General features: G+C 35.8%; 3 protein-coding genes across 3 annotated transcripts; 1 reads left to right on the plus strand and 2 right to left on the minus strand.

Moving 5' to 3' along the window:
* Window positions 1-10,023: 10,023 nt before the first annotated feature.
* LOC144438749 (galanin receptor 2a-like) lies at window positions 10,024-11,211 on the minus strand. The gene has a single exon (XM_078127906.1). The coding sequence runs from the start codon at window positions 11,209-11,211 to the stop codon at window positions 10,024-10,026; it is 1,188 nt and encodes a 395-aa protein (XP_077984032.1).
* An 8,518-nt stretch (window positions 11,212-19,729) lies between these two features.
* On the minus strand, window positions 19,730-46,282 carry LOC144439546 (leucine--tRNA ligase, cytoplasmic-like). The gene is made up of 24 exons (XM_078128856.1): window positions 46,145-46,282; window positions 44,010-44,151; window positions 43,523-43,610; window positions 42,650-42,730; window positions 42,103-42,237; window positions 41,009-41,170; window positions 40,462-40,574; window positions 39,731-39,862; window positions 38,614-38,839; window positions 37,425-37,589; window positions 36,775-36,969; window positions 33,066-33,295; window positions 32,687-32,769; window positions 31,819-31,957; window positions 30,878-31,218; window positions 30,203-30,477; window positions 28,962-29,102; window positions 28,038-28,178; window positions 27,713-27,817; window positions 26,898-27,008; window positions 25,544-25,648; window positions 24,612-24,707; window positions 23,041-23,173; window positions 19,730-22,302 (listed from the first exon to the last, which is right to left on the minus strand). Exons 2-24 carry the CDS (start codon window positions 44,141-44,143, stop codon window positions 22,097-22,099), a joined length of 3,537 nt encoding a protein of 1,178 aa, XP_077984982.1. The 5' UTR covers window positions 44,144-44,151; window positions 46,145-46,282; the 3' UTR covers window positions 19,730-22,096.
* Window positions 46,283-46,520: 238 nt separating this feature from the next.
* Window positions 46,521-58,629, plus strand: LOC144438963 (nudC domain-containing protein 2-like). Its single transcript, XM_078128193.1, has 4 exons — window positions 46,521-46,827; window positions 48,516-48,564; window positions 56,808-56,956; window positions 58,177-58,629. The coding sequence occupies exons 1-4, from the start codon at window positions 46,633-46,635 to the stop codon at window positions 58,255-58,257; spliced, it is 474 nt and encodes a 157-aa protein (XP_077984319.1). The 5' UTR covers window positions 46,521-46,632; the 3' UTR covers window positions 58,258-58,629.
* Window positions 58,630-70,673: the final 12,044 nt, after the last annotated feature.

The following is a 70,673-nucleotide window of genomic DNA, read 5'->3' on the forward strand; positions in this document are numbered from 1 at the left end:
GGAAAGAGCTACCATTTCATGAAACTGAAAGTGACGTAGTCAGCAATAGACGTTGGGATTCTATGTTTTGACGTTATTGAATGACAAACATTATATTGTCAGGAATATTTGTTTGATTGAAAGTGTTTTACCTTAATGTCAACATGCCTAGGTATGTGTACACGGTATGGTGTTTTCGCCGTTTACGCACTTGGATGTGTATGTATATCGTAGACACTGGAAAACATTATATGGCAATACATGTATCTATTTTACATCACTGTAATATATTCAGTTTTTCTTTTATATTTCATCAAACATTGTTGAGACATACCTTTCGTTAAACCAATTTGACAAGTCTGGTTTACAGTCACTGAAGCAATGTCACAATCTTTTTTATAGCATCCATATATCAAGTATAAAAGTAAATTGTTAGATTTACTTTAATGATCAGCCCAGTATATCAATTTGTAAACAATGTTACTAGTACAAGGAACAAGTTAGTCATAAAATGACTAGAGAGTAAACATACAGCGTTGTAAATGCCACAAGATGTCTTCACTTAGAGCAATATATACTCACATTGGTGGTATACTGGGCTGATCAATATAACAGTTTACTTTTATACTACGTGATATTAGCGCAAATTTGGGTCTTACTACAAGACTAAGTTTTAATATAATAGTTTGATAACTAACTAACTTACTTGTAATTACAAGTGGTTACTCTCCAACGTCTATGATTATAGTAATTACCTGGTTTTGTTGTTGGTTTTTTTACAAATTGCTCACTGTTCCTATAATAATAAACTCTTTAAAAAGTGCAATTAGAGTGACAAACATGATCTTGAATGAGTCTGTGTTGTTCCTCATTGTTTTTTCGAGTAGATAAACATATAGATTTGGTTTGTTATCAATTAGGAAAAAATAGATTCCAATTTTGTCATTTATGGGCAGTTGTGTCAAAACTTTCAGTCAGTTTTTATAACTCTAGTAAATGGTTCCTCTAACGGCCATTAATTCTACATATATAAATAATTGGTATTCATGATCATTTTTGAAATTTCAATTAATTATTTGTTTTACTTAAAGAATAAACTATTAGAAATAACATGGACAGTGTATATGTTTATAAGTTAATAAATCGCAAAAAAACAACTAAAAATGTGCAAGCAGTTTGTTATTGTACTAAGAAAGTGGTTAATTTTCTTTTTTAAAAATGGATATATCACGTCCAGTCTGCACATGCATCTGTTGCTTCCTTATATTGAAATGTCATAGTGTATATAAACTTAAACACATGTCTTCTTACGATTACAAGTGGTTACAAATAATTACCCAGTATGATAACAAACCACTGTTTTACGTGAACAGAAAATAATTGTGTGTTTCCGATAACATGGTCTCAGAAAATAGTGTAGGTAGGTCAGGATTTTATTTTATTTTACTTAATTTCATCTTTTTTAATTGTTCTTAATTTTGCTTTGACACAAATCAAACGAAATGTCAGTTAGCATACCGCTTATGTAAAATATATACAGGCATCACTGGAGGAAGAAAACAGACATATATGAAGGTCAAGAATTGAAGCCAAGGAATGTTTGTTTTTGTTTAAAAAGATTTAGGGTTAACTAGGGTCTGACGGGTTATAGGAAACACCCTTTTTTATTTCGCCTCGTACGTATAAGGGCTAATAAATTGCTGGTTCCGGGTACCCGACCCTACCTAGTTTTTCACCCATAACATTTTTAATCTTTAAATCTTGCGAGAAATGGATATGGAAACTGACATCAACTTAAGACAATATAAAACTATTCCTCCAATCTGTAATGGCTGTATATCTGATTGGAAGAAACCAATAACACAGAGACCAAATGGAAAACAACAGAAAAAATATTACTACCTGAACTAGACTCTCACACGTGGAATTGAACGTAATGGGTACCACACAATTTTTAGACTGATGACAAACATTTTTTTATACATATTTTCTATCATTTTACAAGTTATTTATAGTTGCAAAAAAAGCGGGCTTGGTCAATGTTTCTTCACATCAATTTGGTTTACAGGTAGAAAAACTCCACCATGTACAAATAGTTTGATTACATGTGTCAACTTGGGATTACACGTGTTACCAAGTTTCTGTACAAAACTTACAATAACAAACTTTTCACACATTTTATAGTTTCTTGCAATTTACTACGTTACAAACACGGACTTATTAAATTGTCTACGCACATTGCTCGTAAAAAACACCAAAATAAAGTCGTTTTGTGGATCAAAAACCTACATTATTTACTCATTTCGCATCCATATGGCCATGTTAATGACTGTTACATTGTGATCGAGAGGGAACTGAACCTACTATGTCACTGTACGAGTGCATGTATCAAGACATAGTCTTGTCCTATATGGAGAAAAGACAATTAGAGACATTTGATTTATTCGTCTTTATGATTTTTCTCAATTTGTAAATTTATTCGTTGGACAATTATCTACGTGAAGATGGCAGTGGAAAAGACTCCCTAAGTCACTAAAAATTGATTTCAAACGTACGCAAGACGATTATTTAAATTATGCACCAACCGGACTCTAAGTTTCAGTGTCGTTTGTATATGTTCAAGTATGAGATGTAAATTATGTTTTGTAAAACGATGGTTATGATTGATGTTAATTAAAGTCACAGTAAGAATCAAAGTAATATTTGGTTAGCATCCTTCATTCCACTATACACGTTACGATCATCTCCACCATATACCACAGAAGTACGTTTTCACAACCAACAGCGATAGTTTATGCTATTGGCATGATAGTTGATGCGATTGCAGCGTTGGTGTAAACGAAAAACCGTTATCGCGTCCGCCTGTCAGGGTGTTGTGGATGATGACTACTGACATGCGCTGTTCATCCCTCCCAACAGTTGTTGTGCGTTCCCACTCTTCCTATGCAGCGCCACCTTGTGGTCGTTACCCTTGCTCACTCACGAGTGTTTCGTGTCCCGTCGATACTGGCCAAGCCGAGCAAGGGAACCACATGGAACTTCTTGAGTAGTAGTAGTAGTAGCAGCAGCAGCAGTAGTAGTAGTAGTAGTAGTAGCAGTAGTAGCAGTTGCTAATAATTTTTTTAGAACAGGGTAGCCAGGAAACAACAAAAGCTGATTTCCACCTGGGCCCTATTACCACTCACCAAAAACATTACATACTACACAAAAAGAACGTGCAAGCAATGCGGACGGAATGTTTAACAAGACAAGAAATGAAAACAACAATTTCAAGAGAGTTACACCATACTGAAAATCATCCTCTCTGACATAAGATGATTTATGTATGTATTCCTAAGGTATGAATTGTCTTGCACTGCTTGATATGTGTTGGTAGACTGTTCCATAGAACAGCTCCAAAGTATTTGAGGGTTCTGTTGTCGGAATTACTGCTAATTCTCGGCACATGCATATGTACTTCATCCAACGTCGTTACATATACATTTAGAAAGATACAGAGGTGACAATTTGTGAAGAACTTTAAAATAAACGCACGCCTTCTGAAGCAAAACGCTGATTACATGACAACCGATTTAAACTCTCTAACATGATAGTAAAAGAGTGGGTCCTAGGCCCACACTGGAGAATTATCCTGGCTGCTCTATTTTGGAGCCTCTGAAGTCTGGTCAGCAAAGTCGTACCACTGTTTGACCACACTACTGCAGTGTAGTCAAACAGTGGCAGTACCATCGCATTATAAAGCATCTTTGTGGTATCAAATGTAAGGTATGGTCTTACCCTCCTAAGCACACCCAGCCTTTGTGATATTTTACTGCAGATCTTAGTTATGTGCGTTTCCCAATTTAAGTGGGAGTCAATCCAGACACCAAGGTATTTAAAAGCCTGGACATGCTCCACCATTTGGCCTGCTATCTGTACCGTAACGTAAGGACTTTAGATGAACTTCGATTCAGACGTTTGGACGTGCCTAGTAGCATACTTTTAGTTTTGCTTATATTTAAGGTAAGTTTATTATCAGACAGCCATGTATGGATCCTACCTAGGTCAAAGTTTAGTGTCCGCTGAATATCACTGACATCCTTACTTTACATTTAGAAACAACATTTGGCAAACTGTCTATAAAAACAATAAAAAGTAAAGGGCCAAGTATGGACCCCTTGAGGTAAACCATATTCAATTGGGAGTGGCTCACTTAGTGTTCCATTCACATAGACACTTTGCTTTCTTGTTGTGAGAGAAGTTAGGACTACATCATTGACGCCAATATTAGAAATATATTGAAATCGGCCGTGTCGATGTGTCGAACGCTTTCTTTAGATCAAGAAATACAGCTCCAGTTGAAAGCCCATTTTCATTTTTGTTTAGGACATCTATTTGTGTTGTACTTGTAGAGAATACAGACTCTTACTGATTAAAAAGATCATACATTTGGATATGTTTATAGAGTTACTTATGTACACATTTTTCAGACACTTTCACAATGACAGGCAGAAGTGTATTAGCTTTCATGGGACAAATTATCATTCTTGAAGTTCTATGTCTACAAGAATTGACTATGGACAAGATTCTACGTCTAGGACTAGACTAATTACTACAGGGCAACACAGTGGTACATGTATGGCTGCTGTCAGTTTAATTACTGCAAATCATAATTACGTAAATTATTCATCAAAACTATAAGCTACATCAACAAACTTTATTCAGTATATGTGCTTCGTTATGGCTAACGCATGTACCAAATTATATTGAATTTGATGAATGAGTTCCAAAGATATAACCTAATAACTAAAAACCTACTAAAACCTAAAACCTACTTAATTACTAAAAACTACTTATATGCAAATGTTCTTGTCATTACCATAGGGAAGACAGACAGACAGACAGGCAGACAGACAGACAGACAGACAGACAGACAGACAGACAGACAGACAGACAGACAGACAGACAGTCAGTCAGTCAGTCAGTCAGTCAGTCAGTCAGACAGACAGAAGTATAACATAACCTCCACTTACGGGGGGGGTGTAAAAATAACTATTTACTCTTCAATTCACAATGTAACTGGACGGACAGCCAGACAGACAGACAGACAGACAGACAGACAGACAGACAGACAGACAGACAGATTATCACCATCAATAATTCAAATAACATTTATAAAATATCTTGACATCATAATACTATAAATGACATATATAAAAGCGTTGTAGATGTCATTTGCAGTGATTTATCATATGTTATTACTCATATCATTATCTAAAGTTGCTTTGTCAATACCTGATATTGACTGGGGGTTTAGGTTACTTTGATTTGAACAAACTCTACAACTAACAAAAGATGTCTTTCTATGTGTAACTATAGATATGTCGAACCGTCAAAAGAAATCATGTAATTAAAGCTGACTTAGATACATTAGGAGTTCATCAATATATTTTATCTTTTGTGCATTTTATCTCAGCGTATATTTGATCACATAAGCTTGTCAAAAGATAATGTGTCTAGATACTTTTATTATCACTGATTCAAGTATTTACATGTATTTTATTAAATGATCGGAATGGAATCTCTATAAAAGGATGTTTACATATTTCACACGTTAAAAGGGAGTAGATATAAATGCATTAATACATTTATCTTATATAAATATTATATTTTATTTTTCGTGTATTTTATCTCCGCGTCTGGTTGGCAAGCTTATGTGGTCAAATAGAAGCCAAGATAAAGTACACGACAGACAAAATATATTTAAGATAAAATATATTAATGTATGTAATTTTTTTAAGGCGTGAAAGTGTTTGCAATAGAGATTACATTACGATCACTTAAACTACATGAACAATAAAGCCGTAGCTTATAAAACTTTAAGTATATAATATAGAAGTCTTCTGTGTATGATGAAGTTTATTAATTCTCGTTTTCTTACATTCAGAACTTTTGATATTTTCAAGAAACAAATACATGTCTGTATGAATAAAGGTATCGCTCTGTAATTAATGAAATATTGACATAAAATATCAAAGTAGATAACTCAGTCTAAATACATTTGAGTTGACTAAATGCGAGACAATTAATCTTGATATACGAATACATGTCTTGATATCTGCACCCTTATATCAATACTCTTAATGAAACAGTATCAGTTTCTCATAATACAACGTAGTAAACATTAAAGTGATCATATGGATGAGAAATAGGTAAACAATGTTTTTTATAACTAACAAAACGAGTCTTTTCGTCATTTTACAATAAAAAAATCGCGAGGAAAGCTCCTTCAATTTTAGATACAGACCACATTTTAACTAGTGAATTCAATTTCCTTCAATCTGGTAGGTGTCATAGACGCCCAGCTTGCAGGACAACCCGGCATAAGAATTATTTCTCACCATCCGATGTGCGGCTTTTAAACAAAACATTGCTCTTTTTGTAATGTGAATTGTTTATTGATGTCCTGCAAACTTTTGTGTTGTTTGTTTTTGCTTTGAACTATTGTCTTCTTGATGTGGTCACAGGAAAACCAGCAACATCCCCTAAAAGTTCTAAAGGTTTTTAGGCAATAACCTCCAAGCTTTACAAGACAGTACATCAAGTATCAGAAATTAAACTTTTCTTTACATATAGGGTTGATATATGTTCTTAAAAAGTTAAATGGCATCATTATAGTAAAGGTCAGCACATCTCATGATTGTATCATTGGCAGGGCAGAGTTGGCGAGTTTCTTTAGTTTAAGAGTCTTTCAAGGCAAGTTTTAGACTACCCTGGCAATAATTTCACATCATTTTCTCTAAACGATAGTACAACTAAAAAAATAGCAATTAATCTTTAATCGTAGGCTCAAATATTTAAGAAAAGTTTAATACCATTATGACAGTAAAGATAGTTGATCTGATTGTTAGTTGACTGCATGAGTGACCTCTGGGGTGAGGTAGTCCGAGCAGCCCCGCCCCCCCCCCCCGCCATAGCAGATCTAGGGGTGATTTGGTTCTATTGAGGCAATTTTAGGTTATTCATAGCCATTAATGTAATATTTCACAGCTTCGAAATCTTAAGTTAATGTAAGTTTTAAATGTGTTTCGCATGACACGTACAAGTGGGCCAGGTAGTATCCGTAACATTGGTATAGTGGCATTACTCTTGCAGATATAGTTAATGTCACTGATGTGTTAATGAATGTTAGGTGCTCATACCTACTATGTATAATAGAAATTGGAATCTGATGAGATGTGGTAATTTGTAGTGTCGATAACATGAAGTGTTCAAAATAGAAAGCATTACAATGCGTATTAATCCCTTCATACTGAAGAATAGTTCTTTACATTTATAAACTATCTATATATACCATTACGGAAATTTCAATTTTCGCCCCGTGAAGCATATTGGTCATTGATTGTGAAATACCCAAGTATTTACATGACATTTTCTGTAACTACATGTAGTGTGGTAGGTAATACAAAGTTATGTTTGAGCGTCACTCCATGTGAAGTAATATTCTATTAATTGTATTCATCAAATAACTTTCGAAGGCAGAAACCATCCCAAAATTATTTGAATCTTTTGACAGTGTTTGATTTACAATTTCAGATTGGTGTAATTGTTACGTCGTATGTCAGAAAAGGTATCAATAGACTGTTGAATTTTACCTCATTTGAAATATTCCAGGTGACGAGTGGAACTGTTGCTTCCCTTTTATACCTCCGATGGAAACGACCAGACATTCCTCGTCCATTTAAGGTAGATTTTTCATTCCTCTTTCTCTTGTGCTATTGAATTAATATTATCAATTAACAGTCACTATTCTGTCATTTGTCCGGGAAGGGCGGGGAGTTGTTTTGCTGTCTCCTTGATTATTTTTCAGCAAAACACAAACATATTTCCTTTTCGGTAGTAATGTGCCCCTAAGTCACATAATGAAATACTGTACAAATCAACAAACACTGAAATTATCATATTTTAATAACTATAATGATAAGGCATGATGGGTGAATGTTAGCGTGTCCGGCTTGGAATCTGCAGGTTGCAGGTTCGAGCCCCATTGCTGCCGTTTGTTTCGGAGTGGCTAAAGTCCTTGGGCAAGATTTGAACCACTGTGCCTCAGTCCACCCAGCTGTATAATTGGGGACCTGGTAGGACAGGGGTTGCAATGTGAATTCTTTAATCCTATGCGCTTATAAAGGCTGCAATGGAGTTGATGAAGTATAAAGGGCCGTTGTGCCGATATGATTCGAGCCAGGGGTAATAATTGTATTAAAAGCGCTTTGAGCATAGAGTGGGAAAGCGCTATATAAACACTAACCGTATTATTATTATTATTAAGGCATTGTGACAGAACATACCCATACAATTTATACATTTGAAGAATGTACAACTTTACATCAAGCGTGACGTTTGATGTAAATATTTATTATGTATAGCATTCAACATATTGACAGTAGCTAAATGAATTCTTACTTCTCTCCAAATATGTCCCGATAATTAACTAGACCTATTTTTAATCAGGTGAACAATATAACGTACAATATTAAAGAGTTCAAAGGTTTGGTAGGGATTTAGGTTCGATATATTCCAGAACTATTTCATATTTTTCCGACCGAAGAAAAGTTCACTTCCCTTCTCTCTACAAACCACTCACCGTATACATCATCTAGCAATTTTCATATTTAAGTCATGTAAGACAAGAAGAGGGAATTTTATCCAGTTATGAATGAACCGGACACCTATAAATGTTTTTCATTTTCAACATTTATTTATTAATAATTGTACATATAAGTTTGTTGATCGATCCCGTCTTGTCGTGTAAAATATCACATTTTTTGTATCATGAACAGTGGCCCTTTACTAAAATAAATAATTTAGGTTCAAACCGTGACCTATATTTTATAAGTGTCATTCCACAACTAAATCACAAAGCCACACAGGTTTACACTCATACGGAGACAGACAGACAGAGAGAGAGAGAGAGAGAGAGAGAGAGAGAGAGAGAGAGAGAGAGAGAGAGAGAGAGAGAGAGAGAGGCAGTCAAAATCTAGAAGTCACTTTATTCCACGTTTCCCAAACATTGAAATTCTACTTGTAACCTTGAAATTATAGTGACGTCATTGGTTCTAAATTTGTTATGAAACTAACGCCCCCGAGGTTTAATTTGGTTCAGACGATAAGAAATTTCATAGCCCCCTTCGCACCCCCAATTTCTTTCGTGGGGGCTCCTCAGCCCCCTGCCGTAAATTCTGCTCGTTCCCTAAGACAGAGAACTATTTTGCTGATATTGGTGTTTACGCTGATATTGGTCTTTATGTTAATATCATAACTGTATTGACCCCCCCTACCTGTAAAGTTTTGGAAAAATTTGGATTTGTTTTTCCACTTTCCAAAGTAGTATACCGGTACACCAGTCAGAATAATTGCTACTCCGATTCCCGCTTCAACAGGTGCCGCGATTAATCCAGTTACTTCCAGGTATATTACGAATAAAAAGAATATAAAGGGTATGAGTAGAGCAACCTTGAAGACAACACATACCGTCAAGTTTTTTGTGATTTAGTTGTGGAATGACACTTATAAAATATAGGTCACAGTTTGAACCTAAATCATTTATTTTAGTAATGACATTACAACTTGTGTTCTGGCATTATTAGAACTGTTGATTGCATAGTTCGTAGTTCCTGTACATTTTTCATTCATATAATAAATTATGTCATCGGATCATTTATAAGTTAAACCCTAATACCATGTTCGAGTTCAGTTAATTTCAAATAATGATTAAGAATACACCGGTAAGTAGAATACTGTGTTATTTGCAGAAAAAATCACACCCTAAAACATATAAACTCATATAATTACAAATTATCGATAAAAATCGTTTAACATCCAACGTTCACTTTCTGTATATACAAAAACAGACTTGTTTATTGTTGCTTAACGGCTTTTTTTAAAAACGTACATACATGTAATCTGGTTCGATTTATTAAAAATCAAAAATAATTACGCATTTCTTATCCACACTATGACTTTAAATGATTCACTTCGTTGCCTATTTTTCCCTTCAACATGAACCTACACAAATATTATCACATTTTCATTCTCTGTTTTCAAAGATTTTAAAGTTGTTTTAAGTTCAGTCAGCTCAGTTTCTAGAGCACTAACCTTTTCTAATATTTTGGTTTGGATTTCTAAGTCATGTCTAAATTTGTAAAAATCGTTGTCACCGTCATCACGTAGCTCGTTTCCATGTGACCATCTTCTGCTAGTTTCTGGTTCAATAACGCTAACTGTGTTAAACCTGCTTTGATTTGATGTTTGCTCTCTGCGACAGAAGATCGCTACGAAACCACTTCGAAATGGACGACACCAAACCGCGTAAATGAATGGATTGAGACAAACGTTACAGGCCGCAAAAATTATAGTGAAATTGTAAAATTTACTATTCAAGTCAATTTGATAGCCAAAATTTGCGCTGAGGTATAGAAACTGGTTTGGCGCCCAACATATTCCAAAACATAAGCAGACGATCAGAAACATTTTCACCACTTTCTTTCTAGCTTTAGTAGTTAGACTAGAAGATGTTGCGTCGCAATTCTGTGAAGAGTGCCGAAGCGCCATGAATATTCTTCCATACGCTAGAAGGAGGAGTAACAGCGGGATGAAATAAGTGGTGAAGAAAAGTCCGATGCCTGTGAAGGTTTGATACCATTCTCCAAATGGCCACTTGTATCTGCACGTCTGTTGCTCAGCATCGTACGAACTGTTGTATACGCAGAAACTCTGCATTATGAATGCTGACAGCCAAACAACGATGATGATCAAAGATGCTGATGGTTTCCTCCTCTGAGTTTTGTAAGAAAGTGGGTGAACTATCGCAAAGTACCGTTCAACTGTGATGGCCAAAAGACTGTATGTAGAAGCAACTAAACTGACCCACAGGAATGTTGCCTTGAACGTCCGACAGTATATCTCCCCTAGTATGCCAGACGGAATCGGGAAAAAACCTCGAAGAGTTCGAGGAATTAGAAATACTGACGATATGAAGTCAGCAACTGCTAAAGACACGGTTAGCTTGTACGTCAGTTGACTACGAAGAGACTGTCGTCCTAACATGACAACGATTACTACAAAGTTACTCACGATGCCAACGATAGCAATGATGATTTCAGTGGTCTGGACATAGCTCCATTGTGGACCTGTTGCCGAGTAGGATGTTGAGGCGTTATTACCAGATGTGTATGATCCATTGGATGTATTCATTTTTAACACCACACAACAGCTTGCTATTCAACATTATGTACTTGTAACATTGCCAACTTTCGTATTTATAGATAAGGCCAAAGTAATGAAATGTTATGGTATGCATCCATACAAGCGATCGCGATGGATTGAACAATTTCATAAAAAAGACAATGTATACATTTTGAGTAATGTGCTCTATATAATTCCTAAGTTAAAAGGTTTACTACACCATAATTATTTTCTGGCCGTACAACTTACGACGCATATTTACGTCCTGATAACATATTTGTTTGTGGCAGCTATGACTTTCGTAGCAAAAAAAGGAGAGTAAAATGAAGAACCGGAAGAGAACAGCGATCATATGGCAAATAAATTTTATACAGTACACAAGGGTAATTAGCAAAAAATATATTGCTTGCGAGCATTTCAAATTATCTTCCAAAGTGATCCATACGTTTACCATAGACTTTTGTTCGTTTGGCTTTAGTCAAATCTTGCAACAATCCCCATCAATTTTCCTCTTTATCGATTGTAATAATTGCAATCTGACCTGTTCATACAGGTACTTAGTGACTTGATATGAAAATTTCACAGAGTATATAAAATCAAGTTTGATCTGCATATAGAATTCATCAAATATACAATACTGTCACAATGGAATCCAATTAATAGACGCAGAAAGATGAACAATTGAATGAAAACGTGTGTGTACTTATACCTTTTTTGTAAATATATAAGCCTTATTGGAAATGTAAAACGGCGAGAAATAAATGTTTGCATTATATTTACAATACTGTTCAAATAACAACCATTCAAAATAAACGTACAATACAAAACATAACATTTAGTATTCTGGATTAAAATGGTTAGACAGGCAGTGCAATTAGATTGTAACCATTACAATCAAATGTATGGCTACCCTGCAATTTAACTACAGCATGTTATCATGAATTGTGTAAGATGAACGCATGTCAATGTCACGTGTTCACGTGTTCATCAGAAAATAAGATGTTTTTTTTTTAAAAAACAATGAGGACATTGTCTGATGAAGGCGGAAGAACATCGTGTCTTTGCAAGTATGTCACTACTCCAGGAAATTATAGTATGTTTATGAGTCTTCGCAGATTATGAATATTTATTAGAATGCACACCGATATATTCATGACTACATGCATCTTAAATCATGCGTACAGTGGCACTTTTAAGATAATTGCATCGTATCAGTATACGACAGCTGTCTTTCGGATGTACATGTCTTTCGGCTGTCTTTCGGATGTACATTGTCCTGTAAACCTTATTATCAAAGCGAAAATTGCAAGTTCTATCAACGAATCTTCCAGTGACACCTCTCAGGTTATTCCTACTTCTAATTCTGTAAATGGTAATTTTAACTCGCTCAAAACTAAATGGCAGACTGAACTTTCAGGTGTTTTCAAAAACACATTTAATGAGCATGCAGAGGCCATTGAAACCCTCAACAAAAAGATTGTTAGTACTAACAAATGTATGTTGCAGCAGGTTGACATGGACATCTTAACTACAGATCTTTGTAAGATTTTCATAAGTACTGCAAAGTCGGCCGGTATAACCAAAGAAGTTACTCTTAGAAAACCAAAAGGCAACAAGAAACAGTTGAATTCGAACAAACCATGGTTTGACAATATTTGTTTACAACAAAGGTGTGAATATATTAGAACCAAAAATAGGCTAAAGAAAATTAATACTTTCGAAGCCAAAATGGAGATTAGAAACAGAAATAAAGCATATAAAAAGCTAATTAAGCAAAAATACAGATGCTACCACAACAGTTTGCATAAGAAATTAAGGAATTTAAAGAAGGAAAACTCCAAAGAATTCTGGGATATTATTAATAAGGCAGGTAACCCCGAAACTAAGCTAGGAAAAGTGTCCATGGAAGCCTTTTTTGGTCATTTCAAGAACCTCAGCCAAAACTGTAATAGTTCTGAGCAAGATGATGCGATATTTAACCCAAGCACTGTAAGCCACTCTGCCAATGAGTTTATTAATTTTCCCTTCACTGTGGATGAAGTCCAAAAACTTGTAGCTAAGCTTAAGAACAGGAAAGCCTGCGGAATTGATAATATCACTAATGAATTTATTAAAAATAGCCCAGACAGAATTTTAGAGATAATAGTAGCCCTCTTTAACCTTGTGCTTGATACGGGTATAGTCCCTAGTGATTGGTGTATTGGTATGATAAAACCCCTGTATAAAAATAAGGGATCCCCTGATGACCCAGACAATTATAGAGGAATTACTTTACTTAGCTGTCTTGGGAAGCTATTCACGTCCGCACTTAATGCCAGGTTAAGCTGGTTCATTGAGAGCACTGGTACCCTTGGTGAAGAACAGGCAGGACTTCCCATTTCAGATCGTCGTTTTCAAATTGAGAACCACAATAACTTGTGCACTATCTGCAACCTAAACGAATTAGGCGATGAATACCATTACATCCTTGTTTGCCCTGCTTTTAAAGAATTTAGACATAAATTTATCAAGAGTTATTATTACACGAAGCCAAATACACTAAAATTTGAAGAGTTACTTAACTGTAAATATTACACCGAAACACTTGCTAAATTTGCTAAAATCATTATGACAAAATTTGAGTAATCTTTATATATATACATGTAGTCTCTTTCATCTGCCAGGTAACTGACTTTTGCCTCTGTTATGCATGTTTTTTGGTTTTATTTTCTCAATTTTTCTTTTTGTGTAAGCATTCTTTTCCCACTTGTGTATAATGTATATGTTTTCTGTCTGTCACTTCTGTATATATCAGTTGTTTTTTGAAAGTACTTTTTGATTTGTATTTTTTGATGTGTATATTTTAACTATCTCTCATACTCCCATTGAAAGGGGTCGCAGAGTAAATAAATTATTATTATTATAATTATTATTATAAATTATTATAAATTATTATAGTATAATCAGTATGTAGATATTTATTTTTAATTTCGTAGAGTGGGAATTTATATTACACTTAATGAGGAAAAATAATAAAACGTTGGCCTGTATTTCATGAGAGTATTTTTTATGAGGAAAATGTTTTTTTTTTAAATTGGATTAGGTTTTTTTCGATGGAATATTTTTCCATGGGGATTAGGGTTTTTTGCACAACTGAACTGAGGTTCAGTAGTGCTCTAGGCATGGCGAAATTTCTGTGTGTGTGTGGGGGGGGGTGTAAACGACTTAAAGTCAAAAACCGCCAGACCGATTGCCTGGTATTTGGTGGAAACATTATACTTGGGGTGTATATATGGGAAATTGTTCAAATAAAATAACCGCATCAGAGATGTGCGTTTTGGGTAAAAAAAATGTGAGTTTTGGTCAAACAACTTTTTAAAAAACTACTGGGGCAGATTGGCCTAGAATTTGGTGGTAACATTCTTAGGGGTACAGTGTGTAAATTAAGATTTTTCAAGACATGATGATTCCATCAGTAATATACAAATTAAGGCTAAAATTGTGTCTCTTTGGTCAAAAATCGTTAATTCCAAAACTACTGTAGGCAAGTGAATAAACATTCAAATATTTATGCAAATATCCCTAGCAACCATGACCACGCCCATTCAACAGCCAAACGGTGATGTATTTCACAAAGATAAAAACATGAACGCTTAGACAAGTGAACAAACATTCAAAAACTGTATGCAAATATACCTAGCAACAGTACCACGTCCATAACAACAGCCAAATGATCACATATATCGCAAAGATAACAGGGATTAATAGACAAGTGAATAAACATTCAAAAACTGTACGTAAATGTGCCTCGCAACAAGACCATGCACATAGCAACAGTCAAATGATCATATATATTGCAAAGATAACAACATGGATTAATAAACAAATGAATAAACATTCAAAATGTATGCAAAATTTGTCTAGCAACATGACCACGCCCATAGCAAGAGCCAATTGATCGCGTATATTGCAAAGATAACAACAGGTTTTGATGGGCAACTGGATAGTCATTCAGCAAATAAACACCTATACCTAGAATGGATCAGCATGTGGGTAAACATTTTTAAAAACTGTACAGTTGTGCTACAAAGCTACAACGCCATAGTGGCGCTATTTTTTCCATTTCATTGCATTGGAGTATTTTTTTTTAAATTGTGACCTTTTTACCTACGGCTAGAGGCAGGCGACACTTACAGTTGAAGCTGTCAACCCTGCAAGTGGTGTCGGGGTATGATTTCGCTAAGGGACCGGTCTGTTTCTCCAGTTGGGGGTGGGTGGTGGGGGGTGGTGGTGGAATCTTCCATCGGGCCAACAAAAAGTGACTGACTCTCCCTGTCTGTAAAACCAAAAACAGGCTCCCCCCCCCCCATATCACTAAATTCTAAAACATGATGACCCCCCCCCCCCCATATCATATTCACATGACAGGTATTTTTTGATCGTGACTCAGTGTGGACTGCTTGACTGTCTTGCAAATACTTTATAAGATCCTGGGATAGGACTATCATATAATTATTGACTACACAGGGTAAATATATTCCAAAAGGAGTTTAATAGAACCTTGACAATGAAAAGTAGAGGGAAGGCTTCAGAAGGAAATATGTACACCTCTCATGGGGGGGGGGGGGTCCGACGGGGTCTGGAGTTTTTTTACTCTGAAAAGTCAATTTTGAGACGAGTCAGACACTTTCAGACAATACTTTCCAAGCTTTACAAGACAGCACCAACATGTAAGAAGCAACTACATAGGGTTGAAATAGTTTTCAATATAGTTTGATAGCACCTTGACAGTAAGAGGTAGGGGGAAGAGCTTGAGACTGGGATGTATGTGTCCACCTCATGTGAGGGGGGGGGGGTCCTTTGGGGTTTCCCCTAGAAGCACCAGATGTATTTTTACTCTAAAAGTCAATTTTAGGCTATTCAGACCCTTTCAAGCAATAACTCCAAAGCTTTACAAGACAGCACCATCAAGTATCAGAAAACTATTCTTTACAACTTACATAGGGTTGAAATATGTTCTTAAAAAGTTAAATGACATCATTATAATAAAGGTCAGCACATCTAACTTTGTCCGAGAATACACACTCGATCTCGCTGCAGCTCCATCTCGAGGCAACAAAGGGTAATGTGAAAGCTGAATCTAAGTACAGGAGGAAGCAGTCAAGCATACCTAATTACTTTTCAGTAATCTATGTGCTAAGTTACGTGTAATTTCAGACAAGCTGTCGTGTGGTGGTAAAAATGAATACATCCAATGGATCCTACACATCTGGTAACAACGCCTCAACATCCTACTCGGCAACAGGTCCACAATGGAGCTATGTCCAGATCACTGAAATCATCATTGCTATCGTTGGCATCATGAGTAACTTTGTAGTAATCGTTGTCATGTTAGGACGACAGTCTCTTCGTGCTCGCCTGACGTACAAACTGACGGCGTGTTTAGCAGTCGCTGACTTTATATCGTCAGTATTTCTAATTCCTCGAACTCTTCAAGGTTTTTTCCCGATTCCGTCTGGCATACTAGGGGAGATATACTGTCGGACATTCAAGGCAACATTCCTGTGGGTCAGTTTAGTTGCTTCTACATACAGTCTTTTGGCCATCACAGTTGAACGGTACTTTGCGATAGTTCACCCACTTTCTTACAACACTCAGAGGAGGAAACCATTGAACAGCATCTTTGATCATCATCGTTGTTTGGCTGTCAGCATTCATAATGCCGAGTTTCTGCGTATACAACAGTTCGTACGATGCTGAGCGACAGACGTGCAGATTCAAGTGGCCATTCGGAGAATGGTATCAAACCTTCGCAGGCATCGGACTTTTCTTTGCCACTTATTTCATCCCGCTGTTACTCCTCATTCTAGCCTACGGTAGAATATTCATGGTCCTTCGGCGCTCTTCACAGAATTGCGACGCAACATCTTCTAGTCTAACCATTAAAGCTAGAAAGAAAGTAGTGAAAATGTTTCTGATCGTCTGCTTATGTTTTGGAATATGTTGGGCGCCAAACCAATTTCTTTTCCTCAGTGCAAATTTTGGCTATCAAGTAGACTTCGATAGTAAATTCTACAACTTCACAAGAATTTTTGCGGCCTGTAACGTTTGTCTCAATCCATTCATTTACGCGGTTTGGTGTCGTCCATTTCGAAGTGGTTTCATAGAGATCTTCTGTCGCAGAAAACAAACCGTTAAACACAATTAGCGTTGTCGAACCAGTAACGAAAACGAGGAGACGGTTGTCACAGGGAAACGAGCCACGTGATGACGAATACGATAACAACGAGTTTGATCAATTTAGAGATCACTTAGAAATCCAATCCAAAATATTAGAAAAGGTTATTGCTCTAGAAACTGAGCTGACTGAACTTAAAACAACTTTAAAATCTTTGAAAACAGAGAATGAAAATGTGGTAATATTTGTGTAGATTCATGTTGTAGGGAAAAATAGGCAAAGAAGTTGACCACTTACATTGTAAACTGTGACTGTGACTGTTAACAGTGTTGATGCATGATATAAGGGTGCACATAATCAAGACATGTATTCGTATCACAATATTAATTGTGTCTCATTTATTCAACGCAAACGTATTTAGACAGAATTACACATTAAAATATGTGACCGGGAGGGGGGATACGAAAATTCTTGGATTCATTTCAGTGGACATGAATTTTTTTGAGAGCGCAAAGAGGGGGCTGCAGAAAAAAATTTGACCAAATTATTTCTCCACAAGCTCCCCCTGCTGTAAATTCTGATCCTATTCTAAGAAACATCATACATAGGATTCTTCTATAATATATACTCAGAATTACCACGGCATCACACGTTAAAAGGGATATTTATTTAATGAGACTTATTGTCAATGACTGAATTGTCAATACATTATGTTATCTTTTTGTGAAGATTGTGTTGATGAACTGTGACCGTTTTATATGGGTTTATAAGTATTTTCGAATGATAGTAATGTAATCTCTAATTTATGCACTTTTAAATTTTAAGTGACTGATACACAATAACTTATTAATGTCAACTTTATATTACATACATTATTTCTTTTGAAGGACCGACGTTTCTATAGTTACACATAGAAATACATCTTTTGTCATTTGCACATTTTGTTGAAGGCAATAATCTTTCTAGTATAACATACGTCATCGAGGTCAATATCACTATTTAATGCCTGCACAAGTCAAGGGTTGATACGCTTTACCAAAATTTTAATGATGCCCAAGCTTAAAGGTGATGACACAATCAAAGTTTTGGTAAAGAATGCCAGCCCGAGGGCAGGAATTAAATTGTTATATTGTCCGAGCTCATATGTTATAAGATTATTAATGTTATTACACCATCCAGTTATTCGTCAAATCATTGACATGTCCTTTTGTCATTTGTCATCATTCATCAGAGATAGAAAAGTGCCCCTTGTGTCGCTCACTGTAATCACTTTGTCATGTCTGACGTGTAATATCAGAAAACATCACTTTGGTGTACAGAATATATGCACATCAGTAGAAATAACTCCAGTGGGTTATGGTGCCGGGCAGTAGTCTCTGCACATGCAGGCAATACCGTCGCACAGGCAATAGTCATGTGATTCGATTCTGATCAATGACAGCTAGTGTAAGAACGCCGGTATGACAATAAATCACTCACCTTAGGTGTAAAAGTGTAATATTTCAATTGGTTCATGATTCTGATATGTTGTCATTCAAAATTTCTTTAGTTCGGTAATGTGAGTTTGTAAATGAGTGGTACACAGTGGAATCACTTCACTTGGATGGTATGAGTTGTAAATGAGTGTGGTACACAGTGGAATCACTTCACTTGGGTGTTGTAAATGAGCATGGTACACAGTGGAATCACTTTATTTGGGTGTTATGGGTTGTAAGTGAGTGTAGTACAGAGAGGAATAACTTTATTTGGGTATTATGGGTAGTAAATGAGCATGGCACAGAGTGAAATCACTTAATAGTGTTATGGGTTGTAAATGATGTTCACAGAGTGAAATCACTTTACTTGGGTGTTACAGTTTGTAAATGACTGGCACACAGTGAAATCACTTCACTTGGGTGTTTTGGGTTGTAAATGACGGACACACAGTGAAATAACTTTACTTGGGTGTTATGGGTAGTAAATGAAGGGCACACAATGAAATAACTTTACTTGGGTGTTATGGGTTGTAAATGAAGGGCACACAGTGAAATCACGTTATGGGGTGTAAATGAAGGGCACACAGTGAAATCACTTTACGTTGGTGTTATGGGTTGTAAATGAAGGGCACACAATGAAATCACTTTACTTGGGTGTTATGGGTTGTAAATGAAGGGCACACAATGAAATCACTTTACTTGGATGTTATGGGTTGTAAATGAAGGGCACACAGTGAAATCACTTTACTTGGGTGTTATGGGTTGTATAAAATGTAGTTATTCCTAGTGTTAATGGTAAAGTCATTCATACAATGAATCAACAGAGACATCAACAATATAAAGTTTGGCAAGATACTTTTAATATTTTATTTTAATGTTTGCATAAATTTGATTAGTATTATCAATTCTGCTGAGAAATAACACTGATTTACGATATCATTCATTGAATTTATAAATGAACTGTTGTACTTAAAAAGTGAGAATTTTTCTCCGACTATTGGTCACTTAATTCGGGTAATTTCTTTGCAAATGAAAGTGGGAACATAAAAGTTGCACTTCAAGACGTGTTCACTTTTACTCTCATTTTGACAGATTTTATATTTTTTTTGCTGTTCTTTCCATGATTTTCATTATTTTTCTGGATAATGGCATCTTCACCAGTTTTTACAAGATTTAATAATCAACAGAAATGTTGAGCACTATATTCTGACATTCAAATGCATTTAATATTGGGAAGTGTTTTTAGCACTGTTCACTTTCATAAAATTGGACATCAGCTGTAACTATTAAACCAAAGACTTGTCGGGGTTTCACTACCTTAGGACATTATGAACTTTGTCATTCTGATGAGGATCGTTGATAAGGACAGACTGAAAACTCAATGCTATAAAAGTTGACTTGCTTGTGCGTTTAAACATTTGCAATTCATTTCACAAACTTGTTTGCATACTTGTACAAAGAAACTCATGAGACATGAAACAAAACGTCGGCTGGCTCAACAAAAACCTCACTAACACTGCTACATTTTGTCTGGCTCAATAAAAATATAATATACACAGTCTGGATAAATGCTGAGAAACATCTGAGTGTTAAAGTAATCCTAAAATTTGGAATAGCAGTGGACAGGATATGACTTAATACTATTGATAATGTCTGCTTATATTATCAAATATTGTACTTTACTCTAGGGTGGCTAAAATTTGGCTGAGAATATAAGTTGCGCTATTTTGCTTTAATTCATCTTGTGGATGACTCAATAGAAAAGGGGTTCAGAAAACAGCAGTAATAGAAATGACAATACAAGCAAGTAGTAGAATACACTGGGAACTCTGTTCTTTATATGCACGCGCACTCCAACTTGTAACTGAAACTTACATCACACAAGAAATTTTGATTTGATCGTCTGCCTTATCTTATTACATCTTGATTTGTTTGATGTAAGATTGAATGTCATGGCATTACTACCACAAGCTATCCAAACAATAACTTAATGTGTTAGTGAGATCACTGGTGGTGTAGATGCTACCCTTGATATCAAATCATCTCTTCACCTCATCTAGCTCAGTGAGAAGTCATGAACCAAAAGGTGGTCACACAAATGATAGAATGGTGTAAACAGTGTATAAGTAGTAGAATAGAAATTGAAAATTGACTCCATTTTATACTCTAGTAGTGTAGCAGTAGGGTTACCTTATTGGAATCTAGTTTTTGAAGCAACTACATACATGTAGCTTTAGTCCGAATCACTCCATTGTCATCAACTTAATGATGTTGTGCTGTATGGTCAGATGACCACCTAATGGAATCACCTGACTTCAAAACCTAGATTCCAGTAAGGTAACTACTACTAATAGGGTTGTCGGTGGCCGAGTGGTTAAACCACTTGCCTCTTACCACTGTGGTCGGGGTTCGAACCCCATTCAAGGTTCGATTAAATTTACCACGCTGTAAGGGAGAAGAGTGACGTTCAGTTTGACTCTACCAAACAACGCAGGTTTTCCCCGGGTAATCCGGTTTCCACCTGCATTAATACTGAACCCATGAGGGATGGCCCTCACTGGACTTCTTGGGAGACAAGTGTTTATATGCTTAAAGAACTATCCAGTATAAATAAAGATTATTATTATTAATATAAAAGTAGCGTCCTGAGCTGACAAATATACCATATTTGGACATTATGTAACTCCCAATAAACACTAACTTTTATCATGGGCAGAATTCTGTGATTGATTACATGTAGAACATGATGTTACTGATTGTGGGTGGCTTTGGTTTAGTTGGACATTTTATCTAAGGACCTCATTGAGCTAGACGTAAATAGCAAACTTCAAATTCGATGCCACAGATAGCGCTAGACTAAATCACTGTCAGCCTATGGGCTAACAACAGCTTAGAAAAGATTACCTCTTGGGGATTTCACTTTTCATTTTTTACCTTGAACAAATCACCTGTGATAGAGTACTTAATTCTAAAAGGTCTTAAATTCAGCCCAAAATATAACTTAGTTTTGTTGTTACAGTTCATTTTGTCTGGAGTTCAGATGCATGTTGAGGCCTACAAAATAATGATCTCTTGGGGGATTTCATTTACTTAATTTTCCTTGAAGAAATCATTTGCAAAATATGTTATTACAAAAGCATATGAAATTTTTTCTAGTATTCTGTGTTTCTGAATTAGAATTTACTGAATTATATTCATTTGTAATTTTTGCCTTTTGACCATTCACCATAACTTGTATTTGTATTGTCTGTTCTAGATAATTTTATTGAGCTATGTAGACTAGATTTGACCCGATGTCAACAGTTTGGCCATTTTCTGTTAGACTGACTTTCTTCATCTCTAAGTCAATATGAAATACAGCAGAGTCAGAGATTTTGGATCTTCCTTGTTCAGGTTTTTCAAATTGTGGGATTTGTCTTGGTCCAAGTTCTGGATCATCATGCCTCAATATTGTCACTTGTTTGGGATCTGTAATCAAAGAGATCTCGCAATCAGTATGTAGATTGATATGACTGTCTTAGTACACTTACAGGAGATTTTCATCTTAGCTTGCAAATTAAACGATATATCAAGATCAGTAAAACTGATCACAAGGTTTAATGTGGAGATAGACAAAATGAAAATAACACACAAACATCCCATACAGAGTGTCTGCTCTGTATTTTGTTATATTGTATTTAGTTTTTGTTATCATTAAAAAAAATACAGAGCAGACAATGTGTAAGGGATGTTTGTGTGTTATCTTTATTGTGTCTACAGAACAGACCCTGTGTAAGGGATGTTTGTGTGTTATCTTTATTGTGTCTACAGAGCAGACAATGTGTAAGGGATGTTTGTGTGTTATCTTTATTGTGTCTACAGAACAGACCCTGTGTAAGGGATGTTTGTGTGTTATCTTTATTGTGTCTACAGAGCAGACACCCTGTAAGGGATGTTTGTGTGTTATCTTTATTGTGTGTACAGAGCAGACACTGTGTAAGTGATGTTTGTGTGTTATCTTTATTGTGTCTACAGAGCAGACACTGTGTAAGTGATGTTTTTATGTGTTATCTTTATTGTGTCTACAGAGCAGACACTGTGTAATGGATGTTTGTGTGTTATCTATATTGTGTCTACAGAGCAGACACTGTGTAAGTGATGTTTGCAACACTAATGATTTAACTGATAATACAGCATATACATGTATTTGTAGTCAATTCTGCTCACCTTTAATTCCTCTCTCCTGTTTTGCCATTCTAGTGGTGACCTTTTCAAGAGTATCACCTTCCTGTATAGGTACTACCAAGTTGAAATGACCACTGGATGCTTGGGGGTTACTGATACGAACATCTACTGAGGGCTGTTAAGAAATGCAATGGTGGAAACACATAACTGATTTTGTAATATTTATGTCTTGTGTATGCGTAGTCAGGTCAGTGATAAATACAACATGTTGATGACTAGAGAGTATTCAGAAATTTTCTTTTACAGCACAAGATGAGAGACTTGGTGAATTATCAGCATTTTCCATACACAAGCTAAGTTGAACACATTCAAACAAAAATATGGGATTTCATACCCAAGTTGCTGTTCATCATGACAACCCATGTCTATATCACTGGTTCTGTGGTGCTCAAAATGAGTTTTCATAATTATGTTTGATGAGGTATAATTATATTATTTCCCAATATATTACTTCATTCATCATTCTATCTAATTAGCCTTTGTGCACAAGTTGTACACATCTAAACAGAAAATACAGTATTTATTTCTTGGGTCATTCTACATCATAACAACACACACATCATTGTTTTCTGCAGAACTCAAAACTTGAGACATCACTGTAACATAGTATAAGGTGCACGATGAATACTTTATTTGGCAAAGCTAAATGTCAAGTTACTACACAGTGAGTGTAACACACACACACACACACACACACACACAGTATCACAGTGTCACATACAGTGCCACACACACACACACACAATAAAATTAAAACTCCAATATCAGCTGAGTATTAGAATTTGAGATTGCCAAAGAGTTGTCTGGTAGTACCATAGAAAACATTTTTCATGAACAAAGAAATGGTTACATATAATCCTCATAGTTCCACTGAAAAGATAATACTAATCCAAGACCATGTATATTACACATTTAAAGACCAAGGATTCAATCCCTGGTTCTGGCCCCACTGTTTCTATATAAGCTCTACCAGACAACTGTTTTTCACACCTAGATTTTAACTTTAATCTGAACTGAGCCTTTATGCAATAAGGAAGTTAATATCATCATGTCACTTTGACAATTCAAATGGTTGATAAATGGAAATGGTTCTCCACGAAATAGATGTATTTTTATAAACTTTGGGTTCTGAAGAGTCATTTCATTAGTTCACATCACATAAATACTGAATACTGGGCAATTACCAAAAATACCACCAATCATCATTGCCTCATGGCACCCAACAGACATACGTATGAATTAGAGGCACACTGAATATTCACAACTATCTATTGAAAGGTACTAAGCACTTAGGAGTCCCATGATGTAACAGTGGACCAGTGTGAGACCAATAGACGTGACATAGTTTCAATTTGGTGTTTCTTATCAATTATGCAAAAATGATGTGATGTGAAATGATGAAATGAAACTACAGAGCCAAAAGTTTATGAAAATACATCTATTTCCTGGCATGGTGTTCCCCCTTAAATCTATATCTGACATGATTGGTGGGTGAATTAAAGGTATTAGAGTAGAGTAACTTTAAAACAGTCAGAGTGCATACTTGACTATACCTGACTACTAAACATGGAGAATGGTTTCCCAGGACAACACTCTTCTCTTATCTTAGTATCTGCTTCTTCTGAGAACTTCACATCTATGGATTCCAGCTGTTGGAAACAAGTGAAAGGAAATCTTAGGAAAACTTTACTAATGCATTACCATGGCAACCACTCATCTCAAAATGAACATACATGAAACTTTCACAAGGTTTGCTAGTTTTACTGTCATCATATAAATGTTGCCTACTCAAATAAGCGTACTGTCATCATATAAATGTTGCCTACTCAAATAAGCGTACAATAAAATATTTCACTTAAACCTGCATGCTTAATTTTTCCATCAGAAAACCAACAAAATATTGACAGAAAATTATCAAAATACCAATAATTAGAGATTGCGCATGTAAATGCAAAGTCTATGTTATCTATAAGTAGTATAGTAATAAGTTGAAATTATGATTCATTGGAAGTGCTGATTTTTGGGTGTGGACCAAAAAGTCGATATGAGTGTATATACATATATTGCAGCATACTATGTGTACTACACAAATAGGTTTATCCACAGATGATTCGATACTGTGCAGGGTGTTCGGTGATATGAGGACATCATTATATCAAACAAAAGAGTTTCATAAAAATCTTTCAGTTACAAAACTAGTGCAGCTTTAAATATAAGAAGAATGAAATAAACTGACAAAATGTGCATGAAATGGTCGCTGTGTGTCTGATAATTTTATCAAATATATGTTGACAGAATTTCTTATTTCACTGCATAATCATATTATTTCATCACATTTCTATTCACTTAAAACAAAATACAATTGTTTCTGTAATTGGTAATTTCTGCATATATCATGATAATGAGTGGAGATTAAAATAACCAGGATTAAAACTAACAAACTTGACTTTTACATTTCTCAACTGTTTAAAACCATACTACTTACTTCAAGGGTATATTTGAGGTAATTGACATTAGTAAGCAATACTTGTTTTTCATCAAAGTCCGACGTCAAATCCATAGCATGTACACCTTTCTCTTCTACATTTTGCTGTAAAATAGATATGAAAAATTTATGTTTCAGCAATTAATATTATAAAGTGACTTTCTGGCAATATTCTAATAACCCAATATGAATATTATACATACATATTATTTTACATCAGCAGTTTCACATGGCACCTAAAAGTATGTCTGCTGAAAGCAAATAATATCAATCTGAATGGGACATGGTACACAGGTGCATAGTAAATACACATAAAACTAATCTGATACTGGTGTAGTGAGGATACATCATTACATGCCTTGAACCACATTAAAATACATCTTGTGATATTTCCTCACAATTTCACAATTTGGGTTGATCTCAGGCCTGAATGAATAAACTGCTGAGGTATAAAGCTACTACTGTACATCTTTCAGTCAGTAAATATTAAAACATTTAGCAACTTTTTATTTTAAACCAAAAATGGGGAAAAATTTAGACCGTGTCCCTTTTAATAGCAGACTACATCCGAGTTGTCAGACAGTACCATCAATAAAATTTCTGTGACATTATTAAATTTTGATGTACTTAAAAGAAGGACGTAATTGTAACATTAATTACATCCTTGTTGTAATTACATCAAAGTTTAATAATATCACAGAAATTTCACTGATTTACTCTCTGAAATCAATAGTAAATTTTCTTCCATTTACATTGTATTCTCATTTCCTTTTTGTAACAATGAATTATTTTTGTCTGAGAGTAAATCAATCAAATTTCAACGATATTATTAAATTTTGATGTACTGTACAACGTACATATACACGTCATGCATTTGAGTTGCACGTAACACAAACAAAAAAAATGGAAAAAACAAAACACAAAATTACTGTTAACAAGGTTTGTTGGCATTTATATGATTATATGTATATGATAACATAAGTTATTGAGCAATTTGCTATTGGAACTTGTATGTGTCAACGTTTTGGAGATATGAGACAAAATGTACACTTTTATCACAAATATGGCCGCCATTTTGCCATAAAGGTCAAGGTCATGTAATTAAGTGAAGTGCATATGTCCTAGATAGTGTCACCTTTGTGACAAGTTTGGTTAGAATAGGCCGATGCATGTCTGAGAAATGATAGTACACAGATGGGCAGACTGAGGGATGAACCGGATGGAACGCACAGATGGATGGCCAGACAGAACCCAATGTAATAGCCCCTCCAGGTGTGACCTGTTGGAGGCAAATAAACATTTTTTTTTTTAAAAGAGTAAAATGAATGTTGTAATCTAGAGGAAACTAAGTTACCTTGACTGTCTGAACAAATGGCATAAGTTTTTTCATGTATTTTTTGACGGCATCTTTCTTCTTCAGCTCTGCTAGAATGTCTTTATTACCTGGGAACTGTTTACCATTGGCCTATCAAAGCATAAACAAGATAGAAAGTCAATATGTTTTGTCTTCCTAGTGAAAGTATTAAAACAATATTATAAAATGTCATTAAAGTGTTGACAATATTCAACTGTTTGGACTGAATTTACATACTACAATGGGTCAATCACAACTTAGAGATTTTACATTTTTCCACTTTGACATCAAAGGTAATATCCTCTAGCATAATATCCTGAGAAGTGTGACAACAATGGTATATGGTTTTTGACTTTGTCACAAATGCATCAAAATACAGCCACCGACACAATAGCACTCATCTACAGTTTCTGCTAGTACAAGTAGCACTCTGGACCACACATAGCAATTCCTACTGAAACGGCCAGTACCACCAGGGATGTAGAAAGTATTAGTGACAGAAAGAAACATATGTTTTGATATGCAGATTTGACATGCAAAGTTTGCAGTGACTGCTCTATGGTTGTAGCAGGGGGTTCCCCCTCCCATGGTTTGGACTTTTTAGGTCACACAATGTATTCTGAGCCACTGACGCATACCTTAAAACCCGATATCAACATAAAACTTTCCTCTCAGTTTACCTCTTATCAAACTCAAGCTACATACAAAATACTGCCATGATGGATACAAGGGAACGACAAAGGTTACAAAAGATATTACCTTAGTGACAATATATTTGACTTTTTGATGTTATACATGTGAATTTGCAAACTTACGTCATACAGTTGTTTCAGACAGGATAATGTTGTGTGTTGCCATGGAGGATATGTCTTAGCAACATAGAAGGTACCATGGTTGGGTTTCCGTTGGGGTACTGCTTTCTGTAAAATGAAACACAACAGACAGTGTAAGAGTCTATCAGTGCTGGCTGGCAGTCACTTTTACTCTTACACAAAACTTCACATGTAAAGTACTGGAAAATATACCTATTTAACCATACACCTCCTGTTGTCAGGTAACCTTAGCAAAAACACTGAGACAAATCTTACACAAGTATGGTATATTTTCTGATAAGCCAGCACTACATGGTTTTAAACTCACCTTTCCTTTGCCAGGCTGAGAGATTTTTGAGAGACGAATACGGAAATCATGTGCAGAATCCATCAAATACTGAGATGATCTCACTAATACATCATCTACTTCCTGGGTTTCTGGCCATCTTGCTTTCATAATAGATCCTTCCTATGAACAAAATAAATATCAAATGTGCAAATGTTAGACTCAGCTTCATTTAAATCCTCTTTGTCTGATTGGGGATATTTGTTCGTACTCAAGTACATGTAATTACTAGTTTGGGAAAACAGGATTAATGACACAATTTGATATACCCATATGATCTTTAGCTTGTGAACACCATGACAATAATCCCTACTGTACCATATAGATGAATAGTGTTATGAAATGATTCTGTTTTACGTACACAAGGTATAACTTATTACTAGCATTATATGTGACGAGAAGTGGTGTGGGGTGATGTGAAATGGTGTGGTGTGGTGTAGTGTGGTGTGGTGTGACGTGTGGTGTGGTGTGGTGTGACATGGTGTGGTGTGGTGTGGTGTGGTGTGGTGTGGTTTGGTGTAGTGTGGTGTGGTGTGACATGTGTGGTGTGGTGTGATGTGATGTGACATGGTGTGGTGTGGTGTCATGTGACATGGTGTGGTGTGATGTGACATGGTATAGTGTGGTGTGATGTGACATGGTGTTTTGTGATCAGATGTGACATGGTGTGGTGTGGTGTGATGTGACATGGTGTGGTGTGACGTGATGTGATGTGATGTTATGTTGGGTGATGTGACATGACGTGGTGTGGTGTGGTGTGGTGTGGTGTGATGTGGTGTGGTGTGGTGTGGTGTGGTGTGGTGTGATGTGATGTGGTGTGATTTGCATCATAAATATACCAGAATAATATAATTCACAATATTACATAGATTGTGTGATTCCACCTGACATAACATGTTTTCTTACCTTGCCTATGACTTGCCAGATATGTTCACAGATATGAGGGCAGAGAGGAACCAGGAGAAGAATCTGAGTTTCAATAAATCTCATGATCAAATCCTTATGTGTATCACCCATGGTTACTTCCCTGTACTTGTCTCTCAATGCCTGTTGGCAAAAACCAAAACACAGAAAAAATAGAGTTCACAAAAATGCATGTCATTAGTTTGTATAACTTTCTGATTTGTGGTATCAGAGTGCCACTGATCTACCTCAATATTAAAAGGAAAGGATACCTGGTGAATTTACAATGTTTAATGTCATTTTGGACGGTAAATGTCATCAAATGTGTTGATTTTATTCACTTTCACTCATCAATATGAATCTGCTATTGATCAGAACCTAGGCAGAACTGACATACAGGCCTTGCTAGGCAATTCCTGTTACAGGTGTTGTTGACTGTTTCTATTGTTATAACTGTAACTGTATAAAAATACAAACAGTCAACAATATGTTTTAACAGAAGTCGCCCTACTGAGAGGCCAGTGTGTCACTTCCGCCAAAGTTTTGATTCACGCCAGTTCTGTAACAACAAATGAAAGTGAATACGTGAAACCAGTACATTTTACCTTCTTTAAAGTGGCCATATGGATTAGAATCTGGCATTTAGTTCAGAATTTTAATTGCTAAAACAACTTTACTATGTTTTTCTACTTGAAAAAACAATGTGAAAAAAAATATACCAAGTCTTTGTTTGTAACTCAATACGTTGACTTTGTACATTTTGTATTTGTGATTTCGTATTGTTTTTTTCAAGTAGAAAAACATAGTAAAGTTGTTTTATCACTTATCCATGCTTTTATTAAACAATTCACAAGGTATTCATTCCCTTTAAAGTAATCACAACAGAAGAGATTTCTCACCACAAATTCCTTTTAATAGAGGGGAACACCACTCCAGGAAATAAAGACGACATTTCCTTAAACTTTGTGTTCTATAGAGTCATTTAATAGTTTTACATCACATACATTACATGCAATTTCTGAGAAACAGCAAGCTGATTTTGTCCCCAAGTTGGGATCTTTGATATGATGTGGGAGTCAGCAGACTGCTTATATGCAATGAATATGTACGACATTTTCACTGAAGTTAATAGGCACTACCATTTAATAGGTTACGACTCTTCAAAACTCTAAGTTCATGAAAATGCCTTGATTTCTTGGAGTAGTGTTCCCCTTTAAAATGAGAAGATTTTCATTACAACTCACCTGATATTCATAGAACCCAGTCTTGAGAGCTTCTTTGTACATCATCTTTTCATAATTCTGTTCTGTTTCTTGGATTCCTTTGTCCATTTCAGTGGCAAACACTCTATCGTCAAAGCTTTCTATGGGGCCACCTCTCATACTGTCTTTGGTGGCGACCATCTCCTTCACCCATTCTAAGAAGTTGTAAAGACGCAGAATTCCAGCATCTGCCATAGCTTCTACAAAGTTGGCATCTTCTTGTGTGTCTCCAGCATCAGCTAAGGCAAGTCTCATACCTGTCAAGGCAAGATATGGAAAAACTGAATTTTAATTTTGTTATCAAAGTGCTATATTTTTTGGTAAGCACTGAAACTTTACATTGCAGAGAGTGTCTACATAAATAGATTTGGGTAAATGTGATGTCATCACTAGACGTTTTCCTATAAAACCTTGTAGAATGTCCCCTAAAATGGCCAAACACATGAGAAATGCAGTAGGGTTTCTTTACGAGATTTCAAAGTTAAGTAAGTTACCAAAGTGTTATCTCATCACAGTAAACAACAAGTAAGTTGATAGCAGTAATTGATACAAGTGTACTACAGACAGACACAAGACTGGACTTTTTCTTTAAACTGCGGTCTACCCAGGTCCAAATTTGTACAGCCCAATCAACCATCTACTAACCAAACCACTTACCATCTGCTGAGTACAACTCCACTGCTTCGTAGAGGGTCAGGAAATTTCCAGTCTGTTTAGACATCTTCTCTGAATTCAGCAACAAATGTCCATTAGATCTTACACTTCTTGGCCATTTATACTCAGGGTCCTCAGGCCACAGAGCACAGTGATTGTACAGGAAGTACGTCAAGTGGTTTGGTACAAGGTCTTTTCCAGACACCCTCACATCAACAGGATACCAGTACTGGAATTCATTCCGGAGTTTATTCAGTGCTGACTGCGGGATAGCTGTTCCAGCTGGGAAGGGTGCATCTTTGTAATAAATGTAGTCCCACACTTCTGGAGTAAGTTGTTCTGGTCTGAGAAGGAAAGGTGGTTTTGAATCAATTGACAACAAACAGTGCATGCAAATGTTACTGGGCTGACAAGAGTAGTGTTACGCATTTTTGCTGAAATGTTATTGTCTGATATAATGCTGAGTGGTTAACTACAGAGACATGATAAAGTCTAATGTCTGCTTACTACAACCACCAATACTTGTTTGGACAACTGCAGTTCCTTTGTTTATATTTATTTCTCTATATCTAGAGACATCACACTATCCTTGCCAGCCCTGTATACACAGAAAACATACAACTGGAAAATAAATTTCACAGATTTGAACATCCATCATAAAAATGTGTTGTTGCTTTGTTCTGTTTTACGAAATTTCAACAAACTGAATACATGTTGTCCAAATACACGTTGTACAAAAACATGTTCTCCTTGAGTGTTTTTTTTCACATACAAATATTTACAACAAACAGAGTTTCACTGACAGTCTGCCATTCCTACTACACAAGGGCCCTTATTTCACTTGTACTTCATTCAGTGAAAGAAATCCATTTATGATAATATCAACATCAAATTTACATCTACTTCCTAATGTATCATTAAACATGGCTATAGCCAACACTTACTTGATATTAAGAGGACTTGGTCCAGAGCCATCTACTACACCACCTTGTAATAGATGACATACCGTGTAGTATGCCATATAGATAGTGGAGTCTGACAAGGACTCTATCAAATATTGTTCATCCCATGGCAGTTTTGTACCTATAAAATATAACACACAACTTATTAATAACCATGGCAGTTTGATTTTACATTTAAAAGAATATCAACATATTAGACAAATTGTAATAACAGAAAGTCACATGTATACATTGTATATGGTTAGATGTATACAGCAATATCTGTTTTAACTTTCAAAGGCCAGGGTTTCAATCCTATGTTTTCACATCAGTATTAACATATCAGTTAAAGGCCAGGGTTTTAATCCCAGGTTCTCACATCAGTGTTAACATATTCAGTGGTTTTTTGTGAACTATAAGGATTACATAGGATTATTCTTTCATTCTGGACAAATTTTTTCTACAGCTCTGCCAGACAACTGTTTTTCACATTTAAATATTAATCTTAATCCGAACTTCTTAATCCAAAATCTATGCAAAAGTCTTTTGTCATTCCATGATACACTATGAAACTCCTATCCGTACGTATTTGCATAATTAAGTAGCATTTGTACTTAGGATTTCTGGGCAATACATGGTATGACATCAATGTTGACTGTGATTGACTAAATTCTGTTTCACATATCAGATGACAATCATAACAAGGTACGGATACTTCAGTTTATAATTATATATGATTTCCAACAATAATTTCAAATTTAACCCATTTGGAGACTTTAAATATCCAGTAGACATGTATCTAGTGTGGTGTACAGGATAGTTAGTTTATAGAATCAGAATCAGAAATATTGGGGATATTTTCTCTATTTACCTAAACCATAGGATCTTGAACAAGCATGTTCCTGTATCCAGTCTAGGGTGGCCTGGAAATTTCTCCTGGTTTCTTCTGCATATCTGTGTTAATGAAAAAATAATGAAAAAATAAGGTTTAATGAATTGGAATGATTTACGATGCCTCTTGGCCAAAAGTTCTTCTGGCCAATCACAATCTGACTTGTGTTTCAGTCTTAGCCAATGCTCCTCTAGCCAATCACAATCTGACTTACATTTCAGTCTTGGCCAATGCTCCTATAGCCAATCACAATCTGACTTACATTTCAGTCTTGGCCAATGCTCCTCTAGCCAATCACAATCTGACTTACATTTCAGTCTTAGCCAATGCTCCTCTAGCCAATCACAATCTGACTTACGTTTCAGTCTTGGCCAATGCTCCTCTCGTCTGATTCTTCCATTCCTCGTTACCATAATCCAAGAACCATTGATCACACAACGCCACCACACATTCATCCGCTGATCTAGACACTACTTGTCTTTCTGGTTCCATGTAAATCACAGCTTCATTGGAATCCACCATTTTCTTCTGGACCAATTTCTTAACATCCTGGACCTTTTGACCTTTGTGATCCCCAATTATCATGACCTAAGCAAGATAACAAAGTCATACAATGATGCATGTTGGGTAAACAGATGTCAATTACATCTTTCATACAATGTATGTAACACTCTAAAGTGTGTACTCAGAACCTTACTTTTCCAAATCTGGGACCCCCTCAATGAGAAATGACTGGAATTTGGCAAACAAAATATGGTGACTTGATAACATGAATGAATCACTGTTGCAAACAATCTGTCAGATTGTCTATAAACCATGAAGACTCTTGCAGGGAGGTTATTGTTCTGATCAACCAAGATTAGTCATCAGTGTGTGAACTTAAGGGAAAATGACTACTGGTCATAAGGACCGACATGTAACAAATGCTGCTGGTCCTTATGGAAAACAGCTGGTCCATATTCAATGCAGTTCATGTTCACGACCTGTATCTACACCCCCTATTTACAGATTAAATGATTTTGAACTTTAATATGATACAGCATATCTTTAGATATAAAAGTAAAAGAGAGTACAACGAATTGTTCACTATCCACTATTATTTCATACAATTTCCACTCACAGAGTCAAAAAATAGCGCAAATATTGCGTTGCCGCACAACTTCATGTTCAGGGCAATGATAGATATATAATTTTTTGAAGATTTAAAGTTGTAACCAAAACAAAATTTTCATACCTAATTTCCATCAGCATAATCCAGCCATCCTATGTTGGAAGTGTACAAGACAAGTATAGCAACATCCTAATCAAACTTTAAAGGGATGTGTCTACAAGGTTTTGTACTTCTTTATTTTTTTAAATCAATTTGGAACCAAGTCATACCAATGTAACAGGTTTATCTTTCTTGGTTGTCTTATTGTAATATTGTAAAAGCCAGCTACATTCAGTTTATATGGGTAGGTGATGAAACAGCTGTCTTACAATATATTACATAATCCAGTCATAAACCAAACTGGCCATGCTACAGGCTTTACCACCAGAGGAAATAGTAAAGTAAACATTATAGTTAATTAACAATGTACTGTTCTCACTGTGTCAGCTATTAATGAGGACAAATCTACACATTCTCAACAAAGTTAAGCTCAATCTACTGGGTAATTTCAGAGTTGAAGATTTTTGAGGAAAAGCAATGACAAAGAATAACACTTCTAGAAACATCTCACCAAGTTTCAAACTCATTCACTTAGTATTTTTTGAGATATAAGTTTTTGACCAAAATTCACATTTTTACACCTTAATTCCATATCACTCATGAAATCATGGTATGCTTAACATATCTTCGTCCATACATCCCTAAATGCATTTCCATTAAATTTCAGCCCAATCTGCTCAGTGGTTTTGGAATTATAGATTTTCAACCAAAAAGACACATTTTCAGCCCTAATTTGCATATCACTGATGGAATCATCCCGTCATGAACAAATCTTACTTTACACCCCCTTAAGAATGTTCCCACCAAATTTCGCACCAATCTGCCCAGTAGTTTCTGAGTTTAAGTTTTTTGACCAAAAATCATATTTTTTTGACCCAAAACCCACATCCCTGATGCGATCACTTTCATTTGAACAATTTCCCAACTAGACACCAGAAGTAACATGACCACCAAATATCAAAGCAATCGGTCCAGCAGTTTTTGACTTTAAGTTGTTTACACACATACACACACACACAGACAGACAGACAGACAGACACTTTGCCATGCCTATAGCACTACTGAACCTTATCAGTTCAGTTGTGCTAAAAATAACTTGGAAGTAAATTTTGGATTTCCAACTAAGTCATTTTTGACTCTGTGAGTAGAGATTTTCATTTGTAACTATGAACCCAGAGACTATGAATATTCATTCTCACATAATCTGTTCCTATAGACTATAGTGGTCTGAGTATGAATGTATTCATTCCACCATAGTAATACAGATACATAGATTGTAGATAATATGGGTGAATGAATCAATAAATCTACATAATCTGCAATCTCTAAGAGATCACAGTCATCTCCTTCCTCTCTGTACGATTCACTAAATTCTGAATCACATAATCCAAAGTCAGATTCATCGTCTGTGGCAACAGCTGATGTAGCTTTCCAACTCTTAGCGAACGTACATGTAGACCCACACATTCACATGATAGCAGAAAGTTTTATCGCGTAACTATCCCTCTCGAAAACTGTGTATTTGCTTTATTTCAATTTCCATCCACACAGTGACACGGAGCGGTTTTGTCTTCCTTCAGTCTTTACAAATAGTACTGAAGCCCCCCATAAAGCCCTACCCGTATACCCTACCGTGGTGTATTGAGTATCGTCTCTGACTGTTTGTGTAAGAAATCCGACCATGATGAAGAGAACTATGGCTAAACATGTCTTACAGTGCGAGTTTTTTTTTTTTGACGTGGGAACGTGATATGGTAACTGTACTGTAATGTGTCATCCACTATGTACCCGTGTTTGGCATGATGCAGTAATTTTCCAGATACAACAATGGCAACAAAAATGCAACATTTCTAAGTCTACACGTTGATTACAACATGACAGGACGTACATTATCATATGCATCAAATTGAAAGCAATCAGACTACGCATTTTTTTAATACTGTTTTTACAAAAAAACAACCTATCGTACTGAAGATATTTTACGAAGTGTACCTGCCTTCTTTATTAGTTAAAACGCCATTTTCGTATGTTTTCCGTCAGTTTGTTTTGATCGTGGCAACAGACATGGGGAACTCCGGTAAATTGATCGGGAAACCCATCTAACATTTACCGGCTTACAGTATGTTTCGTCTTCTCCTTCGGAAGCTCATTGCCGCCTTCTAAATATCGCCACATACTTTATAAATGCAACGTGGAACTGTCTCAAACACGTTAAAAGTTTCAAACACTTCGAGCAGTAAACTTTACAACAATGATTACATGATTACGATATTATGGCGGAAAAAGACGCATGCGCTGAATGCGTATGAGTCTGAATGTCTAAGACGTTCTGATTAGACGCTGTATGCTACGTCATGTAGACTAGATATCAACATTGGCAACAACACGTAGCGAGCTAGCTCTGTGTCGCTTGACTTGAACGAGATGTCGAGAGTAAAATAGGTAACACAAGATCAGATTCATGTAGGTGAAATTGGATATATCTTTGAATAAATGTTATTATTTACTCCAAATTTCAATCGGTCATAAGGACCGATACATTGTTGTAATTCTGAAAAACTGTCGGTCCGAACGGAAATCTGTTGGTCTCGGGCCGAAGGACCGGCGTTAATTTCACACGCTGTTAGTCATTATAGTAAATTGAGGGGAAAGACATTGATCAAGACCCCTAAGGTTACAAGCAATAAAACTGTCTGCTATGATCGTCTTCACATGTTGGTGCAATAAAATCCACCACAAAGTGCAACTCCAATTAACCACACAGTTCTTTGTATCAGAATTTAATCACTTTACACTGCATACTATCTATTAGAGTGACAAATTTTTGGCGGGAAAATGTGAGCATCTAAATACTTACACCTTCATAGAATCCTTTGAGGTAGACTTTCTCTTTAGCTTCCTGTAGTTTATCTTTATCATTTTGACTCTGTACTTTAAACATATCACACGCAGTAACAGCTGATAGGTTACCAAACTCTGGAACTTCAATTATGGGTATGGGGTCAAAGGGCAACACCATCTCATCTGTCACACTGTATTTTTCCCTGAATGGCTGTGAACATAATTATGCAAATATTATGTAAAAAACCAACAACAAAACCGTTACGATATGCAAATATATGCACAGAGACTATCAGACATAAGTATTTGAGTTGTTCCATGTTCTGTATAATTATTGTATGACACCATGCATGGTGTGCTAAAATAAAATTCCGTTGTAAAGCAGGGAAACACGGCCATTGACCTGCACTATGCCAAGAAAGCAAGATGGGCAATCTGCAGCTGATCTATAATATGATACAATTTTTGCCAATGTCTTTTCAATCTTTCACATTCTGTATGCTTTCCCCCATCAAAAAGACAACAAATATCAAAAGACTTTCATCCATCATAACCATGAATCTGTAGGTAGGCTGTCACAAGATGGCGCTATTCATCAGAAAATATGGGGAAGATACCGTCACAAGATGGCGCTCTTCATCAGAAACAATATGTATACATTGTTACCTGTTTCTTTTTCAGATCTCTGAGGGCAGCATAATCATCTGGGGCATCAGAAGGCACACTGGTGACGATACCTGAACCTTTGTTTTCTTTGATATTCAGCATTGGCAGAGTATAAATCACTTTGTATGAAGTCAATGGTGCAGCAAGGCCCATGCCCATAATGTCCTATTAAATACATCATACATTTATCAAAACAAGCAAAATGATGTGTGCAAACGATTAATCAAACTCTTACTATATCGTGTCAACTGTGCTATAGAAACATCTCAGAATAGAGTTAGATGATCCCAGTTTCCTTTTCCATTTCTAATTCTACATGTAACATAATATATTCAAATTAGAGTGCTATTCCTACATGTAGTTTATATTAGAATGTCAGTATGGCCTTTACATAGAGGAATGTGCCACAGCTTGAAACAACTTGTAATAACTTGCTTTTCAAGGACTGAAATAATACCATATTAATTCCTGTTCAAATTAGAATCTCTTTCTAATTCAAAATTGTCTGCCTTATACAATACAATATAACTGGAGTACCTGAAGGCAACAAGGCCATACCTTCTCAGCCATTACTACATTAGTAATATGAATCAATGTTTTATCAGAGTAAATCAGGAACCACTATTTTATTAACTTTACCTTGTAGTGCAATATCTAACCTTAATTAACATTGCAGTCACTGTCCTTTTGCCCGAGTTCAAACCCAGATTGGTGAAAACACCATACGTTTGTCTGTTGGGTCTGGTGGGCTACTGACATAACAGTGACTGATTTTCGTCTGTCAAATGTTCACACTTATTCAGTTACATTTAACAATTTAAAAAAAATGTGTAGATTTTTGTGCTAGGAATAGCTTCCAGCGACTCATTTTTTCATACAGATATGTACACAATTACAAGCACATAATTGTACAGATTTACATTCAGGTTTGGACTTTCTGACAGAGTTATGTTGCACGCTGGCTATCACAACTGTCACAGCTTTCCCAGTCAGTTCATAGTCTATCCTGTAGTGATCCTGGCCTGGGCATGTATAGCACCTGTGGGTTCCATTTGAGTAATCCCTGTCCAAGTCACTGACTGTTGGAGTCATTACATCAGGAGCACCTTGCAAATTTGCACTCGTCTTGTAAATGATACTCATCTAGCATTACTACCTTACACTTATTTAGGAGAAAATCCTATCTTACCTGTCCTACGATGTTCAACAATACATCCACTTTGCCCTCTTCATTCATAAAGCCTTGATATGAAAGATTCCTGGCAGCTCTTCTAGTTGAAATGAATACTTCTCCAGTCTTGAGTTGGTAGGCGATATATTTCATGTCAGGTCTCACCCAACAATTGGTCTGTCCATACATGGTTTCTGGCCTCAGAGTTGCAGCCACTAGAAACACTGGTTTCCCTGACAACGACCTAAAAGTAAGAAACAAATAACGTGTGTTTTGACTCAAGAGCTATTGATACAAGTCACGGCAAGTGACGTCAGTGGCATGTAAATACTGATATGATGCATTTTTTATGATCAGACAGTATTGACCAAACACAGCAGATGAAATATTAGAAGAAACAGTATGTACTTTGTGTAAGTTTGCTCTGTATGACTGGAGACACTACATTTTTGTGGTATTTAGCTACAGGCTGCAAATTCAATCTTTTTAGCTGTCTGCTAATTTTGTCAAAACTGTAATTAATGAGTAAACATTTCAAACCTAGCAGGTAGAATGAAATTTCCTTTACTAGTTCCTTATTTCCTGAATAACAGGATTCAATACTAATATTGTTAAGTGTTAACTGTTGACTGTTCTCGTACTGTGTGAGGATATTTTAACTAAAGGTTATAGAAGCATGGTAATGGAGCCAGGAGAGGGGAGCTGCTCGTAATTCAGTTTCTTGCAATTTTATCTTCATTTTGGATGGGAACAAAGTTAACTTGAGGGCTTTGGAACTTTTGTACTGTCTTCAGTACAAAGATTTCATGTACTAGCACAGATGAGTCTGATTGTCAAGGTCATGAAACAAAGTGAAATCGATATGTCTGCTACAGTATGTCACATTTTTGCCAAATGTGCATTTTGGAAATAAGACTGTACACAAACAGATGCACATACATACACACAGGCAGACAGATACACATGCAGAGACAGAGGCACAGACAGACCCACATCATACCTATAACTTCCTCTAGGTTACGCCAGTTGACAGCTAAAAATACAATAACATCACAGAAGATTGTGATGGCCATGCCGACCACTACAAGTACACACAACAACATGTAAACATTATCAACACAACTATCATCCTTACGCAAGTTTTGGTGGATACGGCGCAACAGCTTTCATCTTGATTAGTGTATATTCCTGTGGGCCAACACCTTCACCACTGGCTCTGTCATGGTCCATACACGGTTGACCATCTTTTGGACTGTAGATGGTATACCTAGAAAACACAATGTGTTATCAGTGATTTAAAAGATTTTACACACTTTACAACTAAAATATGACACTAAGGTTGGTGCTGATATGACGTAAATGAAAAATGGTCAAATGCATCAAAAATCAGAGAATCTATTCAAGATTAACATCAATTCCTAATATAACAAATTCTTTCAAGATGGCCGCTAAACTACCTTCCTTGTCACTATTGAAAATACAAAATAAATACAAAATAAATAAAAAACAAAAATTTCCTTGGAATCATTAAAATTAAATTAACACTATGATTTTGTTAACGTCACTCCAGGAAATAAAGACATTTTTATAAACTATGGGTTCTGAAAAGTCATTTCATGATGTTACATCATCTGCAATTTACTTTCGATTTCAGAGAAGCATCAAGTTAATCCTGTGTATTTACAGGGTACTGTATCTTTGCTGTGAGCCATTGCATCATGGGAATCAGTAGAAAAAATATACTCAAGTTGCTAACTGAATATTCATGAGTCCTGAGTGGCTAAACCCTTCAGTGTGTAAAACATCTCCCATGATAATAGGACCCTTTTTTCCCTGAAATGAAGAGAGTAAGATTAAAGGCCTAACCTTTTGCCAAACTTGACCTTGTTCCTGTCTCTGAGTTTGAAGAACTGCCACCTGACAAAGGAGTCGTAGAAAGGATTGACATCTGTTGTAATGAAGGACCTTCTCCAATCAACCTACAAACATTATCACAGAGGTACAATATGAAGGAAATCAGTTTATAAAAATTCATTTACAATCACCCCAGTAATAGAAAGGGGGAAAGGGGTAGTAGTTTCCCATACAATCTACCATAATTTTGTGTGGGAACCCTGGTAGATTTTACCTGCTTTAATACCACCCTTAACAAAAACACTTATACTATGTATGTTCATCATGGAGGCACCATGAATTCTGCCACATCTAGTGTGAACACCCAAGAGGATAAGTGTTTTGATTCAAACATGTCTGTTTGTAAATCCAAAGCATGCAGAACATTCAAATGAGGTCTCTATCTATTAAGATTCCAGAGTTGGTGGTCAAAACATCAATTTTTACAACAAATGTGGCTAAGAATCAGAGTGACATGCATCTGCAGAATAAAGTCGTAACTTGTTGTCACACAACTCACCTTAACACCCATGTTCTTCAGATCCAGTATAGCCCTTGGTGGGAAATATTCCAACCAATGATCAGTCTCGGCAAACTTCACAATTTCATCGTCTTCCAATCCCAAGGACTGCATGATTTGCCATTGGAATTTAGCACCACCAGTTTTAGCTACCAATTTGCTCTGATGGTAATTAATAAAACAATCAACATCTGTTTTTTGAGATTTCAAGTAAACACAAGTATTCATCATTTTTTGAACAGTTTTGGTGTAATTTGAGTACATTTTTGAAATTTCATCGCCATAACACAAGGTATGCTTTGACATATTCATCATTTTGTGGACAAAATTGGTGTGATTAGGGTATATTTCTGAAATTGTGACTAATTCTCAAATATTTATCTTTTGAAGAAAATTTGGGATCTACTTCAAGGCTTATCAGTAATCACAGATCTTAAATAGTTGAAAGATTCCTGACATTGAAAACATCTTGAAAAGAAAGAAATAAGTTAGTATGATTGATAAATTAACATTTTACACCACCACTGGCAAAATAACGTCATCCTGGAGGTGAACAAGATTCAAAGAAGTTCAAAGACTGTTGAATTTATGTGACATACAAGTCATACATTGTAGATGTGGAATACGCCATATTTTAGAGATAAAAGATTTCAAGGTTTGGCCACTAGGAGTGCTGTTTGCAAGCCGTTCATGAGCCAGAAGTGAGGTTCAGAATAACTGGGTATTGTTGCAGAAAGACAGCAGACACAAATTTAGTTACTACTCATTTTCCATGCTATTTTATTATTGACTACCAGTGATCAAAACACATAATTATATAACCACTAGTGTAATACTCTTATTTATAAGAACACATGGAGTTCTTTTACAGACATTATGTTCACAGCTTTATGCATTACCATGCAATCAGCAACCATGCCAAAATGTTAGCCCTCACTCTGGCAAATCTGACCCTTTCATGATCCTTACATACGAAATTGCCAGAACTTTGGTAGCTGGAATACAGCGGATTGGTCAATCGCTGCAATTTCACATCAGGAAATAACAATACTCTAGTACACCTTGCTAGACTACAAGGAGAGATCATGTTTTACCTTCTTTCCCTTTGATTTGTCAACAATAACAGGCTCATCAGGTTTTTCAATGACCACTGCTGTATTACCTTCGGCTGGAAATATTGGAGGACACCCATAGTCTTCAATCTCTCTTTTCAATTTATCTGAACAAGCCTAGGAAAAGAATAGCAATGACATGACAAAAGAGATCTGACATTAATAATGAAGCTAGCATCACCTTCATGATGCATCACTTGTCTATTGCCTCTTATATTACAATACTGTTTGCTATCAGTATTGCAATGCTCTTCATGCACGTCTCACATGTCTTATGCTTCAATCTGAATGCAGACATCAAAAGTCCATCTGTATCTCTTCAACTTGTTTCTCTTGTTGTGAGTAATACATGTGTAAAACTCTTGTAGTACATCCCTGACAATGTTGACTAGACATCAACAAAACTTCAGGATTCACTTCCAAACATGTTTTCACTGTCAGTAGAAATCCTCATGTCTAAATATGAACCCAGTGTCCAAGTAATACTCATTCTTGCACAATTATTTTTGTTTATAATATGTTAACATACCTTGATAGGCATTCCAGTACAGTGGAGTCCAAATGGAAATAGACATTGCTTTCCTTTCAATCTTTGGTAACCAACAGCAAACTGTGAATTTAAATGTACCATATATTTACAAATGAGTCTAAAATCAAACCAGTGAGTAACTTCTACCAGAATTCATATCTCATGTACAGAGTACAGACTGGACACAATAAAGTAGATTTTATCTTACCTTTCACAAAACTAATATTCCTAATACTGACTAACTGAGTATGCCTAGTTACATAAGCTGTTGAAAGGTATGATCCAGGACTACATGTACATTTGTAGTTCTGCTACACCATATTTTTATAGTATTAGATAAGTATGTACCAGGGATTTTTTTTTTTTGCACTGATGCACATTCATACTATTGGTATTTGCATTGCAGTGCAATGCCAAAAACATTACTGAATACCTGCATGCAGATGATATGCAAATGTGGGAATGGTCATTCCTTGCACACAAAATCACATGATCACACAGTAGGATTTAATGGAAATTGTCATTTTGGACAAACACATGTAATAATAACAGAACCACATGACAAATGAAATGCTACACCAGTGAAAGTATAGAGAACACTTCAATCTAAGCACTCATGCAAATACATTTGTACATGCACCCTGAGTATGCCATACTTGCACTGGTGTGTCATGGAGTTGTCATAGTATGCCATACTTGCACTCGTGTTTCATGGAGTTCTGTGATAATACTGTACAGGCATTTCATTCTCAGTGCATAATATTAATAAGATATATTGTATTTGCTTAAAACACTATAATAGTAAATGAGGACAAAATGACTTGAATCTTCCACTAGTTACATACATACCTTAAAGTGGAGTGACATGCTTACCTCACATTTGGAGAGTGAAAATGTATGGCCGAGATGAAGACGTCCATTCATGTACGGATAGGGAAAGGTGACAAGATATTTTTCTTTCCTGTTGAGTCAAATGAGCAAACATCCAATCATGATTAACACAGAGCAACTTTACGTAAAATACACCATGTCAGGGCACCCTAGTGGTCGCACCACTTTCACAACACAATTTACTGTCTAAAGACAACTTGTTGACAATTTATAATAACCTTTCCAGGATTCTCTAGAAATGATATCTGAAAAGGTGGAATAACACACATATGTTATAGACTATACAACAATATCAAGCATGCAATATATTATTCCTGTGATACATTTTAAGTTCAAGTGATTGATCAATATCATCTGCAGCTAGACAAATCAGCAATTATACCAATCAATGTCAATTATTGACTAACTTTACTCAGTTACTACATACAGGAATGAAATTTTACATTAAAACAGAGAACTCTAATTTTACCCTGATTGTGTGAAATCTGTTGGTGCATCTTCTTCAAACATTTTTTCTTCAGTCCATTTCTTCTGAATTTCTTTTTCCAAGGCTTTCAGAGCTTCTACTTTCCCTGTCCCCTTCCTCTCTATGTTACGTTCCATTGTTAAACCTACAAATATTTATAGATATAGATAGATATGTAGTTGGATGAACATTTCTAGATCAATGGTGATTTGCTTTAAACACAATCCAGATCATGCTAGGCTTTAAAGTGGCCATAAGGATCAAGATTGGGTATTTGTTTTGGATTCTGGATTTATAAAACAATTTTATCATAGTTTCCTCCTTTAAAAATCAATGTGAAACAAGCATATACCAAGTCTGTGTTTGTAACTCAGTACTTCGCAAGAGATTAATAATTAAATGTGTCAAATGGTTGTTATTGTATTTACAGTAACAAACATTTGACACATTTATTTATACATTTTTTATTTTTTTGAATTTTTGTGCTGGGATTTTCTATTACATGTACATGTATGCAGACACATACACACAATCACACATTTATTAATCTTTTGCAATTTATTGGGTTACAAGCAAGGGCTTGGTATATGTTGTGTGACATTGATTTTTTAAGTAGGAAGCCATGATAAAGTTATTTTATATATTAAAAATCCCAACTAAATACCCAATCGTCATCTACATCTATATGGCCACTTTTAATGTATAAAACAACTCTACTATGTTTTTCTACTTGAAAAAACTGTGAAATATTAATGTAACTTTCTCTCACCCTTGCTGTGCTCCCTAACATTATACAGTGTGAAACATATAATATATATTGCTTAAGTTTAAAGTTGATACTTTACAGCAAAAAAAAAGAGTGGGACTGGAGACAATGAACGATGTTTCTATAGCTCTGCAGCCAGACAACCTTTTACTCGCCTAAATTTTCATCCTAATCGAACCATGGGCCCTATTGATTGAGTGGTTCACCGTTGTTATTGGAAATATCGGTTTTAACAAACTATTTTATTTACAAAATGTTTTATATACACATTAATCTTTGTACTAAACATGCTATCAATACAAGTACATTTTGTACATGGACAGTTTGTCATGACACAATGTAGGATAACAACACAACCAACAAACAAACAAACAAACAAACAAACTAACAAAAAGACAGACAGACAGACAGACAGACAGACAGAGACAGACAAACAAACAAACAAACAAACAAACAAACAAACAAACAAACAAAAGTTGCATTTTCTTGTTTTTAAAGTATGACAATACCATACTCCATCCTGTCCAATATGCATAAATGTATGCACTACCAATGGGTTTACATGGTATTTAATTTTATTTCATTTCCCAATGCTTTTAATTTTTAATTCTTATTATTCAGTGCTTTTGAATATTTTTTTTTTATAATAGAAAGGGTGCTATAGAAAATAAAATAAATGTCAAATGTTTACAAGTACTTGGTACATACATTCTATTATATAAAGGACTGTTTTGGTGACACTGACTACATTTGATATATGTCAGTTTCTCTACAGTAGTACTATGATGCTATAATTGTAACACACACTTAAGTACTAGAATCATAGACCCCACACTAAATAGGGTGTAGAGTCTATACTAAAATGCACAATATGTCACTCTATTCCTTCTACAAGAAAGCTCAAGTTGCTATGACAACATACGTGTAATTACACTGCATAGAAATACAAAAATAAAATCATCTCAGATTACTCAATATCTGTATAAACTTTGTTCGTTCAGATTATTTATGATCATCACTGTAAAGCTATACACCTTAGCTAGCATGGACTCCATAGTTTTTTGGTCAATGAAGATTGAATTTATATATTCTTCTATTTTTGAATGGATGGACTTATCTTGTTTGGAAGGAAAAACTTCTGACAATATGAGAGTGATATGACAATTTTCGACATGACATAAGTAACAAATTTGATACCCAATGACCGATAACCCTGGCTGAGCTGATGATGTAATTGTATTAGCAGCTTTTGTAAAATTTCAGTCTGCTGGGAGATCAATCTTCGTGGCATTGAATATTGAATGGCACACATGTACGACTCCACACCAGACGGTATAACACTCTCGTTCGATCTATATTTCATGGAACTTACTTGTGACCGGATATCTCCTCCTCGGCACGTCTTACAAAGTGATCTGTCACTTTAATAGCGGCGAAATGCTGAAAGTTAACGAATTCAGCTTTTTATACACGCCGGCTGCTTCGCCGTCGAAAAGTTGATGCAAGCACATGAAAGTTGCTCTTACTGCGCATGTTCCGATACAACGTGGGAATTAACTTTAAAATCTTCTTTATGCCACCTGTTTTGACACATTTTCCACCTCATAGAATATTTTGTACAATTTCAGGTACATCTGTGACAAAATACGCCGAATTCAGGATGCTTTACAATGTAACGTTTATTTTGATTATGTCGCAAAGAATGTCGTAAATTTCCCCCACCGCCAACTACTTCCGGGTCAGTCGGTGTGCACATATGTGATGAAGTAAACAGGAATTCGTTCGTGAATTGCATCTTAACATCGTAAAACACTTCAAACTCGTAAACATCTTTCCAGAACCTCAATCAGTTCTCGCGAAATGGCTTCCGATGTACATTTTGATGAACGTAGTGGACATGTCCCGTGCAAGACACCATGGGGACAGTGGTACCAAACAATGGAGGAAGTTTACGTAGAAGTGGAATTGGAGGAAGGAACCAGGGCAAAAGAGATCGCCGTAGAATTCAAGACTAAGCAAATAAGTGTAGTTGTCAGGGGACAGCAATTGATAAAGGCACGGAAAATAATTTACTTACTTGTAATTCTATTATTTTTAGGCCTTGTTTATTGCTTATCGCACTACCTGCAAATGAAACGGTCTTTGAATATTAACCACAGTCACTTGTGAGCTAATATTCAAAATAATGAACGTTATTACTGTAATAGGTATTTACAAATATTCCAAAAATAACTTGACAGTGTTATATCTGTGATGGCATTTTTTTAATTATTCATAAATACCCAAGAACGTCATTACAGTATTTTGTATTGTGACCATCCTTGAATAGAATATAATATTAGCTCACAAGTCACTGTGTTTGAAACGGTTGCTTTGTTCACAATCCCTCTATCACGGACTAACTCATGATGTTGAACAATATAGGCACTTTAATCAATCTGCACAAATATATATTTACAAATAAATTATAACTTTGTACTGCACCAAAATACTTGAATAAATCTTTGAAAGCTTTGAGTCTCACACTTTGTTTACGTACATGACTTAACAGAATAAGTATTTTGGTGCAGTACAAAGTTTTAATTTATTTGTAACTATTCACATGCACAGATGAGTCTTCATCATAAAATATATATATATATTTTTAGTAAAGATTACTGTTCATTAAATAATTGAAAATACAGATTGATTCAAATGCCTGTGCTGGTATTGACTCACCAAGGGGTAAATAATTGTATATCTGTGTAGCAGCACACATATTATGATATACAATAAATCCCATCACATTGATTTTAGGGTCTGCACTTAAAAATCAGTACAGACTTTGTACCTGGTGGTCAAGTGTGTGTGTGTGTCTGTCTGTCTGTCTGTCTGTCTGTCTGTCTGTCTGTCTGTCTGTCTGTCTGTCTGTCTGTGATGATCAGTGGCCAGCAGTGAATACTGAATGATATTCTGTCCAGTAAAGAGTTTCGGCACATCTTTAAATATAGATTTTTTAAATTCACCATGTAGGTACCCATAGATTCTAGAGTCCAGTCCACGATCTATGAGATACTGCAATTACCATGGTAACAATATATACTAGTATATAGGAGATGATGTGATAATTCATATACATTGTACATGTGAAGTATCAAGACAACCTAGATATCAATCTACCTCGGTAGATGGGGACTCGCCTTTGGGAAAAGTGGTGGTGGACGTGTGTGTGTGTGTGTGGGGGGGGTGTACTGGGTAGCATCCCCCTGCCAGAATCATTAATAATATTATAAGTTTGTCAAGGTAAAAAATATCCACAAATGGTATATCACTATGTGACAATGAAGGGGTGGGTAATGGCAGCATTCATAGAGGGCAAAAACAAAAGAATATGAGAAGTGGCCAATGGGGGTGCTGTTATATCTCCAGAGATGCAGATATCTCAAGCAAGCAGTTGTGGTTTGGAGGATACAGTTGCACTTTCAATCAACCTAATGATCTTAATGAAAGAAGCTGTGTTTTTGCTAAGGTTTGGGAACCCTGGTGGTGAAAACAGATGAAACTGGCACAGTTTCCCATACATTGAACTATAACTTTGATAGAAAACTCCAGTAAAATGACTAGGGAATCCAGGTAGATTTACCTACTTTCCAACCTTACCAAAAGCACTAGCAAGACTTAAATTTTCGTACAAGACTTGATCAGTACATTGTATGCGTTATAAGGTAAATAATCTGTTCTGGTGGGGTTTTTTTATATTTCAGGGTGAACTAAAAGAAAAAGTTGTTGCAGATGAGTGTATATGGAGTCTAGGTATGCAAATTTTATGATAATATTATCAGAGTGAAATTCATCCAGCATGTAACAAATTGTGTATGTATCTTGACAATACATGTGATTTAAAGGCACAGTCCTAGCTGATTTAGTTGATGTCCTTTAAGTTGTAAGAATTAAAAATTCACCACCCCGATCATTACGCAAGTTCTCTAAAAATAAGAGAAATAAACTTTATTCAAATTTGTCATAAACCAAATGCTGTACCAGTGATAAATACATCCTGGTACCATATCATGTATATGAACACAGAAATGTCAGTGTGAGCAGAGGACCTCCACAAGAAGGTCACAGCACTTTTTTGTTATTATTTAGCAAATTTTGCTAAGTTGCTCAGTATAGACACACAAGGGTTTCTACCTCATAGGTCAAATGGTAGCACATTTCTACACAGATTTGGTAGAAGCAATAGACAAACTGACAGATAGGGGTACTGATGACATCAGATGGACACAATAGACAGACTGATAGATAGAGGCACTGGTGACATCAGGTAGAAACAATAGACAGACTGATAGATAGGGGTACTGACGACATCAGGTAGAAACAATAGACAGACTGACAGATAGGGGTACTGATGACATCAGATGGACACAATAGACAGACTGATAGATAGGGGTACTGGTGATATCAAGTAGAAACAATAGACAGACTGGTAGATAGGGGTACTGATGATATCAGGTAGAAACAATAGACAGACTGACAGATAGGGGTACTGATGACATCAGATGGACACAATAGACAGACTGATAGATAGAGGCACTGATGACATCAGGTAGAAACAATAGACAGACTGATAGATAGGGGTACTGGTGATATCAGGTAGAAACAATAGACAGACTGGTAGATAGGGGTACTGATGATATCAGGTAGAAACAATAGACAGGTCTCGACTGATAGATAGGGGTACTGATGATATCAGGTAGAAATTATAGACAGACTGATAGATAGAGGTACTGATGACATCAGATGGACACAATAGACAGACTGATAGATAGAGGCACTGATGACATCAGGTAGAAATAATAGACAGACTGATAGATAGGGGTACTGACGACATCAGGTAGAAATAATAGACAGACTGATAGATAGAGGCACTGATGACATCAGGTAGAAACAATAGACAGACTGATAGATAGAGGCACTGATGACATCAGGTAGAAATAATAGACAGACTGATAGATAGAGGCACTGATGACATCAGGTAGAAATAATAGACAGACTGATAGATAGAGGCACTGATGACATCAGGTAGAAACAATAGACAGACTGATAGATAGGGGTACTGATGACATCAGGTAGAAACAATAGACAGACTGATAGATAGGGGCACTGGTGACATCAGGTAGAAACAATAGACAGACTGATAGATAGGGGTACTGACGACATCAGGTAGAAACAATAGACAGACTGATAGATAGGGGTACTGATGATATCAGGTAGAAACAATAGACAGACTGATAGATAGAGGCACTGGTGATATCAGGTAGACACAATAGACAGACTGATAGATAGAGGCACTGGTGACATCAGGTAGAAACAATAGACAGACTGATAGATAGGGGTACTGGTGATATCAGGTAGACACAATAGACAGACTGATGGATAGGGGTACTGATGACATCAGGTAGAAACAATAGACAGACTGATAGATAGGGGTACTGATGACATCAGGTAGAAATTATAGACAGACTGATAGATAGGGGTACTGATGACATCAGGTAGAAATAGACAGACTGATAGATAGAGGTACTGGTGACATCAGCATAAGTAATTGACACCTTAATTGTTTGTATATAGTTAATTGGTATTCAACTGTTACAGAGTGAAAGTTGTATTTACAAGTATTGATGAAATATAGGTTGCATTAAAGACAAAGAATTACATCTTGTTTTCAAGATGAACAAGGACACGACTCAGACAGATAATTGTAGTGCCGGTAATTTTCATTGAAAAGCATGTATTATTGCTATACTCTCGTCTGGCATTCAAAGAAATTAATTTTGATTTTCTACGAAATCAGCTGTTGTTTGGATAAGTATCTCATTGTAGCAAGGACACAATTTGTTGCCATAGTAATGATGACATACATGTACATGTACATGATTATGTTATATCCATCAAGCAGATTAAAATGATTTAATCTGAATTTTCTATGAAATCAGCTGTTACTTTGATTAATAATCAGACACTATCCCATTGACGCAAGGTCACAATTTGTTGTCTTGGCAATGATTATATACATGTACATGATTGAGTTATCAGTTTCCCCTGTAACACTTTTAGACAACTGTCTTCTGTTAAATAATGACAATACTGCAGTTTTAACTTAGTGATCCATATACCCAACCTTGTATGTAGTAACTGCCATAAATAGCAGATTGAATAAAACAATTTTTTTTTAAATCACATCGTTGCACCACTTTATACAAACTGTCCTGACCACAAACAATTCTTCTTCTTTTTCTTTGGCCTAATCATACCATTTAATTGGCATAGCTCAGAGGGGCTATAGGAATAACCCATGCCCACAACTGCATACATCCATCCTTCCATGGCCAGCCATATCTCTGACACACAGAACTGTATTTTAACCAAACCTGGCACAAATGTCAAACACTATAGGAGGCATATGCATGTCACTTTAATAATTTGGTAGCTTTGACCTTTTTGGCAAAATGGCAGCTATATTTTTGATAAAAAAAACACATTTTGCCTCATACCTCCAAAAGTTGTATACATTCAGACACCATTCAAGTATCTACCCCCACATTATCAAAAGTTGTATACATTCAGACACCATTCAAGTATCTACTCTCACATTATCAAAAGTTGTATACATTCAGACACCATTCAAGTGTCTACCCCCACATTATCAAAAGTTGTATACATTCAGACACCATTCAAGTATCTACTCCTACATTATCAAAAGTTGTATGCATTCAGACACCATTCAAGTGTCTACCCCCACATTATCAAAAGTTGTATACATTCAGACACCATTCAAGTGTCTACCCCTACATTATCAAAAGTTGTATACATTCAGACACCATTCAAGTATCTACCCCCACATTATCAAAAGTTGTATACATTCAGACACCATTCAAGTATCTACTCTCACATTATCAAAAGTTGTATACATTCAGACACCATTCAAGTATCTACTCTCACATTATCAAAAGCTGTTTACATTCAGACACCATTCAAGTATCTACTCTCACATTATCAAAAGTTGTATACATTCAGACACCATTCAAGTGTCTACCCCTACATTATCAAAAGTTGTATACATTCAGACGCCATTCAAATGTCTACCCCAACATTGTCAAAAGTTGTATACATTCAGACACCATTCAAGTGTCTACCCCTACATTATCAAAAGTTGTATACATTCAGACGCCATTCAAATGTCTACCCCAACATTGTCAAAAGTTGTATACATTCATACACCATTCAAGTGTCTACCCCCACATTATCAAAAGTTGTATACATTCAGACACCATTCAAGAGTGTCTACCCCTACATTATCAAAAGTTGTATACATTCAGACACCATTCAAGTGTCTACCCCCACATTATCAAAAGTTGTATACATTCAGACACCATTCAAGTATCTACTCTCACATTATCAAAAGTAGTATACATTCAGACACCATTCAAGTGTCTACCCCCACATTATCAAAAGTTGTATACATTCAGACACCATTCAAGTGTCTACCCCTACATTATCAAAAGTTGTTTACATTCAGACGCCATTCAAGTGTCTACCCCCACATTATCAAAAGTTGTATACATTCAGGCACCATTCAAGTGTCTACCCCTACATTATCAAAAGTTGTATACATTCAGACGCCATTCAAGTGTCTACCCCTACATTATCAAAAGTTGTATACATTCAGACACCATTCAAGTATCTACCCCCACATTATCAAAAGTTGTATACATTCAGACACCATTCAAGTGTCTACCCCTACATTATCAAAAGTTGTATACATTCAGACGCCATTCAAATGTCTACCCCAACATTGTCAAAAGTTGTATACATTCAGACACCATTCAAGTGTCTACCCCCACATTATCAAAAGTTGTATACATTCAGACACCATTCAAGTATCTACCCCCACATTATCAAAAGTTGTATACATTCAGGCACCATTCAAGTGTCTACCCCCACATTATCAAAAGTTGTATACATTCAGACGCCATTCAAGTGTCTACCCCCACATTATCAAAAGTTGTATACATTCAGACACCATTCAAGTATCTACCCCCACATTATCAAAAGTTGTATACATTCAGACACCATTCAAGTATCTACTCTCACATTATCAAAAGTTGTATACATTCAGACACCATTCAAGTGTCTACCCCCACATTATCAAAAGTTGTATACATTCAGGCACCATTCAAGTATCTACCCCCACATTATCAAAAGTTGTATGCATTCAGACACCATTCAAGTGTCTACCCCCACATTATCAAAAGTTGTATACATTCAGACACCATTCAAGTATCTACCCCCACATTATCAAAAGTTGTATACATTCAGGCACCATTCAAGTGTCTACCCCCACATTATCAAAAGTTGTATACATTCAGACGCCATTCAAGTGTCTACCCCCACATTATCAAAAGTTGTATACATTCAGACACCATTCAAGTATCTACCCCCACATTATCAAAAGTTGTATACATTCAGACACCATTCAAGTATCTACTCTCACATTATCAAAAGTTGTATACATTCAGACACCATTCAAGTGTCTACCCCCACATTATCAAAAGTTGTATACATTCAGGCACCATTCAAGTATCTACCCCCACATTATCAAAAGTTGTATGCATTCAGACACCATTCAAGTGTCTACCCCCACATTATCAAAAGTTGTATACATTCAGACACCATTCAAGTATCTACTCTCACATTATCAAAAGTAGTATACATTCAGACACCATTCAAGTGTCTACCCCCACATTATCAAAAGTTGTATACATTCAGACACCATTCAAGTGTCTACCCCCACATTATCAAAAGTTGTATACATTCAGGCACCATTCAAGTATCTACCCCCACATTATCAAAAGTTGTATGCATTCAGACACCATTCAAGTGTCTACCCCTACATTATCAAAAGTTGTATACATTCAGACACCATTCAAGTATCTACCCCTACATTATCAAAAGTTGTATACATTCAGACGCCATTCAAGTGTCTACCCCTACATTATCAAAAGTTGTATACATTCAGACACCATTCAAGTATCTACCCCCACATTATCAAAAGTTGTATACATTCAGACACCATTCAAGTGTCTACCCCTACATTATCAAAAGTTGTATACATTCAGACGCCATTCAAATGTCTACCCCAACATTGTCAAAAGTTGTATACATTCAGACACCATTCAAGTGTCTACCCCCACATTATCAAAAGTTGTATACATTCAGACACCATTCAAGTATCTACCCCCACATTATCAAAAGTTGTATACATTCAGGCACCATTCAAGTGTCTACCCCCACATTATCAAAAGTTGTATACATTCAGACGCCATTCAAGTGTCTACCCCCACATTATCAAAAGTTGTATACATTCAGACACCATTCAAGAGTGTCTACCCCTACATTATCAAAAGTTGTATACATTCAGACACCATTCAAGTATCTACTCTCACATTATCAAAAGTTGTATACATTCAGACACCATTCAAGTGTCTACCCCTACATTATCAAAAGTTGTATACATTCAGACACCATTCAAGTGTCTACCCCAACATTGTCAAAAGTTGTATACATTCAGGCACCATTCAAGTGTCTACCCCCACATTATCAAAAGTTGTATACATTCAGGCACCATTCAAGTGTCTACCCCTACATTATCAAAAGTTGTATACATTCAGACACCATTCAAGTATCTACTCTCACATTATCAAAAGTTGTATACATTCAGACACCATTCAAGTGTCTACCCCCACATTATCAAAAGTTGTATACATTCAGACACCATTCAAGTATCTACTCTCACATTATCAAAAGGTGTATACATTCAGACGCCATACAAGTGTCTACCCCTACATTATCAAAAGCTGTTTACATTCAGACACCATTCAAGTATCTACTCTCACATTATCAAAAGTTGTATACATTCAGACACCATTCAAGTGTCTACCCCCACATTATCAAAAGTTGTATACATTCAGACACCATTCAAGTGTCTACCCCTACATTATCAAAAGTTGTATACATTCAGACGCCATTCAAGTGTCTACCCCCACATTATCAAAAGTTGTATACATTCAGACACCATTCAAGTGTCTACCCCCACATTATCAAAAGGTGTATACATTCAGACACCATTCAAGTGTCTACCCCTACATTATCAAAAGTTGTATACATTCAGACACCATTCAAGTATCTACCCCCACATTATCAAAAGTTGTATACATTCAGACACCATTCAAGTGTCTACCCCTACATTATCAAAAGTTGTATACATTCAGACACCATTCAAGTGTCTACCCTCACATTATCAAAAGTTGTATACATTCAGACACCATTCAAGTATCTACTCTCACATTATCAAAAGTTGTATACATTCAGACACCATTCAAGTGTCTACCCCTACATTATCAAAAGTTGTTTACATTCAGACACCATTCAAGTATCTACCCTCACATTATCAAAAGTTGTATACATTCAGACACCATTCAAGTATCTACTCTCACATTATCAAAAGTTGTATACATTCAGACACCATTCAAGTGTCTACCCCCACATTATCAAAAGTTGTTTACATTCAGACACCATTCAAGTGTCTACCCCTACATTATCAAAAGTTGTATACATTCAGACACCATTCAAGTATCTACCCTCACATTATCAAAAGTTGTATACATTCAGACACCATTCAAGTATCTACCCTCACATTATCAAAAGTTGTATACATTCAGACACCATTCAAGTATCTACTCTCACATTATCAAAAGTTGTATACATTCAGACACCATTCAAGTGTCTACCCCTACATTATCAAAAGTTGTATACATTCAGACGCCATTCAAATGTCTACCCCCACATTATCAAAAGTTGTATACATTCAGACACCATTCAAGTATCTACTCTCACATTATCAAAAGTTGTATACATTCAGACACCATTCAAGTATCTACCCTCACATTATCAAAAGTAATCTTCTAATAAGACCTTGACCAATATTTTCAATTCTAAGGGGTACCCACACATCATAAGATATAAGGTGAATATTTAGACAGACTTCTGACCTTGAACTTCATCTTCAAGTTCAAATTTAATTTTGGAAGTTTTTTTAATGGGGTCACGATTAAAATGTCTAAATAAATATTATATGGGATAACGTTTCTGAAAACACTATAATCAACGACTGCAGCTTTCATATTCAAGGTCATTAAACAATTTACTCCACACTTTTAAATAGTTTTGTACTACATTCTAACTAGTATGAATGCAATTAAAAGTGTGTACATCCAAACTTATAGAAATAAGCTTTCTGTTTATGTCTGACCTCTGACCTTGACTAATCAGTTGTAGGCTTAAATCATAATTTGCTTAATAAAACTGTATATATATTTTTTATTGAGACATCATTTAGGTGCATGTCAACATTCATATTCTCAAAGATTGTCTAATCAGACTGACCTTTAGATACAAATGTATTATTCTCCAATATTTTTCTTTGTTCAGCCAAGGAAAATCCGAGTTACCTAAGGGGTCTTTCTCTCTACAAGTCACTAGACAAGTAGTGACAACCCCTTAGGTCACAAGTATTTTCTGGCTGAATGAAGAAAAGTAATGAAGAATAACAGAATTATACCAGCACCAGTAATATCAAAGAAAAATCAGGGAAAGTAATGGCAATTTTGAACATTTTGACTCATATTTCGAACACAGCAGAACCAGTGACATAGATGTGTGTTTGTCGTGACGTAGAACAACCAGAGTATATATTCCATATTTTTGTTCAACTTTGCTCGTACATGGTATAATGGTCTTATTAACATCACTTTATGTTATGAGCAGACATTGCTAGTATGAATAATGTTATGAACTTGCTATTAATATGAATTAATAGTACAATACATGTAGTGTTAGGGTCTATCTCTTCAAATGCAGAAGACTTGTTAACTGAAATATATTGCTAATAGATTTTTTATTAAATCTTTGTCTTCTTTTTGGTGTTTCTTCAGAGGATCGAAAGTTCCTACGAATTGTTTTGACAAAACCCCGAGGTAGTCAAAGCTGTTGGCCATCACTCCTTGTTAATGAGTTTGAAACAGACCCTTACACATTTGATCTGATGGAAAAGAAACTAACCTTGGAAAGGTTTCAGAAAGAGGTAGGTTTGTTTGTTATTAAGGAGCACTTGACTCAGTCACTATGACATCTCAAGCACTGTAATGACAACCATTGTTGTAATGATAAAAATAGCTTCCGCTATGCTTCAAATTTGTATAACTGCACATGTGATATACATGATTTACCCTTTCGTGTTCATTTTAGCCACACTACAACCATTCTGTTTATCTACCAGTTTATCTCTAATACCAAGGTATTCTGTATTGTTAACAGTTCACTCCTCTCTCCTAATCTGCTCATTTTAATAATATGTTTGACATCACTAAGATTGGCTGTCTCTCTCACAGTAATGTATTAGAAATGACAATTAAGAGTCAGAAGGAAACTATGTTTGATAAATGGTCACGACAATTTTCACCAAGAGACAACTGCTTGTGGTGTTGCAATCTTACCATCAGTGACATTGTGAATTTTTTTTCCAAGGCTGCAATAGAGGACATCAAAAATTTGACAGACTCTAGTCTTTGTTATGAAGTCTGTCTTGGTATATACTGTCATCTCAATCACAATGTGTCATCATTGATTTGCCTAAATAACTCCAAAATAACTAACATGAACATGCATGCATTCACGCATGCACTCATGCACACACACACACACACACACACACACACACACACACACACACACACACACACACACACACACACACACACACACACACACACACACAGAGACACACACACACACACACACACACACACACACACACACACACACACAGTCACACAAACACACACATATGCACACATATGCACACACACAGTTTTGTTTCTTCAACCAGTTTCCAGCATTTTTAGGGTGAAACAATTAGACACTAATAATAAATAGGGTCACCAATAAATGGTGGTGGTGGTGGTGGTGGTGGTGGTGGCGGTGGCGGCGGCGGCGGCGGCGGCGGTGGCGGTGGTGGTGGTGGTGGTTGTGATAGAAAAACAATCATTTCTAGCTAAGAAAACCTGTCTGAGGTTTTGGTACCCGCAGTTAGAATTTAACAACCTTAGGCACATCATAAAAATAACAGTCAACAATTAAATTTCTTGATCAACACCACAATTTCTGCTCCTCACATATAACACATGCATTACTATGATCATGTACATGTATGAGAATAAGTCAACTTCCTTGTTCTATGTATACTCTCTATTTCTTAGGTACCACCAATTCTAACTTTAATTCTATGTGATTTCTATCATTTAGAACCCAGGATTTGATTTCAGTGGAGCTGAGATCACTGGAAATTACCACGGCGGGGGTCCAGATTTACCATCACAGCACTGAATTATATGATTTATACTATTCCATTCAAAGGTGATCATTTGACTTTGTACTTTGCACAAATCAAACTTGGTGATAGTCACATTCATTTGGGCATCGTATAAAATCGTGATTTTATTTCCCTGAGATAAAAATCATAATACATGTACTTTGGTCAGTTGACATTGTAAGCTCTGAAAAGACTTCGTACCTAAGTACTTTTGGTTATGCGTACATGTATCAAGCAGTATAATGATTTCTTGTATGCATTGAACATGTAACAGGCAAATTATGAAATTAATACCAAATTAATATTCTTTTCTCCATGGTGCATTAAATGTGAATGATTGATAAATTCATTTGCGTTTAACTTCATTCTCAAATGTAAGCACATCCCAAACATTTCATCTTTTTGTCTGTTCCATTGTAATTTTGTAAAACAAAATGACGGTATAAAGTTCAAACTACCATAACATTACAAATTGTGTGAGTATATCTGTGTACAGGATTGCTGCTTTTGCCGACAAATTTCACAATGGAGCCATTGCGCTTGACACAGACAATAGTAATGTATAGATGAGCAACTACATGAAGTCTCTGATGACCTTGACTTTCAAAGGTCAAGGTCAGTGCCATCTTCCGACTACATTTGTATCTCTTGCATAACATAGAAGTGTAGTATTAGTGTCTGGAACTGCATCCCCTTAATTTCACCTTGACTTTGACCAAAAGTACTTGCATCTAGTTGGCCTAATCACTGAATCTTGCCTTTACTTTAGGTTTGTGTGTGTGTGTGTGTGTGTGTGTGTGGGGGGGGGGGACTGTTGAGGGTATTTCTTGGAGGGGAGAGAACAGGTTTGTTGTTGTTTGTTTGATGGTGTCTTTTCGTCATTGTAAACCACAAATCTCTTTATAACAACTACAGTATACGTCACCAAGAGGTTTTATTAGCACAGCTGAACTGAGGTTCAGTAGTGCTATAGGTATCGCCCAGCGCTTGTCTGTGTGTGTGTGTGTGTGTGTGTGTGTGTGCGTGTGAGTGTGTGCGTGTGAGTGTGTGCGTGTGTCACTGAGAAATATTAAGCATACAATGATTCCATGAGTGATATGCAAATTAGGTGTAAGAATGTTCATTTTTGGTCAAAAACTTATATCTCAAAAAGTACTTGGTCAATGAGTCTGAAACTTTGTGAGATGTTTCTGAAAGTGTTATTCTGCAGATTTTCTTCAAAACATTTGACAAATTGGCCCTAGCAACCATGACCACGCCCTTAGCAACAAACAAATGGCAGTATATTTTGGTCAAATAACAACATCATCTGGTAGGCAGGTGAGTAAACATTCAAAAAATGTATGCAAATACACTAGCAACCATGACCACGCCCATAGCAACAGCCAAACGGTCGTGTATTTCACAAAGATAACAACAGGAATAGAAAAACAAATGAATAAACATTCTAAAAATGTATGCAAATGTGCCTAGCAACAAGACCACGCCCATAGCAACAGCCAAATGATCACATATATTGCGAAGATAACAATGGGGATTAATAGACAATTGAATAAACATTCAAAAAATGTATGTAAATATGCCTAGCAACAAGACCACACCCATAGCAACAGCCAAAGGATCATGTATATTGCTAAGATAATATCAGGAATTCATACACAAGTGAACAAAAACATTCACAAATGTATGTAAATATATCTAACAACATGACCACGCCCATAGCAACAGCCAAATGATAGCATATATCGTAAAGATAGTCATTCAGCAAATGAACACTTATTGTTAGCATGGACTAGCATATGGATAAACATTTTAAAAACTGTACAGTTGTGCTACAACGCCATTGGCGGTATTTTTTTTCATTGCATCAGTAGAAAAATATGGTTTATGAAAGTCTAAGGGATCATTTTTGTCTCTTTTTATGAACCTGAGCTCTTACATTATGTACCCTGAATGAATCAGATCCACAATGAGGGAGTTTTTCACAACTTTTGGGGCAATGACACAAAATTGGGTCAAAACACTACCTTGTATTTAAACATGCCATGGCACTGAAAAACAACAAACGACAAAATGATGATAAGAAATGAAGAGTTATTTTTAGGTGAAATTTTGTGACGCAGGAATAATCATTATAAGAATTCCAACTGTGTTAAAAGGTACAGCACAGCAAGTGATTGGTGCATTCATGTCCTGCTAAGTGGTTCTATCATCTCCGTCACTCATACGAGTACTTATTTACCAATTCTGTATGTTGACAAATCTTAGTTGACATCAGACCCCAAACAGCCGAGTGATCTTGTATCTTTCACTGATATATATACGTTATCAAGTCAGTGTATAGCAGAGCTCTATGAAATTGGATGCTATGAATTGAACACCCAGTGTTCTTTAAATGTGAAAGGGCAACAGGTTAAGTAAATGCTTGCGTACGACATTATCTACAGAATACTTGGTACAAATTACAATGTATAGGAACTGAGATGATCAGTAGTATTATAGACATGGTGAAGTGTGTGTGTGTGTGTGTGTGTGTGTGTGTGTGTAAACAAAAATAAAAAACTCCCTGACTGATTTGTATCGGTATCAGTTGTGGGGATATTAACTAGGGTATGTATTAAATGTTAATTTTTTCACATGAAATGACTACAACATACATATGTGATTTTTGGTAAAAAAGTTAAACTAAAAAACAACTGGGCAGATTCATTACATGACAATCACATCAATGATATACAAATTAGGACTGAAGATTTCAATTTTGGTCAAAAAAGTATGGGTCTGAAATTTTGTGAGTATGTTTCAGAGGTGTTATTCTGTACATGTTGTTCAAGACATATTGATACAACTGGCTCTAGCAACCATGACCACACTCTTAACAACAGCAGCATTTTTTGCAAGGATAACATAATTGGGATCGGGAAGGCAATTGCACAAACATCCTAAAAATGATCAGGTGTGCATAGTAACATAGTAACAAGACAATGCCCATAGCAACAGCTAAATGATATATATTGCAAAGATGACAAGGCATCGATAGGGAAATAGATAAACATTCAAAATTGAATACATATGCCTAGCAACAAGACCACTCCCATAGCAACAGTGAAATGATGTATATTGCAAACATAACTATAGGGATGCATAGTTAGGTAAATAATAAACATTCAAAACATTGACATATAATCACCTAGCAACTAAGGCACTGTGGGTAGCAACAGTATAATAGTATTGCATAGGTATCAACAGGTATAGTTAGGTAAATTGATAAACATTCATAACAATGGCATAATCACCCAAGCAACTAATAAAGTAACACTGATACTTTATAGCAACAATATAATGATGGGGTGTATTGCATAGATAAACAACAGGAATGGGTTAGCATATGAATAAATATGTTTAAAAAATGAAAACCTAAACTGTACAGTTGTGCTACAACACCATTAGCACTATTTTCTTTCTGATGAGGCCATAGAGGGTGTCATAGAGTGTCCAAGCCCCTGTGCATAAACTCAGCCACCTCCATCATACAGTGTCGGCACTGATCGATTTGCTCCTAAAATGATTTTTAAAAGGTCTATGATATTTCAGCATTTTTGCAATGACTAGCCAAAAAAGGAGTAGACAGTTTTGATATCCTTAATAACATCAGGAGACAGCTAAAAGAGGGTTATGTTACTGTGTTCTGGGCAAGTAGATAAGATAGATTTTGACATCAGGTTCATGTAATTCTATCTTTAATCTGTGCTTTCAATTCCTGTGAACTGTGCCACCCTCATGGGTTTTCATTCTCAAGACATCAAACTGTGTTTCAGTTGTTTCCCTCACACAATCAAGACTTATAAAATCACCAGAATCAGAGTTGTTTTCTCTCTTAGTAATCAGTGTTTTTCAGTTGGTTCTCTCAAGCAATCAAAATATCTTTACTTGCCCAAATCAGAGACAACATCTGTCAATCGTCATGGCGTTTTTTTCTTTTTTAAGGCTTGACATAGTTTTCAGTCGGCTCTGTGAAACAGTCAATTTGATTGCTTGAAAATATTTTTTAATTGCCAAAATTGAAGACAAAATCAGCATTCATATTGTTTTTCTTTTAGCAATCAGACAGTGTTCCATTGGGCTCTCTCAAACATAGCTTTGTCATGCAAGTATTTTTGCAAAACCAAATGTTAATCCTGATCCAAACAAGACTTTTAACCCAAAGTAATGATGAGACCTACTCTTGAGGGATGCAATGCAGCCTGTGGCCATAGTTTTTAGAATGCTCATTTTTAGCACAACTGAACTGATAAGGTTCAGTAGTGCTATAGGCATGGCAAAGTGTCTGTCTGTCTGTCTGTCTATCTGGCTGGCTGTCTGTGGATGTATGTAAACAACTTAAAGTCAAAAACTGCTGGACCGATTACCATGATATTTGGTTGGTGTATTACCTAGGGTGTCTAGTTGGGAATTTGTTAAAATCAAAATGATCTTACCACCGGTGTGTGATTTTGGTCAAAAATGTGATTTTTGGTAAAAAAAATTAAACTCAACAACTAGGGCAGATCGGTCTGAAATTTTGTGGGAACATTCTTAAGGGTGTTTAGATGAATTGTTCACGACATGATGATAAGCCTTTGTGTTGTTATGTAGACTGTCGACAGTCGCTCGCGCCTTTTTTCCCCCTACGTTTTATCTAAACTCCGATCCGGCACAACACTAGTCTAATCGCAAACTGATATCGAGGGCCAAAGGCCCAAGTGATCAAGGGCCGAAGGCCCGAGCTTGGGCCTTCGCAATTCGGCCCTCGAAATCAGTTTGCGATTATACTAGTGTTGCGCCGGACCGGAGTTTAGATAAAACGTAGGAAAAAAAGGCGCGAGCGACTGTCGACAGTCTAGTTGTTATGCTGTAATGATTGATATGCAAATGTACACATTTTGTTTTTAGAACCTCAAAATTTCAGTCCGTTTCAATGCGAGTATTGAAAAATGAATGAGTGCAGTGTTAGGTGGTCAATCTTCCTCTTCAGTCTCCATACACATATGCAAATATGTTAGTGTGTGATGTCATAATGTGTCAGAAATATGCATATCAGTTTATCACATTTCATTATTGGTAAAGTAACTGATATTTTCCTATGAAATTAAAGATAGAATGAATTTATATGTCTACAGATAATGCCCTTTTCTCACACATACAACAAAAGAAGGAAAATATGGAAATTATTTACTCTGAAAGGATTATTTGGAGTGCATGCTGAATTGCTTGAATTTTTCTTTGGCCAATAATGTGCACAAGGCAATACAGAGCCTGCGGTGTACAGAAAGGCTCAGTATTTGGTTTGCAATGATTCAGTGAGAAAACAAGCTTAGGAATTTCAGAAATAACCATGAAAGTTTAGCCCTATATAGCATATGCTTAGAAGATATTGCTGCAGGTGCGTGAAGACAGTTACTTTCTTTATAAGCAATAACCTTGGCATTGTTTGGGCAAGGGTTAAAGAAATTAGGAATGCCTCACCTTGTTAATTTGCATATTGCATAATGAGTTCCTTTTATGTAAATTTGTCTGACATTATTTTAGATATACATTTATATTGATTTGCATATTAAGTATCTAATTTGTGTAGGCAATATAATGGGTCAGCAAAGAGTATCAGATTTAAATTATAATTTACCCTAAGCATAGTAGATTGTGCATTAAATAGCTAATTTGTGTAATGAGCAAGGTGATTATAGGACGACATAGTAAGATTTCATTCTGTTTTGTAGACATAATCATCAATTTGTCAATTTGTGTGTGCATCTAACCATTTCATGCACCAAGTGACTTCCCAATATCTTTAATCTCTAATAAAAACATATTTCATACAAATGTTTCAAAATTGGAGATGTGATACAAAGTCAAATGATCTCCTTGAATACATGCCATCTAATGATTGTTCAACCTTATATGATTTTCCAAGTAACTCAGTTGTTATATGTTCTGTTTCCTTTGCAGTATATAGATGATTACGCATAGACCAGCTGTGACAAACCATATTTCAATTGTATGAACTGCTTTGTCAATTTGTTACCAAGGAGTTGTCCATTGGGATTAATTTGCAAATGTTAGTACATTGTATGCACACTGATAACAATTCCCAACTGACCAATCTTGATTGATCACTGAAGTGTTATCATACTTCGCTCAACATCAATGATAACTCAAGGACTGTATACACGTGGGGACTAATTAGCAGGTCATCATACATACTGCATGTACATTTATTTAACACCGATGATTTGTAATTTTTTATGCGCTTCCACTTATATTTAACATTTACTTTGTTGGAAACTTGCAATGGGCTTGAAATAATGAAACCATTTTAACTTTCCCTCTGGACAAGTAGAAAATCAGCAGTATCTGTCTGAATTAGAAAAAATACCTGTCCACAAAGTGGATATTTGATTTGTAAATTTAATTTATACATTGTCATTTTGATCATCATGTGAGTTGCCATATTGTTACTTCCAGTTTGAGTTTCACTTCGAGTTTGGATTTTGTTCTTAACATAAACTGTAAACTCAGGAAAGACTAATCATTCATATGCTTCTATTCATATGCTAAAATGTCACTTTGAATGTTTCTACAGGTACAGGAAAGTTTTACTGATATTAGAATAAGTGAGGAGAGGTTTTAAAAATTAATAACGATTAGAAATTCTACTTGTCTATTGGGTTAAGTACTTTTAAAACTACTTTCTCAACCAAGGCTTCAAATCACTTGTCCGGGGACAAGTAACCACCCTTATTTTGAGCCAACAGCTTACTAGAGTACTAGTAAATAGATTCATTTCTGGTTATTGAAATCTGTACTGCCAATTTGTAGGATATAAAGATTGTATTTATGCAATCAAATTATGGTGAAAAACATGAACAATATAAATGAGAAAGGTAATCTTAGCTATCATGTTCATCCTGTCCACTGCAGCTCTCCTTTCACTTACGCAAGATTATGTAAAAAATATATGTAAAATGCATTAGAATGTTCATAAATCTACCTTAACTACAAATCTATATACCTTGGACTTGCTATATCGGATACTTATAAAGACATAGATATACATTTTATTTACTTGGAATCAGCTGTTTACATCTAGTTTTGGTAATAGATGATAGCAATGTTGAGAAACATAATAGTTTGATTGCAATGTCAAATTGTGTTTACACCTTGTAAAGACAGTTGAATCATATTAATACATCTAGTATACAGCATACACAAGGGTAGAGAATAACATATAATAATGCATGCAAGTACACCACCCCTGAATACTGCATTAACTCTGTAGGAAAAATAATAGATTGTCAATTTCCTTGAATAAAAGATTGTAAACCTCAAACTTTTTATTTATTATTTGACAAGGACTAAAAACAAGCTGTCACATATGGTAAAGTTTGTAGCTAATTTTAATAACTTTTATTTCAGGGAAATTGGTCCCTGAAGCATGCTCTATTTTAAAAAGAAAAAGTATGTTACACAAGTATACAATTTGTTGTACAAAAAGCTTATGATTGTTTTTCACAGTTTGTTTCCAAGTAGAAAATTTTACTACCAACCCACCGACAACTAGTACACTTTAAATTCCTAGGAACATATAACAAGTTTGTTATACCGGAGTTTTCCGAAAACTAGCCCTGGGCCACTATTCGGAAAATCAGCAAATTTGGAACCACAACAGAGGAACTAAATAGAAGCTCAGGGCAATTATTTGGCAGTCAACACTCAACAGCCATGTGGCTATATCATTACTAATGGGGACATACCAGTTTAGGGACACAACAATTAGGAAGACAAGAATAATAATTTCATTTTATAATAATTCAAATATATCAAATGAAACATTTTATTTGCTATCATTCTATCAGCATTGATTGTATTGTTGCGTCGATGCCTCAAAAATAACCATTACAAATAGAATAGAATTGTCAATTGACTGAAACCAAGCATGTCAACTGTATATTTATTATTATAAAGTGGATATTGTTCAACTAAAAATAGTGTACGTCTGAATATACAGATTCATAGGCAAGATTCAATGTTTCACATTAGCGGGACTTGGGACCACTAATTTTTTTAGCAGGACCACTGCATTTTTTTCATCACTGGTCCGGGGACCACAAGTTCACAAAATGATTTGTTCACCCTGGATAAACTTGACATTAGCCTTGTACCGATCGTTAAATCACCATGAACTCATTTATACATGACATTACACATTACCTTCAACTCTCACTCGATGTAATTCACTTTGTGTGCACACTCACCATGCAAATTACCCTGACCTATTTTTAGACCCAGTGTGTCGCATTGACAGTGACGTCTGCGGGTCTCCATGAGTCATCTGCTGACTTGTTGATCGATCTCAGCACAAAGGTGTATGTACCTACCTTCACGATCACATTCTCCTCGTGTAAAAAACATCCATTTTTTATTGGCACTCTAAGTTTATGGTTTTTTCAACGGAACATTCGAACTAAATAAAAACTAACGTTACCAATATAACAAGGCAAATTCTTGCCGTAGTGAATCTGAAAAACCCATTAGACGCCCACCCACCAAATGATCGCCCATGGGCAACTTTTCGGATGGGCTTGTTTTCGGAAAACTCCGGTAATTGGAAATGGACATAGTTAGGGACGTCCAAAGACTATAGAATGGTACATATACAGCTCAGATGACACTCCGTTGTTGGTTTTGGTTTGTTTGAATTGCTGAACGTCATTTTCCAACAATGTTCATAGGCAGAATTGATCAGGCTTGCTCTACATTAACACATTTATGAATAAAAATAACACTAAGAGACAAGTGAGAATTACTGTACCAACAATGAAATAGGTGTATGAAATTAATTTGCATTGTTCTGCTTCCCTTGCACATCATTCCTGCTAGACTCTGTTGATCTACAGATGAACTTAAAATCCCAAAAGTAGACACTATATTTCAGAGTGAAATAAACCTATAAAATGGAAAACCATTCTTTATAGATCAGTAATGGCAAAATGACACAACATATTATCCATCATTAATCCGAACGTCATACTTGTGAAGTTTCAATTAAGGGAGGGGAGGGGTCTTGACCTCATTGAAGGGATTTCACTTCCTGAGTTCTGAGACACATGAAGGATATTTTACTTTAATCACAGTCCAATTCTGCTAGCATCACCAAAAGTCAATACAAGACTGACTTGCTTTGTCAACACTCTCCTGCAATTGATACACTACAGGTGGTGGATTGCCACCATTAACCTACTAGTAATTAATGCTCATGAATTATCAATATCTGCCATGAGCAGTTGCAAAATCATCCCGTCGGTTCTTTATCACAAACGCCATTTTTACTATCAAAGAAATTTCAGTCATGTTCTTATTCCGTAATTAATTTCCAAGATCCCTGAATATTTTAATTCTTGATAAGTAAAATGAAAAAATAATTGACTTTGCAAGTCTGGTATATTACCTGCAAGTTACAGTCCCTGTTATCACAGTCTGGAAAGAGTTATTACTAGAAGTACAAGGGGTGAGGCATTCTGCGAAACAAGCAAAGTTGGGAACTTCACACCTCTTTAGGCCAAGTTGCCAAACAATAACTACATGTAAGGCTATTGTTTCAAGAAGTTTGAAGCCCCTAACTTTGTTACCTACCCTCTTCTAATTTGTATAACTATATTTTAGAGAGGTCTCGTGATGTAGAATTTATGAAAACAACTTTAATGAGTCACTTAAACACAAAGAAATGTGAAGTAGAAATTAGCCTTGCCTTTTGTTCCCACACTACTTGGTTTTAATAGACAAGAGATTTGTCATTGTGTACACTCTTTTTAATCACTCACTACCGGTACACACACCAAATGTTTAAAGGGATGTACACAGCAATGAATCTGTCAGTCTGTATGAAGTTTACCTATGGAATTAGCTTTGTTTTTGTGTTTACTGTTCTCACTACAGCCTCCATTGATTGCACATGTATGTTATTCTTTATAAAGCTGTCAGACTTCATAGAAATACGTTGATTATAGTAGGTAATATTCAAAGGAGAAATGACACAATACTGAAATAAAAGACCAAGGAAATAAGAATTGCAGAAATAAATATAGTTCAATAAACTTTTTATGATTTCACATCACACAAATTTTTCGCAATTGCCAAGAAACACCAAATTGAAACTCTTTTCCTCTTCTTCTTTTCTCACAATGTCCCACCATTGTCTCATGAGACATTATATTAGATGAATTCTGAATAGTCATGACTATTTATCTAAAGGTAATTAACACTTAGGAGTCATGAATATTCAGTGTGCATCTAATACATATATATCTGCTAAGTCCCATGAGGCAAGAGTGGACCAGTGTCAGAACAATATATCGGTGAAATAGAGTTTCAAAAATGGTGTTTCTTGGCATTTGTGTGAAATTCATGTGATGTTAAATCATGGATCGACTCTCCATGCAGACCAAATGTGCATGATGTGTATGAAAATACCTGTATTTCCTGGAGTGATATTCCCCTTTAAACCAACATCATTGTGGTGAATCTCTTAGTCTAGCATGGAATGTACCAAACACTTTCTTAGTTTTAAAGTTTGAAAATTCAATTTTCAAAATGCAATACATTATTAGTTTCCTCTGCAACTGACACAATAATAAATAATTCTAGACCATCCTGATTCATGTGTCTGATTTTACTGCCATTTTTCATAACTTCCATGTTGTTAATCGTATTTACAGAATCTTTTGTAATAAATGACAACATTATGATTATTAACAAAATGTGCTGCGTTTGGTTTTAGTACTACTGGACAGCAATACTTTAGGTATGGTACATGAAGTGAATGTTTGTGTAACTGCAAATATGAACAGATGAGGATGGTGGTATCATTTTCAGTGCAATTTTGGTATTGTAACATCGATAACAAGATATAGCAAGCAAGCCAGAGATCTCCCTTGTTTTATTACACGCTCCTTTATTAGCCCCTGATGGGCAATACACAGTGGGGGCTATTACATTGGCTCCGTCTGCCCATTGGGCCATCCACCTGTCTGTTAGTACATGTGTTCACCCTCATATCACTGGCAATGTCATGCAACAACTGATTTCAATCAAACCTGGCACAAAGGTAACATAGTATACGAGACAGACGCTCATCACTTTGTTTTCTATGCTTACTCACTCACTAGCTGCTTGAGGTACCATCAGGAATCTTACAGTCGAACACTGAAGAAATTTAGCAGACATACATACAATTTCAAATTATTGAATACGGCAATGCATGGCATCTTGAGTCGTATATTATCTAACCTAAAATATGAAGATAAAGTTAAGGGTCAAAAGATGAAGACTTTATGGCTGTTTGATTGATCAATCGTTCGAGCACTGAGTCCAAACGTCGGCACTACCAGCTCTGAGAGCCAAACATCAATCCTGACCTCCAGGGAGATTCCTCTCGCAACCAAGATCCACCTTCAAACTCATGAAAATACAACAAATTCTTCTGGTGCAGGCCTCTGAATCAATACCGTAGGGAATGACTTTAGTACTTTGTACAATTTGCATAATATTATGCAAATTATACAAATTATGTAAGACAATCATGGTATCGTTAATTTTGCTAAATTTGATGAAATTCTGAGCTATAAAATTTCTAGTTGAGTTTAGCGGTGCAAGGAACCCGTCTATTGTTATTAAATTGTCGATATTATTCATACTTCATTACATTCACACACATATCACAGGTCACGCGTGTGTCTACTGTGTATGAAACCACCAAACCGTGGATTTTAAAGCTAAGACAGAAAGTAAATCCATAAAAATAAAGTGAAAACTGATTCGGAAGTTATGAAGTTATGTCCTTTAAAACATTCCCTGTGGATTATGAAGACAGCCTGGATAGAGTTCATTACACAACGGGAACTTCAAGAGATCATACATTTTATCTGATAAAAGCCTTAACGAGTATATAACTGTTCATATTTATAAAGGATGCATTAACGCACGTTGAAGTATATAGCCAATGGACATGAGTTTGTATTGGTTCAAATAATTACAACATTATGTAGATAGCATCACAGTGGTTTACTGCAAGGGGAACGCCATGTTACAACTAATAATGTATCAATCAACTCGATATACTGTAGCAAAAATTTACCGATAACGTAGTAAAACAACTGATAATGTGCCAATTAACCGATAACGTAGTAACATTTTCTTACCAATAATATACACCAAATTGTTACGTTTGATACAGCCTTTACAACTGATTAATGGTCACAAATTAAAACATAGTATCTCAAAATCGATATGTAATTAGCATTGATAAGCTTACATTATCAGTAAATCCTTACTACATTATCGGAAATTTGTTTATGTTAGGTATATATACGCGTCCATCATCCTACTGCACGTTTCC

Source organism: Glandiceps talaboti, chromosome 8 (genome assembly GCF_964340395.1).
Source record: "Glandiceps talaboti chromosome 8, keGlaTala1.1, whole genome shotgun sequence".
In the NCBI taxonomy this organism is placed as follows: Eukaryota; Metazoa; Hemichordata; class Enteropneusta; family Spengelidae; genus Glandiceps; species Glandiceps talaboti.

Coding starts and splice junctions, on each gene's coding strand:
- LOC144438749 (XM_078127906.1), bottom strand. CDS start 11,211: ATGAATACATCCAATGGATCATACACATCTGGTAATAACGCCTCAACA.
- LOC144439546 (XM_078128856.1), bottom strand. CDS start 44,143: ATGGAACGTAACATAGAGAGGAAGGGGACAGGGAAAGTAGAAGCTCTG. Junction 33,296..36,774: donor TCAAAGGATTCTATGAAGGT/GTAAGTATTTAG, acceptor TATCTTGCTTAG/GTCATGATAATTGGGGATCA. Junction 29,103..30,202: donor CTGGGTTCTATGAATATCAG/GTGAGTTGTAAT, acceptor TTTTGCCAACAG/GCATTGAGAGACAAGTACAG.
- LOC144438963 (XM_078128193.1), top strand. CDS start 46,633: ATGGCTTCCGATGTACATTTTGATGAACGTAGTGGACATGTCCCGTGC. Junction 46,828..48,515: donor GGGGACAGCAATTGATAAAG/GCACGGAAAATA, acceptor TTTATATTTCAG/GGTGAACTAAAAGAAAAAGT. Junction 56,957..58,176: donor TGGAAAGGTTTCAGAAAGAG/GTAGGTTTGTTT, acceptor TCTATCATTTAG/AACCCAGGATTTGATTTCAG.